Source organism: Pelobates fuscus, chromosome 2 (genome assembly GCF_036172605.1).
Source record: "Pelobates fuscus isolate aPelFus1 chromosome 2, aPelFus1.pri, whole genome shotgun sequence".
Taxonomy (NCBI): Eukaryota; Metazoa; Chordata; class Amphibia; order Anura; family Pelobatidae; genus Pelobates; species Pelobates fuscus.
Genome location: NC_086318.1, coordinates 431,769,257 through 431,841,345, shown reverse-complemented (window position 1 = coordinate 431,841,345; position 72,089 = coordinate 431,769,257). Strand labels below are relative to the sequence as shown.

The 72,089-nt window shown below is 42.7% G+C and overlaps 1 protein-coding gene across 1 annotated transcript; it reads left to right on the top strand.

Moving 5' to 3' along the window:
- Positions 1 to 17,730: 17,730 nt before the first annotated feature.
- On the top strand, positions 17,731 to 62,552 carry LOC134586440 (calpain-14-like). Its single transcript, XM_063441951.1, has 8 exons — positions 17,731 to 17,826; positions 20,033 to 20,092; positions 42,597 to 42,742; positions 60,058 to 60,376; positions 61,155 to 61,343; positions 61,468 to 61,604; positions 61,821 to 61,995; positions 62,469 to 62,552. The coding sequence occupies exons 4-8, from the start codon at positions 60,140 to 60,142 to the stop codon at positions 62,550 to 62,552; spliced, it is 822 nt and encodes a 273-aa protein (XP_063298021.1). The 5' UTR covers positions 17,731 to 17,826; positions 20,033 to 20,092; positions 42,597 to 42,742; positions 60,058 to 60,139.
- Positions 62,553 to 72,089: the final 9,537 nt, after the last annotated feature.

Here is a 72,089-nt window from a genome sequence, read left to right as displayed (position 1 = left end):
AGATTATATCATATAACTAAAGACGTGGGCCACTATTTCACTCTTGTTCATTAATAGTGCAATAGTTTTGTAGGTTGAATACTCCCGACCTAATCCGTAATTATTGGTCCATCTAAGTTTGCATTATCCACGTCTTTACATTCTAATGTCAGGTATGAATAACAAAACAAAAAACGTAGTGTATGATTCCCTAATATAATCGTGCAATATAAGTCAATAAGATCAAAGGGTATTTAAAGGAAAAAGAGTTTGTGTCCTGTAACTCAATAGCATGAGGAAATAAAGGAACGATAGAAAATACTTATTCTACTGATGTTCTATCCAACAAGATCCACTTCGGTATGCTATGGTTGGAATAGTATTGATAATTATTGGCTGAGAATACTGCTATATTGTATCAGCGCTAGTTTATAGTTTCCTGTCTGTTGCAGACTGAGGAATGTCCGACCTTTGCACAGACACAAAAATGGAGCAACAGGGGGCGTGGCCTGACCACTGATGGAGTAAGACGCACCAAACTCGAGCTCCTAGGCCCCAACCTGCAAAGCCCGATAAACTAGCCACAATATCCCGATAAACACGCGCAAATGGGGAAAAACAGGAGACAAACCACCGCTGGATCATCCGGTGTGACCCCGGCGAGGCAGCCACCTGGCCCGATGGATGAATACCTCTTGGGGCCGCCCGGCCTCCGAGGCACCGGAGACGCAGACATGCTCACACCCTCCTCCCCGAGCTCCAGCGCGATGGGTTCAGAGCGGGAATCACCCGCGGCGGGCACCCTTGTCACAAATATCGAAGGACATAGCGGCGATCTCTGCAAGCATGCTAGCCCGCAGGGACAGAACCGAGATGGTGGCTGAGCTGCGCTCCGTCATCAGAGAAGAAATAGCAGCAGTCCGCAGTGACCTTACCGCTCTGGAGCAGAGAGTGGATGCCATGGAAGAAACGCACCTACAGGCCGCACAGCACCAGCAGGCCTCGGATCTGGCCACCACAAGGCAGAGCAACATCCTCCTGGGCCAAGTCAAATTGCCTATTCATGTCACAGGGTCCTGACTTGAGTTCCCTATTCAGATTATCCTTTTGTGTTGTAATAATTATAAATATTTCAGCCTTGTCTAGGGGAGGCATATTCTCTATTACCTGTAATCTGAATTTAGATCAACTGTGTCTTCTCTACACCCTGCTGTCTTTTTTACGTACTTCTGCCATGATGCGTCATAATTTATCAGCCCATGTTAACACTGTTCCTTTCTCCTTAGATGTTTGTTCCTTCCCAACCAAGGAGCATTCTTTGTAAATTACATAATCAACTCCGCGTTTGTAGGAAATGGAACGAATTTGATTCGTTTTCCAGATGTCTTGTATTTTGTATGGAATATGGTGACTGCAAAGTCTGCAGGAGAAAGGAACACCATACGGAAGGTAAACTACTGATTCTATAATTTGGAGTAGAATGACTATGACATTAACTGCAATTGATTTATGGTAATTACTATTATTTCATTATTTTACAGAACCAGGTCTATCAGATTGAGCTTGGAGTCATGTATGCAGATATGATCTTCACCTTTACAGTCATCATGGCTTACAGTTTAACCAATCCCCTAATTGCTCTATTTGGTATGTAAATGTTTAGGATGCATTATGTTTATCAAGGTATCTGTAATCGTATAACTGTTAATAGATTATCAGAATCGGAACATGGAGACCTCACTGCTGTGATGTCCCCTGGTATGGGCTAGTTACCAAAAGAAAGTAGAAAGAGTTAAGATTTATTTTAGTCAAGCCTCCAAATTTTCACTGCACAGAATAAGGGAGTGCAGGCTGCAAACGTAACTGGAAGTGCTGCCTCTGTCATAAACAGTTATGTTTTAGTTGAGTCCAGAAAAAAATAAAATAATTAAGATTACATTGAAACTGTAAATTATTTGGGAAACAAAAAAAGAAATCACTTTTCCATTTGTAAGGTTTTTTTTTTTAACTTTGTAGCTTACCAAGGGGATAACATTCTCATATTTGAAAAAGCATGAAGGTCTTCTATAGAGACAGATAAATAGGTTGAAGTTCTGAAAATAGTTTTTATTTTCATTCTGGGTTTTGAAATCATTGACCTAAGACTGATTGCAAAGCAGGAGTTACACTGGATTCAGCACACATTCTCCATGCGTTAACACATATATTTCATATATTCACTTTCAGGACTGGTGTATATTGTTCATAGGCACATTGTTGATCAGTACAACGTGTCCTTTGCCTTCGTTCCAGTACAACTGGACAAGAAAATTCATTTCGAAGCCATCTTTCTAGCTTTGACAGGCCCTATATTTGGTCTCTTGTGGCTGTTTTGCTGGTCGTTTTTGAATCTTGGTAAGCGTCTGTGTGTCTGAATGTAACCTTGTGGATTATTCACTAGAAGTAATTGTTAAACTGCTTTTTGATGAAATTTTGAATGCAGAAAACATTGCATTTGTCCTCCAAATCTTTTTCCTATGTATAAATAACAGGTGACAATTGAAGCCAACACTCCAATAGATGAGATGTTTAGTCCATGTCCCCTGGAATGTCTTGTGACACAAACTTGACATATGATTTGAATCGTTACATTGTAAATATTTGTCATAGCGATTAAACATCAATATATACTGCATTAAATTATTTACATTAGTGTATCAAGATACATAGAAAAAGGTTCCTTAATTTCTTTCTAATCATTTATCATACTGATAATCTAATTCTCAATTTTAGGGAGCACTTTTATATCAAGACCCAGTCATCATTACAGAGGAAGTACTTCCAATGGCTATAAGATAAACAGCCTCAAAAAACATTTAAACACCTTATTATTATTATTATTATTGCCATTTATATAGCGCCAACAGGTTCCGTAGCGCTTTACAATATTATGAGAGGGGGATTTAACTATAAATAGGACAATTTCAAAAAACTTACAGGAACAATAGGTTGAAGAGGACCCTGCTCATTCGAGCTTACATTCTATAGAAGGTGGGGTGTAAAACACATTAGGACAGGAATTTGCAGTCAAATAAGGTGGGCTGCCCTTTAGGAGAGAGCAAGAGACAGGTATGTGAGGTAGGGGTTAGTCTTGGAGGCCATAAGCTTTCCTAAAGAGATGGGTTTTAAGGCACTTCTTAAAAGATGCAAGACTAGGGGAGAGTCTGATAGCGGTAGGCAGGCTATTCCCTAGGAAGGCAGCCACCCGCGAGAAGTCCTGCAAGCGTGAATTGGCTGTACGGGTGCGAACAACGGACAGGAGGTGGTCATGGGCAGAGCAGAGAGACCGAGAAGGGACATACCTATGGATCTGTGAGGAGATATAAGAGGGGCTAGAGTGGTTCAGTGCTTTATAGGTGTGAGTTAGTACCTTGAATTGGCTCCTATAGCATACAGAAAAATTTTAGAAAATTGGGCAGACTAGATGGGCCGAATGGTTCTCATCTGCCGTCACATTCTATGTTTCTATGTAAGAGACGATAAGGTCAAGGGGATTGCCAGCTACATGGGTGGGAGAATTAGCCCACTGTGATAGCCCGAGGGAGGAAGTAATTGAAAGTAGTTTAGAGGCTGCAGAGGTCAAAGGTGGGTTCATAGGAATATTGAAGTCCCAGAGAATTAGGGATGGAATATTAGAAGAGAGGAACTAGGGTAGCCAGGCAGCAAAGTGGTTAAGGAAGAGAAGAGGGGAACCAGGGTACGATAAATAACAGCAATACAACGGCAGTGTTTTACATGATGAACTGACAGGGAGATAAAGTCGTCTGGGTGCCTATATAGTAGTACCCGGTAGTAGGGTATACACGGGGAATGTTACTAAGTACAGTGTGGGTACAATGTAGGTAGCTCTTGCAATTAATACCACCTTCTTCTGTGGTGCCACTGATTTTTAAATTTGTTGCAAAGCCAGGATAGCAGCTCTTTTTTTTTTTTTTTCTGTACCATGTAGTTAATTAGCCATCTTCCCCATCCCCAGTTTGCCCCCTGGGGCTAATATGTTACTCCCATCAGGTCTTTACCTCAATCATGTGTTTCGCAGGGCTAAAGTATTTATTTAATCTTGTTTCATATTCTATGTTTAAAGAGACCTGCTGCACCATGTCTTCTCGTGTGTGTAATGTAGAGTATTATAAAAATCTTTACATACATTTTATGTTTAATTGCAAAAGATGTACTCATGATATAAAATGTCCACGGCAACTTGATATGTAGATTGCACAGGTATATGCTATGTATGTACAGCTCTGAATTTATTAATTGAAATTCCAAAATGCATGCACCCCTGAGTCTTATTACTTATTCATTTATATCTATAGGAATTGAGGCTCCTAAAACAATATTTATACTGTGCTCCATCATCACCACGATTGTTATGTGCTTGATTTATAAAGGTCTGGGACCTCTCAAGCTCCTCAGATGCCTGAATTATAAGGTAAAACTTTGCCAGTGGCCTCTATTTTTAATCTATGTTTCACACAACAAAAGAAAAAAAAGAAAATATTTGTAAAAGTTAACATAAGACATTATCCAGCAATCATACAGTGTTTGTCAATAAGTAAACAATCCGTCAATGTGGGCACAAATGTACAGCAATTTTGCGGAATAGATTATATCATATAACTAAAGACGTGGGCCACTATTTCACTCTTGTTCATTAATAGTGCAATAGTTTTGTAGGTTGAATACTCCCGACCTAATCCGTAATTATTGGTCCATCTAAGTTTGCATTATCCACGTCTTTACATTCTAATGTCAGGTATGAATAACAAAACAAAAAACGTAGTGTATGATTCCCTAATATAATCGTGCAATATAAGTCAATAAGATCAAAGGGTATTTAAAGGAAAAAGAGTTTGTGTCCTGTAACTCAATAGCATGAGGAAATAAAGGAACGATAGAAAATACTTATTCTACTGATGTTCTATCCAACAAGATCCACTTCGGTATGCTATGGTTGGAATAGTATTGATAATTATTGGCTGAGAATACTGCTATATTGTATCAGCGCTAGTTTATAGTTTCCTGTCTGTTGCAGACTGAGGAATGTCCGACCTTTGCACAGACACAAAAATGGAGCAACAGGGGGCGTGGCCTGACCACTGATGGAGTAAGACGCACCAAACTCGAGCTCCTAGGCCCCAACCTGCAAAGCCCGATAAACTAGCCACAATATCCCGATAAACACGCGCAAATGGGGAAAAACAGGAGACAAACCACCGCTGGATCATCCGGTGTGACCCCGGCGAGGCAGCCACCTGGCCCGATGGATGAATACCTCTTGGGGCCGCCCGGCCTCCGAGGCACCGGAGACGCAGACATGCTCACACCCTCCTCCCCGAGCTCCAGCGCGATGGGTTCAGAGCGGGAATCACCCGCGGCGGGCACCCTTGTCACAAATATCGAAGGACATAGCGGCGATCTCTGCAAGCATGCTAGCCCGCAGGGACAGAACCGAGATGGTGGCTGAGCTGCGCTCCGTCATCAGAGAAGAAATAGCAGCAGTCCGCAGTGACCTTACCGCTCTGGAGCAGAGAGTGGATGCCATGGAAGAAACGCACCTACAGGCCGCACAGCACCAGCAGGCCTCGGATCTGGCCACCACAAGGCAGAGCAACATCCTCCTGGGCCAAGTCAAATTGCCTATTCATGTCACAGGGTCCTGACTTGAGTTCCCTATTCAGATTATCCTTTTGTGTTGTAATAATTATAAATATTTCAGCCTTGTCTAGGGGAGGCATATTCTCTATTACCTGTAATCTGAATTTAGATCAACTGTGTCTTCTCTACACCCTGCTGTCTTTTTTACGTACTTCTGCCATGATGCGTCATAATTTATCAGCCCATGTTAACACTGTTCCTTTCTCCTTAGATGTTTGTTCCTTCCCAACCAAGGAGCATTCTTTGTAAATTACATAATCAACTCCGCGTTTGTAGGAAATGGAACGAATTTGATTCGTTTTCCAGATGTCTTGTATTTTGTATGGAATATGGTGACTGCAAAGTCTGCAGGAGAAAGGAACACCATACGGAAGGTAAACTACTGATTCTATAATTTGGAGTAGAATGACTATGACATTAACTGCAATTGATTTATGGTAATTACTATTATTTCATTATTTTACAGAACCAGGTCTATCAGATTGAGCTTGGAGTCATGTATGCAGATATGATCTTCACCTTTACAGTCATCATGGCTTACAGTTTAACCAATCCCCTAATTGCTCTATTTGGTATGTAAATGTTTAGGATGCATTATGTTTATCAAGGTATCTGTAATCGTATAACTGTTAATAGATTATCAGAATCGGAACATGGAGACCTCACTGCTGTGATGTCCCCTGGTATGGGCTAGTTACCAAAAGAAAGTAGCAAGAGTTAAGATTTATTTTAGTCAAGCCTCCAAATTTTCACTGCACAGAGTAAGGGAGTGCAGGCTGCAAACGTAACTGGAAGTGCTGCCTCTGTCATAAACAGTTATGTTTTGGTTGAGTCCAGAAAAAAATAAAATAATTAAGATTACATTGAAACTGTAAATTATTTGGGAAACAAAAAAAGAAATCACTTTTCCATTTGTAAGGTTTTTTTTTAACCTTGTAGCTTACCAAGGGGATAACATTCTCATATTTGAAAAAGCATGAAGGTCTTCTATAGAGACAGGTAAATAGGTTGAAGTTCTGAAAATAGTTTTTATTTTCATTCTAGGTTTTGAAATCATTGACCTAAGACTGATTGCAAAGCAGGAGTTACACTGGATTCAGCACACATTCTCCATGCGTTAACACATATATTTCATATATTCTCTTTCAGGACTGGTGTATATTGTTCATAGGCACATTGTTGATCAGTACAACGTGTCCTTTGCCTTCGTTCCAGTACAACTGGACAAGAAAATTCATTTCGAAGCCATCTTTCTAGCTTTGACAGGCCCTAAATTTGGTCTTTTGTGGCTGTTTTGCTGGTCGTTTTTGAATCTTGGTAAGCGTCTGTGTGTCTGAATGTAACCTTGTGGATTATTCACTAGAAGTAATTGTTAAACTGCTTTTTGATGTAATTTTGAATGCAGAAAACATTGCATTTGTCCTCCAAATCTTTTTCCTATGTATAAATAACAGGTGACAATTGAAGCCAACACTCCAATAGATGAGATGTTTAGTCCATGTCCCCTGGAATGTCTTGTGACACAAACTTGACATATGATTTGAATCGTTACATTGTAAATATTTGTCATAGCGATTAAACATCAATATATACTGCATTAAATTATTTACATTAGTGTATCAAGATACATAGAAAAAGGTTCCTTAATTTCTTTCTAATAATTTATCTTACTGATAATCTAATTCTCAATTTTAGGGAGCACTTTTATATCAAGACCCAGTCATCATTACAGAGGAAGTACTTCCAATGGCTATAAGATAAACAGCCTCAAAAAACATTTAAACACCTTATTATTATTATTATTATTGCCATTTATATAGCGCCAACAGGTTCCGTAGCGCTTTACAATATTATGAGAGGGGGATTTAACTATAAATAGGACAATTTCAAAAAACTTACAGGAACAATAGGTTGAAGAGGACCCTGCTCATTCGAGCTTACATTCTATAGAAGGTGGGGTGTAAAACACATTAAGACAGGAATTTGCAGTCAAATAAGGTGGGCTGCCCTTTAGGAGAGAGCAAGAGACAGGTATGTGAGGTAGGGGTTAGTCTTGGAGGCCATAAGCTTTCCTAAAGAGATGGGTTTTAAGGCACTTCTTAAAAGATGCAAGACTAGGGGAGAGTCTGATAGCGGTAGGCAGGCTATTCCCTAGGAAGGCAGCCACCAGCAAGAAGTCCTGCAAGCGTGAATTGGCTGTACGGGTGCAAACAACGGACAGGAGGTGGTCACGGGCAGAGCGATATAAGAGGGGCTAGAGTGGTTCAGTGCTTTATAGGTGTGAGTTAGTACCTTGAATTGGCTCCTATAGCATACAGAAACATTTTAGAAAATTGGGCAGACTAGATGGGCCGAATGGTTCTCATCTGCCGTCACATTCTATGTTTCTATGTAAGAGACGATAAGGTCAAGGGGATTGCCAGCTACATGGGTGGGAGAATTAGCCCACTGTGATAGCCCGAGGGAGGAAGTAATTGAAAGTAGTTTAGAGGCTGCAGAGGTCAAAGGTGGGTTCATAGGAATATTGAAGTCCCAGAGAATTAGGGATGGAATATTAGAAGAGAGGAAATAGGGAAGCCAGGCAGCAAAGTGGTTAAGGAAGAGAAGAGGGGAACCAGGGTACGATAAATAATAGCAATAAAGTAGAGATAAAGTAGTCTGGGTGCCTATATAGTAGTACCCGGCAGTAGGGTATACACGGGGAATGTTACTAAGTACAGTGTGGGTAGCTCTTGCAATTAATACCACCTTCTTCTGTGGTGCCACTGATTTTTAAATTTGTCGCAAAGCCAGGATAGCAGCTCTTTTTTTTTTTTTTTCTGTACCATGTAGTTAATTAGCCATCTTCCCCATCCCCAGTTTGCCCCCTGGGGCTAATATGTTACTCCCATCAGGTCTTTACCTCAATCATGTGTTTCGCAGGGCTAAAGTATTTATTTAATCTTGTTTCATATTCTATGTTTAAAGAGACCTGCTGCACCATGTCTTCTCGTGTGTGTAATGTAGAGTATTATAACAATCTTTACATACATGTTATGTTTAATTGCAAAAGATGTACTCATGATATAAAATGTCCACGGCAACTTGATATGTAGATTGCACAGGTATATGCTATGTATGTACAGCTCTGAATTTATTAATTGAAATTCCAAAATGCATGCACCCCTGAGTCTTATTACTTATTCATTTCATTTATATCTATAGGAATTGAGGCTCCTAAAACAATATTTATACTGTGCTCCATCATCACCACGATTGTTATGTGCTTGATTTATAAAGGTCTGGGACCTCTCAAGCTCCTCAGATGCCTGAATTAAAAGGTAAAACTTTGCCAGTGGCCTCTATTTTTAATCTATGTTTCACAAAAAAAAAAAGAAAAAAAAGAAAATATTTGTAAAAGTTAACATAAGACATTATCCAGCAATCATACAGTGTTTGTCAATAAGTAAACAATCCGTCAATGTGGGCACAAATGTACAGCAATTTTGCGGAATAGATTATATCATATAACTAAAGGCGTGGGCCACTATTTCACTCTTGTCCATTAATAGTGCAGTGGTTTTGTAGGTTGAATACTCCCGACCTAATACGTAATTATTGGTCCATCTAAGTTTGCATTATCCACGTCTTTACATTCTAATGTCGGGTATTAATAACAAAACAAAAAACATAATGTATGATTCCCTAATATAATCGCGCAATATAAGTCAATAAGATCAAAGGGTATTTAAAGGAAAAAGAGTTTGTGTCCTGTAACCCAATAGCATGAAGAAATAAAGGAACTATAGAAAATACTTATTCTACTGATGTTCTATCCAACAAGATCCACTTCGTTATGCTATGGTTGGAATAGTATTGATAATTATTGGCTGAGAATACTGCTATATTGTATCAGCGCTAGTTTATAGTTTCCTGTCTGTTGCAGACTGAGGAATGTCCGACCTTTGCACAGACACACAAAAATGGAGCAACCGGGGGCGTGGCCTGACCACCGATGGAGTAAGACGCACCAAACTCGAGCTCCTAGGCCCCAACCTGCAAAGCCCGATAAACTAGCCACAATATCCCGATAAACACGCGCGAATGGGGAAAAACAGGAGACAAACCACCGCTGGATCATCCGGTGTGACCCCGGCGATGCAGCCACCGGGCCCGATGGATGAATACCTCTTGGGGCCGCCCGGCCTCCGAGGCACCGGAGACGCAGACATGCTCACACCCTCCTCCCCGAGCTCCAGCGTGATGGGATCAGAGCGGGAATCACCCGCGGCGGGCACCCTGTCACAAATATCGAAGGACATAGCGGCGATCTCTGCAAGCATGCTAACCCGCAGCGACAGAACTGAGATGGTGGCTGAGCTGCGCTCCGTCATCAGAGAAGAAATAGCAGCAGTCCGCAGTGACCTTACCGCTCTGGAGCAGAGAGTGGATGCCATGGAAGAAACGCACCTACAGGCCGCACAGCACCAGCAGGCCTCGGATCTGGCCACCACAAGGCAGGGCAACATCCTCCTGGGCCAAGTCAAATGACCGATTCATGTCACAGGGTCCTGACTTGAGTTCCCTATTCAGATTATCCTTTTGTGTTGTAATAATTATAAATATTTCAGCCTTGTCTAGGGGAGGCATATTCTCTATTACCTGTAATCTGAATTTAGATCAACTGTGTCTTCTCTACACCCTGCTGTCTTTTTTACGTACTTCTGCCATGATGCGTCATAATTTATCAGCCCAGGTTAACACTGTTCCTTTCTCCTTAGATGTTTGTTCCTTCCCAACCAAGGAGCATTCTTTGTAAATTACATAATCAACTCCGCGTTTGTAGGAAATGGAACGAATTTGATTCGTTTTCCAGATGTCTTGTATTTTGTATGGAATATGGTGACTGCAAAGTCTGCAGGAGAAAGGAACACCATACGGAAGGTAAACTACTGATTCTATAATTTGGAGTAGAATGACTATGACATTAACTGCAATTGATTTATGGTAATTACTATTATTTCATTATTTTACAGAACCAGGTCTATCAGATTGAGCTTGGAGTCATGTATGCAGATATGATCTTCACCTTTACAGTCATCATGGCTTACAGTTTAACCAATCCCCTAATTGCTCTATTTGGTATGTAAATGTTTAGGATGCATTATGTTTATCAAGGTATCTGTAATCGTATAACTGTTAATAGATTATCAGAATCGGAACATGGAGACCTCACTGCTGTGATGTCCCCTGGTATGGGCTAGTTACCAAAAGAAAGTAGCAAGAGTTAAGATTTATTTTAGTCAAGCCTCCAAATTTTCACTGCACAGAGTAAGGGAGTGCAGGCTGCAAACGTAACTGGAAGTGCTGCCTCTGTCATAAACAGTTATGTTTTAGTTGAGTCCAGAAAAAAATAAAATAATTAAGATTACATTGAAACTGTAAATTATTTGGGAAACAAAAAAAGAAATCACTTTTCCATCTGTAAGGATTTTTTTTAACCTTGTAGCTTACCAAGGGGATAACATTCTCATATTTGAAAAAGCATGAAGGTCTTCTATAGAGACAGGTAAATAGGTTGAAGTTCTGAAAATAGTTTTTATTTTCATTCTGGGTTTTGAAATCATTGACCTAAGACTGATTGCAAAGCAGGAGTTACACTGGATTCAGCACACATTCTCCATGCGTTAACACATATATTTCATATATTCTCTTTCAGGACTGGTGTATATTGTTCATAGGCACATTGTTGATCAGTACAACGTGTCCTTTGCCTTCGTTCCAGTACAACTGGACAAGAAAATTCATTTCAAAGCCATCTTTCTAGCTTTGACAGGCCCTATATTTGGTCTCTTGTGGCTGTTTTGCTGGTCGTTTTTGAATCTTGGTAAGCGTCTGTGTGTCTGAATGTAACCTTGTGGATTATTCACTAGAAGTAATTGTTAAACTGCTTTTTGATGAAATTTTGAATGCAGAAAACATTGCATTTGTCCTCCAAATCTTTTTCCTATGTATAAATAACAGGTGACAATTGAAGCCAACACTCCAATAGATGAGATGTTTAGTCCATGTCCCCTGGAATGTCTTGTGACACAAACTTGACATATGATTTGAATCGTTACATTGTAAATATTTGTCATAGCGATTAAACATCAATATATACTGCATTAAATTATTTACATTAGTGTATCAAGATACATAGAAAAAGGTTCCTTAATTTCCTTCTAATAATTTATCTTACTGATAATCTAATTCTCAATTTTAGGGAGCACTTTTATATCAAAACCCAGTCATCATTACAGAGGAAGTACTTCCAATGGCTGTAAGATAAACAGCCTCAAAAAACATTTAAACACCTTATTATTATTATTATTATTGCCATATAGCGCCAACAGGTTCCGTAGCGCTTTACAATATTATGAGAGGGGGATTTAACTATAAATAGGACAATTTCAAAAAACTTACAGGAACAATAGGTTGAAGAGGACCCTGCTCATTCGAGCTTACATTCTATAGAAGGTGGGGTGTAAAACACATTAGGACAGGAATTTGCAGTCAAATAAGGTGGGCTGCCCTTTAGGAGAGAGCAAGAGACAGGTATGTGAGGTAGGGGTTAGTCTTGGAGGCCATAAGCTTTCCTAAAGAGATGGGTTTTAAGGCACTTCTTAAAAGATGCAAGACTAGGGGAGAGTCTGATAGCGGTAGGCAGGCTATTCCATAGGAAGGCAGCCACCCGCGAGAAGTCCTGCAAGCGTGAGTTGGCTGTACGGGTGCGAACAACGGACAGGAGGTGGTCACGGGCAGAGCGGAGAGACCGAGAAGGGACATACCTATGGATCTGTGAGGAGATATAAGAGGGGCTAGAGTGGTTCAGTGCTTTATAGGTGTGAGTTAGTACCTTGAATTGGCTCCTATAGCATACAGAATAATTTTAGAAAATTGGGCAGACTAGATGGGCCGAATGGTTCTCATCTGCCGTCACATTCTATGTTTCTATGTAAGAGACGATTAGGTCAAGGGGATTGCCAGCTACATGGGTGGGAGAATTAGCCCACTGTGATAGCCCGAGGGAGGAAGTAATTGAAAGTAGTTTAGAGGCTGCAGAGGTCAAAGGTGGGTTCATAGGAATATTGAAGTCCCAGAGAATTAGGGATGGAATATTAGAAGAGAGGAAATAGGGTAGCCAGGCAGCAAAGTGGTTAAGGAAGAGAAGAGGGGGACCAGGGTACGATAAATAACAGCAATACAACGGCAGTGTTTTACATGATGAACTGACAGGGAGATAAAGTCGTCTGGGTGCCTATATAGTAGTACCCGGTAGTAGGGTATACACGGGGAATGTTACTAAGTACAGTGTGGGTACAATGTAGGTAGCTCTTGCAATTAATACCACCTTCTTCTGTGGTGCCACTGATTTTTAAATTTGTCGCAAAGCCAGGATAGCAGCTTTTTTTTTTTTTTTTTTCTGTACCATGTAGTTAATTAGCCATCTTCCCCATCCCCAGTTTGCCCCCTGGGGCTAATATGTTACTCCCATCAGGTCTTTACCTCAATCATGTGTTTCGCAGGGCTAAAGTATTTATTTAATCTTGTTTCATATTCTATGTTTAAAGAGACCTGCTGCACCATGTCTTCTCGTGTGTGTAATGTAGAGTATTATAAAAATCTTTACATACATTTTATGTTTAATTGCAAAAGATGTACTCATGATATAAAATGTCCACGGCAACTTGATATGTAGATTGCACAGGTATATGCTATGTATGTACAGCTCTGAATTTATTAATTGAAATTCCAAAATGCATGCACCCCTGAGTCTTATTACTTATTCATTTCATTTATATCTATAGGAATTGAGGCTCCTAAAACAATATTTATACTGTGCTCCATCATCACCACGATTGTTATGTGCTTGATTTATAAAGGTCTGGGACCTCTCAAGCTCCTCAGATGCCTGAATTATAAGGTAAAACTTTGGCAGTGGCCTCTATTTTTAATCTATGTGTCACAAAAGAAAAAAGAAAAAAAAGAAAATATTTGTAAAAGTTAACATAAGACATTATCCAGCAATCATACAGTGTTTGTCAATAAGTAAACAATCCGTCAATGTGGGCACAAATGTAATTTTTGCAGAATAGATTATATCATATAGCTAAAGACGTGGGCCACTATTTCACTCTTGTTCATTAATAGTGCAGTAGTTTTGTAGGTTGAATACTCCCGACCTAATCCGTATTTATTGGTCCATCTAAGTTTGCATTAGCCACGTCTTTACATTCTAATATCGGGTATTAATAACAAAACAAAAAACGTAGTGTATGATTCCCTAATATAATCGCGCAATATAAGTCAATAAGATCAAAGGGTATTTAAAGGAAAAAGAGTTTGTGTCCTGTAACCCAATAGCATGAAGAAATAAAGGAACTATAGAAAATACTTATTCTACTGATGTTCTATCCAACAAGATCCACTTCGGTATGCTATGGTTGGAATAGTATTGATAATTATTGGCTGAGAATACTGCTATATTGTATCAGCGCTAGTTTATAGTTTCCTGTCTGTTGCAGACTGAGGAATGTCCGACCTTTGCACAGACACACAAAAATGGAGCAACAGGGGGAGTGGAAAGGCTTTAGCCCGGGGTTAAAACAGGTGATTGTTTATTAATTGCCGACTCTCTTTTCCCTTCTACATTTCTTTTCATTTTTTTTTTTTATCCTAATTCCAAATTATCCTTAAAAGTGGATGTTAGTTCCTCCACTCTGACTCCGTCTGTGGTGTGGCAACGGATGCTTTCTCTGCCGGCACAACCAGTTATTCACTATGGCACTGTGTTAGCACTCTGTAAATCCACTCCAAGGACTAAAGGTCTGCAAATGCTTTGCTCATGGGCTTAAACAAGTGACTAGGTCATGAATTGGCCACTCATGTTCCCCTTCCACTATAGTTTCCATTTAAAATTTATTTCTATAGATTTTTCTTTTAAAAAATGCTCCTGCAAACAAAGTGGTGTACAATTGGATGTCCGTTCCACACACCAAGGACTGGAGGCCTGCAAAAGAGTAGTTACCATTCTAATCCCTTCCATAACACACCTATTATTACCATTACAGCTAGTATGACCACGACACCCAAAGATCCATTCCATCCTAATCATATCACAAAACACATCTCTAGATGGTCACTGAGGGTGTAATGCTTCAGACTGTATGCACTCACTGTATACAGAGAGACACAAAGCCCACAACATCACACACTCACTGACCCTTTCAAACACCGGACATAGGAAGACTGACAGAGACTGACGAGGAATTCAACCACAACCAGAGGAAGATGACTATGAAAAAACAGTGAACTGAAAATACACCACTAGACTACAACAGACCATTGCTGCTGCTGTAAATAAAGTTTGTGTCTTCTAACCAAATAAGGGAGATTTCTAATAAAAAGCTCTCTCCTTAACTTGGTACCACTTATGTCATATATATATAAATATGACCAATAAATTAATATTATCTTACAGGGAATATCCGTCCGATTGTAAGTCCTGAAACAAAAGTAATGTACAAATTACATGGAGAACTAAAGACCTAATGGACGAAATAGTTTTTATTCAAAATACGTTTTTTTTCTTGTCCAAGTGTATTCAGACAAAATATAAATTGTCACAGTGCCCAGGTCTATTAAATCACCGTTACCCAAAACACAGCAAGGGATAGATGGTTACTCTGAGCAGGTGGGATGTGGATTAAACTATTTCATGACGAGATGGGAGGATAATTTAATTTAGCAAATGTATTATCAGCTCATTGTTTAAAAATAGACTCCAGAAAGTGTAATAGTGGAAGTAACTCTTTTATCTTTATTTGATTTTGTGAGATGAAGATATTTATGCAACACTGTCTAAAGGATTAATCCATGAATTCACTATGAATATATTCATTTTATTGCAATATCTGTAGGAAGTGCGGATGTAACACTGACAGCAAGTGGTTGCACTGCATTCTGTAAATTTCCATGCACAAATAATACATCACAGGTCTGGGAAGACATTCTATTATTATTATTTATAAAGTGCCAACTGTGATGAAAGCAACTTTGTCACTGGGTTTTGGAGGGACCTGCTTGCCTGCCTCCTACCCTGTGACTACGGCCCCTTTGATAAATCCTGGTTTAAATCACTGTTCGTGCATTTTTCGGTTTTTATGGCCACAGTTCGAACTTTCGAAGTGGCACTTCAAACTCCTGAACAGTCGAAGTGGCCGCCATCTTGTTCACATGGACCAAAACTGCAAATAGACTTCAGGGAGACTTAGACACAAATGCCCTGGAAGTATTTTTGGCCTGAAAACCTCGCAGTTCCTGGTTGGTCCTCCAGCAGCACTTAGCCGTGATTTTATGGAACTGTTTTGGGCATGTGACCATGCCTGCGCCTGGGCAAAACTATGACTTCCATACAATTTCTGAACCCCTGATCTGATCTGGGTGATTTTTGGATATGTTGTTTACCCAGATCAGGGGTTTCAGGGGATGTAACATTTATGGGAATATGTGTTTTAGGGTATTTATGGGAGTTTATAAAAATAAATATATTTTTCTGCCTAAAGATAATTAAGTTAATGCACTATCTGCCTCAATCACCTCCCAGGCAGAGGGGAGGGATCGTGTATACCGTATGGGTGTCACCCTTGTTGGGAAACTTGCATAAAAGGCCAGTGTGCCTCCATTAAAACTGAGTTCCTCTTCACCCTCAACTTGAGTTGTCTCTTGTGTGGAGGGAACAGCTATATCACTACAAGGAATTGCTATAATCATTATACTCCCCTGGGTTCTAATCACTAGCTCTTCTAAGAGCTGTTCCTGCTACGGTTTCTGGAGTAGGAGAGGTCTTTCCCACACGGTCCTGGATATCAGTATTTGGTCCAGGGTGGAAGGAAGACGGCGAGATCCTAGCCAAGCTACGGCGGTTGTGGAGTCTGCAGTGCTTGTGGTGTTTGGTGCGGCGCTTATGGTCCTCAGCGTCAGCTAGGAAGCATCTGTTGGCGGAGGTACCCAGTCGTGGTGCCAGGTGATCCATTACATCCCTGCCATTACTTTTAGTATTTCCTTCATTCACCCTGTAATTAATTTTAGTATTTCCCTCATTTACCATCATTACTTTTAGTATTTCCCTCATTCTCCCTGTCATTACTTTTAGTATTTCCCTCATTCTCCCTGTCATTACTTTTAATATTTCCCTCATTCTCCCTGTCATTACTTTTAGTATTCCCCTCATTCCCCATGTCATTACTTTCTCCGTTATTACTTTTAGTATTTCCTTTATTCCCCGTCATTACTTTTAGTATTTACCTCATTCTCCCTGTCATTACTTTTAGTATTTACCTCATTCTCCCTGTCATTACTTTTAGTATTTCCCTCATTCCCCCTGTCATTACTTTTAGTATTTCCCTCATTCTCCCTGTCATTACTTTTAGTATTTCCCTCATTCTCTCTGTCATTACTTTTAGTATTTCCCGCATTCTCTCTGTCATTACTTTTAGTATTTCCCTCATTCTCCCTGTCATTACTTTAAGTATTTCCCTTATTCTCCCTGTAATTACTTTTAGTATTTCCCTCATTCTCCCTGTCATTACTTTTAGTATTTCCCTCATTCTCCCTGTCATTACTTTTAGTATTTCCCTCATTCTCCCTGTCATTACTTTTAGTATTTACCTCATTCTCCCTGTCATTACTTTTAGTATTTACCTCATTCTCCCTGTCATTACTTTTAGTATTTACCTCATTCTCTCTGTCATTACTTTCAGTATTTCCCTCATTCTCTCTGTCATTACTTTTAGTATTTCCTTTTTTCACCCTGTCATTACTTTATTCACAGTGATTTTACTCTCAGCCTGTACCCCAGTAACCCTCCATTCTGACCCCCAGGTTTGTTCTGCTAAATGTTTGATAAACTGTTCTGGATATTTCCAGATCTTTCTGTGGGAAATCTCAGCCCCGCCCACAACTCAGTGAGCTGCACGGTGATTGGTTCCTTGTGGGGAGCCATGTCATTGGCTGTGGGACCAAGGAGTTCCTCACCGGAAGTGATACCTTGGCAACAACAGCAAGAAGACCACCAGGGATCCCTGTTATCCCTCTCTTACCCCAGGAGCCCAAAGAGGGAGGATTACAGTAATTACAATAATTATTGCTCTATTTCAATATGTTAAGCAACCCAACACTTTGCAGCCCCTTACCCCCCCCCCCCTGTGCAGCCCCTTACCCCCCCCCCCCTGTGCAGCCCTTTACCCCCCCTGTGCAGCCCCTTACCCCCCTGTACAGCCCCTTACCCCCCCCCTGTGCAGCCCCTTACCCCCCCTGTACAGCCCCTTACCCCCCCTGTACAGCCCCTTACCCCCCTGTGCAGCCCCTTACCCCCCGTGCAGCCCCTTACCCCCCCTGTGCAGCCCCTTACCCCCCTGTACAGCTCCTTACCCCCCCCTGTGCAGCCCCTTACCCCCCCTGTACAGCCCCTTACCCCCCCTGTACAGCCCCTTACCCCCCCTGTGCAGCCCCTTACCCCCCCGTGCAGCCCTTTACCCCCCCTGTACAGCCCCTTACCCCCCCTGTACAGCCCCTTACCCCCCCTGTGCAGCCCCTTACCCCCCCTGTGCAGCCCCTTACCCCCCCTGTACAGCCCCTTACCCCCTGTACAGCCCCTTACCCCCCTGTACAGCCCCTTACCCCCCTGTACAGCCCCTTACCCCCCGTGCAGCCCATTACCCCCCTGTACAGTACCTTGCCCCCCCTGTGCAGCCCCTTACCCCCCCGTGAAGCCCCTTACCCCCCTGTGAAGCCCCTTACCCCCCTGTGCAGCCCCTTACCCCCCTGTACAGCCCCTTACCCCCCGTGCAGCCCCTTACCCCCCTGTAGAGCCCCTTACCCCCCTGTGCAGCCCCTTACCCCCCGTACAGCCCCTTACCACCCCTTTACAGCCCCTTACCCCCCTGCGCAGCCCCTTACCCCAACCCTGCGCAGCCCCTTACCTCCACCGTGCAGCCACTTACCTCCCTGTGCAGCTTCTAACACCACTGCACAGCCCCTTACCACCCCTGCTCAGCCCCTTACCTCCCCTGTGCAGCTTCCTACACCCCTGCTCCGCCCCTTACCCCCCCGTGCAGCCCCTTACCACCCCTGCTCAGCCCCTTACTCCCTTTCCCCCGCAGCCCCTTACCCCCCCTGTGCAGCCCACTCCCCCCCCCCCCCCCCCCATACCCTTCCATAATAAGTGATATAGACCTTATTTTTGTAAGGTTTGCATCTTTTAACCTGTACAGCCCCTTACCACCTTTGTAGCTTCTAACACCACTGTGCAGCCTCTTACCACCCCTGCACAGCCCCTTACCCCCCCCTCCCCCCCGTGCAGCCTCCCCCCCCCCCGTGCAGCCTCCCCCCCCCCCATACCCTTCCATAATAAGTGATATAGACACTGCTTGAGATGTCGAGAATACTGCACTTATTTTTGTAAGGTTTGCATCTTTTAAATACATAAAGTTAGACTGACTTATATTAAAGGCAATACAGTATTTTTTTTTTTTTTTCAAAATATACTCTCAGGGTTTAGCTGATGAGCTTTGAATTTGTATTACCAAAAGTCATTCCATTGGTAAACTAGGAGGAATTAGAATGGATAGAATAAACTAAATCTACTTTTATCAGAATTAATTATATCTCGAATTGAGCCAAATCAGTGCAGATTTAAAGTGTTCAAATACTCGTCAATATGAGGCGAATTAACATGTACATTAATAGTAAGCATTAAGCAGTGTGTATATCTGTTAGTGTGTGTCCGTGAATGAGTGAGCATGTGTGTATATGTCAGTGAATGAGTGTATGTATGTAAAGGAGTTTAAGCATGCGTGGGATAGGCATAAGGCTATCCTAACTATAAGATAAGGCCAGAGACTAATGAAAGTAGTTAGAAAATTGGGCAGATTAGATGGGCCGAATGGTTCTTATCTGCCGTCACATTCTATGTTTCTATGTATGTGAGTGAGCATGTGTGTATATGTCAGTGAATGTGTGTATGTATATGAGTGAGCATGTGTGTATATGTCAGTGAATGTGTGTATGTCTGTGAGTGAGCATGTGTGTATATGTCAGGGTCTTACCTCATGTGGAGTGCAGAGACATACGCTCACCCTTGCAAATAGACAGACCAAGGTGACCAGGAAAGACGCCACCAGGCTTACATTATCACTAATGTATATTTGGCTTTCTGGGATCTATGCAGATTTTTTCAGAAATTACACGACAGGGTTCAGAGCTAAAGTTTTTTTTTTTTTTTTTTTGCTTTTAAACTCACATGTCATTTAATAATGATAACCTCTCTTTAAAGACATCAAGGAGAAAATTAAAAGAAAAGGGGGAAAAAAGGAAATCAACACACAAGCAAATAGTAAGTACACCATGCTCATACATAAGAGAACAAAAAAATGAGGTGTGGTAGGAGGGAAGGGAAATAATGAGGTAGAAGGAAGAGAAAATAAAAATGGCATAGGAAACTAAAACAAAAAAAAGGGAAAGAGGACATGTCACTTACCAATCTCAAGTGGAAGTAATTCGAACGAGAGTGGGTGGAACAAACGTTTAAAGAGAACTTGGCCCTTTAAAACTGAAAATTCTCAGAGGCTGTGTACAATATCCAATGCCCAGATGCTTATATAGCATTCCATCTGATTATTAATGGGACACTATAGTCACCATAACAACTATAACTTAATAGAAACATAGAATGTGACTGCAGATAAGAACCATTCGGCCCATCTAGTCTGCCCAATTTTCTAAATACTTTCATTAGTCCCTGGCCTTATCTTATAGTTAGGATAGCCTTATGCCTATCCAACGCACGCTTAAACTCCTTTACTGTGTTAACCTCTACCACTTCAGATGGAAGGCTATTCCATGCATCCACTACCCTCTCACTAAAGTAATACTTAATTTAGTTGTTCTAATGCCTATAGCCTGTCCCTGTAGTTTTAATGTAAACACTGCCTTTTTAGAGAATAGACAATGTTTACATGACTGTCTAGTAGCTTGCTTCTCTCCCTGCTGCCTGTGCCTCTTTCCCTCTATATCTGGGAGGAATTGACAGACTGTCATTTCCTCCCAACGCTCTCCGATATTACAGGGTTGTCTTCCTAAAAGGCCTTGGCACTTGACTGGGCCCCTGTTTAGCAATACATGTCCCATGGCTCTAAAGGCAAAGGCCACCTCATGGGTTCGCCAGTCGTAGTTCTTCTGCTAATGGATAGTATAAACAGTAATACTGTAGTAGAATTTTTTTTTTAAACTCCCTCTGTCTATTTGAAACTGCATTTTAAAATTTTACCACAAGGTGGCCCCCTACTACTATTAGTCCGAGTAGTGATAGAGAGAGAATTTGGTAGCACTGCAGCCATTCCTTATTATACCCTGAACTCAGTTGTAATAAATTAAAACTGTCACCTACTTATTTGCTGGTAATTATCTGTGATCTGCCACATTGAAGTGGCTTCAAACATGCCAATATATGTGGTGGCCCTAGTGGCTAGGAGAGCGCTGACCAGACAGTGGAAACAATTGACATTGTCTTCTCAGGTAGAACTGCGCAATCTTTTGACCGATATCAGAGACATGGAACAACTCACAGCACAGACTTGTGATTTGATTGTTTACAATGCTATTACACACAACACCTGGTTGTCCTGGATACAGCATCCTCTGGTACCCTAGAGCAGTGGCGGATCCAATCTGCCCCCCCCACCCTCAGAGCCGATGCTCTCCCCTACCGGGTCGGTGTTATCCAAGCGCTGGCCCTTCTTTGTGCCTTCACGGACCGGAGGGGAGATCAAAGATTTCACTCACCACCCCACAGACACTTTGCTGACAGCTGGAGGGTGAGGGAGAGAGGATCCCTCACACACACACACACACACACCCTGCATCCCTCTATGCACCTCACACAAAGATTGCACCCCTCACATATACACATTGCACGCCTCACACACACACACACACTTTACTCACACACACACTACTGCCCCTAAATCCTACTAGAGCCCTTATCCCGGCAGATTCCAGGTAAGTTGTCAAACTGGTCTAAAGTGGTTTGACTTATTTTGGGAGGGAACCATGGCACTCCATGCACCATAACCACTACATAGAGCTATATTGGTTATTGTGCCTGGACTGTTCCTTTAAATAATCTACTAGTGCCCCTCACGAGATTAGGTTCTGGATCCGCCCCTGCCCTAGAGTGTGGGGCAGTGTCCCCTCTTTTCTTTTTTTCTCCCTCTTTCCTTTTTATCTCCCTATTTTTACTCTTCCACAATAAACAATGTAGAGATTCTGTTAGTCCAATAAAAAAAAAGGTATTACAAGATGCACATATATATACACTGTATATTATTATAATTTTTTTTTAAGTGGTATCAGAATCTAGTGCAAAACGCATGAAATGTGTAAAACCTGAGTTCATGCTTTTTAATGATCTGTGGTCATTCTGTTTATGTGCCAAGGAATATGCACTTCCCACAGATTTTTGATGAAATTGAGATAGATAAACTCTGTAGAATGTTCTCACTACCATCCTTCTGGTAGGTGTACTACGAATGCGTAACAGAGCTATTGGCAAAAGAACATTCCATTTAAGTTGAGTTTCTTGACACATCTTTGCCAATTGGTTCTTAATAGTTCTGTTCATCCTTTCCACTTTCCCAGAGCTCTGAGGTCTATATGCCGTATGAAGCTTCCACTTAATACCAAGCATATGAGTCAGTTGTTGTAGGCACTGGTGAACAAAGGCTGGACCATTATCCGATCCTATAGAACATGGTGGTCCATATCTGGGTATTATTTCTCGCAACAGAAATCGCACAACTTCTGCTTTCTCTGTACGAGTAGGACATGTTTCTACCCATCCTGAGTAGGTACACACAACTACTAGTAGGTAGCGATGTCCGCCGGATTTAGGCATTACCGTATAGTCTATTTGGAGATCGGACATAGGGAGTCCTCCCATATACTGGACTCCCGGTGGTTTCACTGGACCTTGCCTTGCGTTGTTCTTGGCACATATCACACATCTTCGTACAATGGCTTGAGTCAAGTTGGACAATCTTGGTATGTAGAAATGCTTCCTAAGAGATTCTTCCATACTATCTCTCCCGGAATGTGTCCCATTGTGATAATTCTGGACAATTTCTACGGCTAGCGATGCTGGAATGACTATCCTTCCATCTTCTAACTGATACCACTTATTCTCCAGGTACTTCCCAGTTTCAGTCTTTAACCACTCTTCTTCTTGAGCTGTATAAATTGGAGTCCATTGAGACAGAGGGGTTGGTATGAGAGCAGCTATACGTTCCACATACTCCTGTTTTCCTGATTCAGCGGCACGCTTGGCTGCATTATCTGCCATCCGATTTCCTTTTGTTACATCACCATCACCTTTCAGATGCGCTCGACAATGTATGATACCAACTTCTTTCGGTTCCCACACGGCTTCCAGTAGTTGTAATATCTCAGCTGCGTACTTGATTTCTTTACCCTCTGAGTTCAGTAGTCCTCTTTCTTTATACAAGGCTCAGTGGGCATGAGTGGTTAAAAACGCATACTTGGAGTCCGTGTAGATGTTCACCCTTAAACCTTCAGCCAATTGTAACGCTCGTGTGAGTGCGATCAGTTCTGCCTTCTGTGCCGATGTTCCTTTTGACAATGGCCGAGCTTCTATCACCTTGTCTATGGTTGTCACTGCATATCCTGCATAGCGAATCCCTTCTTTCACATAACTACTGCCGTCCGTATAGTACTGGACATCAGGGTTCTGGATGGGAAAATCACGAAGGTCCGGTCTACTTGAAAACACTTCATCCATCACCTCCAGGCAATCATGTTGACTCTCAGTAGGTTGTGGCAAAAGGGTAGCTGGATTCAAGGTGTTAACAGTCTCTAGATGCACTCTCGGGTTTTCACATAACATAGCTTGATACTTAGTCATGCGGCTATTGCTAAACCAATGATTGCCTTTATAGTCTAGCAACGTCTGTACTGCGTGTGGGACTCGCACATAGAGTTCCTGACCCAGAGTGAGCTTATCAGCTTCGGCTACCAGCAGGGCGGCGGCAGCTACGGCTCTTAGACAAGGTGGAAGACCACTGGCCACTGCATCCAATTGTTTGGACATATATGCAACAGGTCGTTGCCATGATCCCAAGTACTGTGTCAATACTCCCACAGCCATTCTTCTTTGCTCGTGTACATATAAGTAGAATGGGCGTGTATGATCAGGTAGACCTAATGCTGGGGCGCTCATCAATGCCTTCTTCACATCTTCAAATGCCTTTTGCTGTTCGGGGGTCCACAGGAAGGGATCGTGTTCTGTACCTTTTATAGCCACATAAAGAGGTTTCGCCAATATCGCATAACTGGGAATCCATATCCTACAGAAGCCTGCTGCCCCCAAGAACTCTCGCACTTGTCTTCTATTCTTGGGTATTGGTATTTGGCATACAGCTTCTTTTCTCTCTGGCCCCATTATCCTTTGACCTTCAGAGATATGGAATCCCAGATACTTGACAGTTAGCTGACACAACTGGGCTTTCTTCCTTGTATCCTGCCTTCCAAAGAATGTGCAGTAGATCATGTGTTGCTTGCTGACATATCTCTCTTGTAACTGGCGCTATTAACAAATCATCTACGTATTGTAATAGTACACATTCTCCTGGGATGGACTTGAAATCCAGTAAGTCTTGACTTAAAGCTGATCCAAATAGGGTAGGTGAATTCTTAAACCCTTGGGACAATCTTGTCCAAGTCATCTGGCGTTTCGAGCCCGTTACAGCATTTTCCCATTGGAATGCAAAGATACACTGGCTTTCCGCAGCAATTCGTAGGCAAAAGAAGGCATCTTTGAGATCCAAAACTGTGAAGTAGGTAGCCCCGCCCGGAATTAAAGCAAGCAGGTTATATGGATTGGGCACAACTGGATGTATACTCACTACCGCATCATTGACTGCTCTCAAGTCCAGCACAGGGCGATACTCATCTGTACCGGGCTTTTGAACAGGCAACAATGGGGTGTTCCAGGGGGAAGTACAGAATTTTAGGATACCATACCTTATGAACGTTTCCAAATAAGATTGTATGTTCTTCTTGGCCTTTTGTGGAATGTGTTATTGTCTCAGGCTTACTGGATAAACCCCAAGCTTTAGTTCGATATGAATTGGTGGGATATTACGAGCAAGTCCTGGTGGGTTATTCTCTGCCCACACTCCTGGTATATTGAACAAGGATTCATCACTCTTAGGGTTTTGGCTGGTCAACACTGTATAAAGTTGCCACTCTTCTTCCTTTGGTACAGATATTGTCATTATACCTGAGGGTCCATTGAACTTCAAAGATGTTGTTCCGTTAGGTAGAAATGTTATCTGTGCTTGTAATTTCGACAACAAATCACGTCCTAGCAGTTGGACTGGACATTCAGGCATATAAAGGAACTGGTGTTTCACTATGTGGCCTCCCAATGTACAGAGTCAATTTTAAGAAACGGTTTAGCGGCACTCCTTCCAGTTGCTCCTTTTACGGTGTAGGGATCGACCGATTATCGGTTTTACCGATATAATCGGACGATATTCGGTATTTTCGGCAATATCGGTATCGGCCAATATTGCTACCGATATTGCCGATAATATCTCCTAGGACCGCCAGGTTCATTAAGCCCGGCGGTCCTGGGGGGGCCGGCAGCAAGCGCTGACTTACCTTGCCTGCAGCTCCCCTGTCTAAATCTCGCGAGACCCGCGGCCGCAGAGCATTGCCACGGGTTACCATGGCAACGCTCCGCGCGGCACTAAGGGCTGCGAGATTTACACAGGGGAGCTGCAGGAGCTGCTGGCAAGGTAAGTCAGCGCTTGCTGCCGGCCCCCCCAGGACTTAACAAGCCACCGGACCACCAGGGAATACTATATCCCCCCTCCCTGGTAAGAAGCAGGGAGGGGGGACTAAAAGAAAAAAAAAACACAATTTAAATATTAAAAAAACAATAATCATTAACATTAAAAAATCCCCCCCCCAATTTTACACAAATTACATCACTACACAAACACACACACACACTGCATTACATACACACACACTACACACTGCATTACGTACACACACACACTACACAAACACACACACTGCATTATATACACATACTACACAAACACACACACACTGCCTTCACTTTACCCACACTACACACACTGCCTTCACTTTACCCACACTACACACACTGCATTCACTTTACCCACACTACACACACTGCATTCACTATACACACTACACAAACACACACTCTGCATTCACTATACACACACTACACAAACACACACTCTGCATTCACTATACACACTACATTCACTATACACACTACACAAACACACACTCTGCATTCACTATACACACTACACAAACACACACTCTGCATTCACTATACACACACTACACAAACACACACTCTGCATTCACTATAAATGCACACTACACACACTCCCTGCATTCACTATACACTCTGCATACACTATATGTACACAATACACAAACACTCACTGCATTCACTATACACACTACACAAATACACACTGCATCCACTACACACACAGCTCCCCTGTCTAAATACACTTCATCCACTACATAAGGCATTTACCGTTAGAAATAGTTTATTTTTCAAAATGGTAAATGTACAGAATATCGGCAAGTTATCGGCTATCGGCCTGAAAGTTCACAGAGTATCGGTATCGGCTCTAAAAAATCAATATCGGTCGATCCCTATTACGGTGATAGTTCTTCCTGAAGGAGGAGGGACTAGGTCAGTCACCACCGAATGTTCAGCACCAGTGTCAATCATGAAAGAACTCCTTTTTCCCCCTATTGCTACATCGACCATAGGCTCCGCTCGGCCAAGGGGGATGGAGCCCGGTCGGTATCAATAGTCCTCCATGACTGTGTCAGCCAAACCCACAAAGTCCCTATCCTCTCTCTCGCGGGGTCTCTGCGCTGCTGGGTAATATCTATCTCCACTATCACTTCCTCTATTATTCCCACTATTTCCTCCAGGACCTCCTCTACCTCCCGCTCTACCTCTATAATTACTGCTATATCCTGCCCTAGGTCTGTCTCTCTCATACTGTTCCCTTCGTGGACACTCACTTCTCCAATGCCCTTCTTCTCTACAGTACGCGCATTGGTTCCTACTCAAAGGTTCCCCATTCCACTTTTTCTCACCTTTATCCGTTCCCCTATATACTTCCCTTCTATCTACGCCTGCGTTAGCTACTGCTAACATCTGCTTTCCTACGCATCTTTCGCTCTTCCTCCTTCTTCGTCTCTGTCTCCCTATTCATATAGACCTTATTTGCTATTTCCATTAGTTGGGTTATGGACATCCCTACAAACCCTTCTAACTTCTGTAGCTTGCGCTTTATATCTCCGTAGGCTTGGCTGACAAAGGCAGAGTTAACCATTCGGGAATTCTCAGGAGCCTCTGGATTAAAGGGGGTATACAAACGGTATGCCTCCAATAATCGGTCATAAAAGGCACTGGGCGATTCATCACATTTCTGCAATATCTCAGCCGTCTTAGACATATTAATCGCCTTTTTTCCTCTGGCTTTCATGCCAACAATAATAGCGTCCCTGTATGCTTTTAAATGGGCCACATTGTTCCTCGTGGCATATCCGGATCCATTTTGGCAAGTCATTTACGGCCTGCTTCCAACAATGAATATACAGAAACTGGCCGTAAAGTTCAGGCCTACCTGATACAGCCACGTGTACACGCTGTACCAGATTAGGATCCAAACTGCCACGTGGTGGCCATGCAGCCACCAAAGTAGGCCATTCCCTACTACATAAAGTAGCCAGGCGTGTTGGAGACATCTTTACCCCAAAATCATACACAGTGTATCCCTTTTTAAAGTTTTTCAGCATACATCCGAAGGGATCCATAACCGTTGAATCTGACGCACCCATACTAACAATGAAGCGTCGTCTCCAATAGAAACTAAACAAACACACTTCCAACGGTCACACCCGTTCCCTTGGCAACAGCACCACGTGGTACAGTTACTAGGTGAAACGCACACAACAAAACACTCAGGGAATTCCCGTACACACACAGCTGTTACACCAGTCACTAAATAACTATTACTGTGCCTTTTGGCGAAACTATACAGTCACCCACGCTATAATTCCCTATATCTGAATTACCCATCTATAACATACCCCAGTAACATCGTCTTTACAAACAGTAGTTATAGTACGGTTAGCATTGGTTAGAGTACAATTTAAAGTCACAGTTCAATTAGTAGTGGTTATGGTGTTAAACATACAACATAGACGACAGTTATTAGTAGTTATTTACAATATCAGTAGTTATTATACATGGTTATGGTACCGTGCGCTATAATACAGTTACACACTATTCACACTCTCGCTAGACGGCAGAGCTCACGCTAGCTAAGAAGAAATACACGCTACTACAACAATCTTTAACACATTTATAATTCCCAACTAATCTATTGGCCAGTACCTCGATGGACTACCTAAAACTATTTACATCCGTTTTGGTTAGCCACGCTGCCCAAGCACCACATATAGCGAACTAGAGGGCGGAATTTACAACAGCACCCTCTTAGTCTAAAAACTCTATCAAAAATCTAGTGGGTTCCAAATTTACACGCCTTCCCACTTAGCCAAGATAGGTTGAGATCTAGCGGACCGAATTTACACAGACGCCGCTTAGTCTCCCGGTCCCTCCGAACGTAATATACACCCTAGAACGCTAGTCTAGACAAGACACCGGTGTCCGGCTTGGGCTATTTACACAGAACCCAGCCTGACTCCAAACCAAAATTAAACGGGCTGACTACAGGGCGTTTAATTGAGCGGTGCGCCTTCGCTCCTTCCCTCCACTGGAGGGGGCAGATTCCATACACAAATAACCCCTTATGGGCCTACCGCACAATCGGTATCCAATACCCCTAGTGGGTCCACCGTCTAAAACAGTGGTCTTCTTACCTCCTCGTTCCTGAACCTGAGTTCACACTCATCGATGGGGACACCCCAGCACTTACTACGTAGAGGCCGATGATCTCCTGGACAACAGACCAGTGGCGCCGAGACGAAGGGAGGTCCACGCAGAAGTTCAGGGGTGCAGCCGTAGAGAGCGTGGGCAAAGATAGACCGTCTCACGCTTCTGCTTCTCAGCTACCGTTGAACGATGAGCTTCCCGGCCAATGCACCAAATGATACCGGAGAAACTGACGGAAGCCGAGCACAGAGAGATGGACACAGGTTTCTTCAGGAAGGAAGAGATTCTTTATTCGATTCACCGACCGGGACTCAGAGGGACTAATGTCACCAAAAAACAGCAAAGACTGAGCCCTGATCATACAGTGTAGGTCCCTTATATAGGCATGTAGCTCCTCCCATAATCAGTTCAACCTACACATACTCTTATCTATCAACCGAATAGAGACTAAATTCCTGTTTGACCACATGGCTTGCCCAGCACAATGGAGGAGGGGAAATACTCGTATATCCTGTATTCCTACACTTGCTCAGTACACTGTTGATTGTATCTTAGCTACGTTTAACTGACTAACTGATACACCAACATACGCATATGCCACGTGGAAATCTCGGCCCACTAAATTTATTTTTACCGAGATTCCACCACAATGCAGCATAGCTTAACCCACTGTGCCCAGCAAATTTGCCCACATGTGCATGTCATTGTCAGGATTACTGTTTGATCCAGCACCTAGAACTGTATAGCACGGATGACAAATAAGTAACGTATTACCGGTCCTTAGAATGGCCGGATTTAACGTACATAGAATAGTCAAAAATACTAGCTGAGGTCAGGGAACACAGAAAGGGACGCAGCAATGAGGAAAGCCAGGAGTCAGGATACCAGAATATAGAGAAGTCAATAAACAAAGCCAAAGTCAAAACCAGGTAGAAAACTATAAACAGTAACGCGCTCTCGGACAACCACAAGGGAAACCACCACAGGGCACTGAGCAGGGTGAGAACTGGGCCTAAATACCCCTCCTCTAGATCTGATAGGCTGTAACCGGCTTTGACCCCAAAGTCAGTTACCAGGTTTCATTTGCATAATTGCTGCTCAGCATTAACCCTTCTGTGGATTAGGTTGCTGCTCGGTACAACTTTTCCTGTGTGGACAGTAAATGTCATTAACCAAATTTTTATAAGCGGATGAATATATGACATTCATGAAATGAATAACCACAATCAAATTGTCACTGGCTTGCACTACACAGCCTTGGTATTGACCGCTTAATTTGCCAGATAATCCACTGTCTCAACAACTTTGCCATTAGCCTAGTGAGCCCATCATGTGTGCCCTAGCAACCACCTCTCACAGTACTAAGCAACAGTGCTACATTGCCACATGAGCAAAACTCACTCAGTTTTCATGCACAAGTCATGGACAAACACATTAAAAACGCCAGGCTAGCCATTATGAACTCTAAATCGTAAGTTAAGTCTAAAGACTTTACAATCAACTGTAAATCATATATAAAGTCTGTGTAAAACAAAACAGCAGAACATACATGGAGGGTTCTTCTATTTTGCTATAAACTCCAACTAAGGGTGTATGAGGACTGACACTGTGCTAGGAGATAAAGCAGCCTCTCCATAAAATCTGTTAATTTTAATGCTGTTGATCTTTAAGTGGTAATCAGCTTCTATAATTCATCAAAAGCTTGTTGCTCTATGTAAATGCAATGTTGTTGAATAGGCAGGAGTAATGTATTTATTGGCAGGAAGAGGCTATGGCAAACATAAGTGGTGTTTATACAATGAAAAGGTTTGCTGTAAACTGACAAAAATGCTCTGGCTATTTGGGCATTTTATTCTTTTAGTGAATTTTCCAAAGAATTATTATTATTTGATTGCTGAAACGACTGACACTAAAACCATTAATTAAGAGAACATTGAGTGCAACCTCACAAGTAAGTAAGGAGTATTGATAATTGGGTTGTATAACTCAAGTTCAGCTCAAAAGTGATCGACAAGTTTCCAGTGCAAGAGTTTCTGTATTGTGTGATTTCATAAACTTCCTGGAACACGAACCAGTAAAGTTTGTCTCAATGTAAAGAATTCTCTCCAACTGTACATGTGCGATGATATCCGTTTGGGAATACTGCCGTCTACTGGCATTCTGTAGATACACTGTGTGCAGAATGTATGGCATTATAACGAATACGAAGTGGAAAACGCACAGTAACCAAGTCCACACCAAATGTATTTTACTGTACTTTATTATGGTATCTTGACAAAACAGCCATTTACCAGTTGGACCCCCCTACAAGTTGATTTTTTCATCCATCAGCCCAGTACGGAAAATGGGGAATAAAGGCTCAGTTCAGAGGATTTATAGCAAAGTTCTCTATCCTAGCGGAATGGGAGAGTTGGCAAGGGGGGCAGGGGATTACACCCTGAAACTGGTGTTAGGATGTCTTTTAGCAGATTACTGCAGGAGTGAGGCAGCAGGCAGGTATCGCTGCATGCTTACATGTGTGTTCTGTTCCTGTAGATATTGTCAGTGTCCGCAGGGATAGGTAAAACAGTGATCACAACATTCACAAAACATGCCAATTGTCACTGGTTGCAATGCAGGCCTCCTAACAGTCCTTATTTCGGGGTCCTGTCCCACTGTCCCAATTTTGTTCCCTGGTGTACACATCTGGGAACAGTGGAGTCAGTGGGAAACAGCCAGAGCTATTTAATAAAGTGAGAATTTGGATTTGGATGATGGGAGTGGATGGATGATGGGGATGGATATGGATGATGGGGATGGATGGATATGGATGATGGGGATGGATAGATGATGGGGATGGATATGGATGATGGGGTGGATATGGATGATGGGAATGGATGGATGGTGGGGATGGATATGGATGATATGATGGGGATGGATATGGATGATGGGGTGGATATGGATGATGGGAATGGATGGATGATGGGGATGGATGGATATGGATGATGGGGGTGGATGATGGGGATGGATATGGATGATGGGAATGGATGGATGATAGGAATGGATGGATGATGGGGATGGATGGATATGGATGTGGATGATGGGGATGGATGGATATGGATGGAGAAAGAGTGTGTGTATGTCTAATTTTTTACTACTTGTGTGTTTGCATAGAAACACTATATATATAGAGAGATCTCTATATATAGTGTTTATATGTAAACACAGTTTGGCTGAGGAGGGGGGCGGGTATAGAAAGTGAGCTGAGCTGAGCAGTCAGACAGCTCAGCTCGCGAACGCGCATTCCGCGCACATGCGCGGTTGAGCGCTGAGTTTCTTCATAGGGCGGCATTCAATGCCGCTCTATGAAGAATGCGATTGGTGCAGCGTGAAACCGCGCATGCGCACCACATCGCGATGACGCTTCTCAAGGAGAAGCGTCCTATTGGGCCCTGCGATTTCGTTATTTTGACGAAAAAGTGGGCGTGGCCTAGCGGGGAGCTCGGCGCTGGAACGGAGGTAAGTTTTCTTATTAAAACTTACTCAGATTTTTTTTTTTTTTTTTTAATGACAAATTTATATAAAAGCAAGAAAGAAGGCTGGGGGACCTGTCTTTCTTGCTTTTATATGTTGACTATAGAGTCCCTTTAACAAATTCTGTTAGCCCAATAAAAAAGGTATTACAAGATACGAATGGTATCTGTTTTTTACATCCACTACAACAACCACATTTATTTCACCTGATTAACAGTAGCAACAGATCACTGAAGCTTAGAACCCAATATACTGGAATATTGTGTTCTAATAATATACAGCTCAAACTTTAAATCTACTATACTGTACATTTGTTATTTTTTAACAGGATTTCTTACTACTTCACAAAGTTCACATACCTTGTCCCATATAATCCTCTGAAAACTGCAGTAAACATTTGCAAATATTAAAAAGAAAATAACAATTTATTGAAGTTATAAACTTTCTGCAAGTGTAACTTTTTAAGTTTAATATTAAATTATTACAGACACTCTTTAAATATACATCATAGCCCCAAGATTAAATAATGGCTAAGGTTATTTCAAGAAAAAATGACATAAAAGATTTGGTATCCTTCGGTATACTTCCTGCCATTTGTGGACCTCTGTTTCCAGTTTCTTGGATTAAATGGAGCCTCTTGTTAGTTTTGTCCTCCCGGCATGCCTTTTCAGTTTCTTGGGATTTACTGCTGGTTCTTCATGCTCTCACTGAGGCCCCTGGAGAGAGTCTCTCTCCCACCTCTTTCTCAGAAAACTATGCTCCTGCTTTCTCTAGTACCATATATTTGAGCTATAGGGTGATAGGGTAGTTCTCAGGCCAATACCACAATTTCTTCATAAGGTTGCCTGTCTCTTCCATTTGAACCAGGAGATTATTCTGCCAGCATAGTCTCCAAATCCATCCTTACAGGAAGAGGAGAGATGCCAGTATTCGAGAGAGGGTCCAGGCATCACAATGACACTGGAACACTGCAACATTTGCTTGACAAAGACCCTATCTGGGGTCGAAGTGTTGTTTCAAATGTTCTAATAAACGTGCTTGAAGTCATTGGTGTTCCTGGACCCTCTTGCTAATACTTGTATCTACTATTGTTGGGCTAGTGCTGGCCCATGGTTCAGCTAAGCACCCTGTGTTTTACATGAATCTATTTTGCAAAGAAGAGGAGAGATGTCCACTAAGTTCTATGTTGAATCGCATTTCCTACAGTATAACAGCTACAGTATAGCCTTATGATTTTATTTCTATATTGTGTTTTTATTTCCATATATCTGTCTGATACTTTTGCATACCTCCGGTGAATACTGTAGGTTTCAGTAGGTTTCAGTTTTAGCAAGGACGCCAGATTTAGGCTTCTAGGCGATAATGATGCCAGATTTAGGCTCCTAGTTAGCTTTTTTAATTCACAATGGGTTTTTTCACGGGTTGTGGGTCTTGATGGATAGCCTAGCCTGCTTTACTTTCGGGACTTTTGTGTTCAGTAGGGTCACCGATATTTATGCCTGGTTAGTGATCTTTTACTACGGGACAGGAGATTCAGTGAGCTCTTTACAAACCTATTGCCTTATGACTATCTAATAAGCTATGAGACAGGTGATTTAGGGATTTTTTTCAATAAATCTACTCTCTTTATGACTATTTAAATAAGCTCTTCCAAAGCTGCCTCTACATATTTTTACATGTACAATTCAGTATTTGGACACTGTCTAGCCACTACTTATAAGGGTGACTTTCTCAGGTGTTCCTTACTGGTTGCCACTGTGGCTACAGATATATTTGTCTCAGGTATAAGATATTTGGCACTCTAAATTGAGAGTTAATTGATCAATTAACACATCTATCGATTTGAGGTTGCTTTCTTTACCTGATTCTACTATATGGACTAATGTTCACAAGAAAACAGCTTATATTATGGGCTTAAGTCTGCCTCTAGACTTAGAGGAATGTTCATTTTGACCCATTTACTATTTCAGGGTTGCTCTTACTACCAGTAGCGCCTGATATTATTACATGTACTAAGTCTACAGGTAGACATTTTATACACCGTCTCAATTGTCTTTAGACCTTATCTCCTCCACAATCTAGGTAAAATAGTTGGCATTTTTGGGGGGTTTTGATAACCCACACTCTCTGTCCCTTTAACCCATTGGATACCAGGCATAAAAACGGCTCAATTGCCCTACTTTCCCCTATATCTGTACTATACCAGCTAGATCCCATTTACAACCTAGACCCTATGAGGGTAGCACTGTTTTTCCCTGTTTTTATTGTTCACTGTTGTTTCTATGAATTTCTATATTAAAGATTTTTTATTTTCATTGATGTTGTATAAACCATGGTAATTGAGTTATATACTCTTCTGTATGGGCACACCTCCTGTTAATACCTGTTGGAAGCTGAACTTTTGTTCTCCTTTCCAGCAACGTTTGACAGTTGGAGACTTTTTTCTTATTCATTGCTCTGGGTTATGCCCAAATCTGTTGCCCATTTAGTCCCAATTTTTTGACTCTAGGGTTGGACTCGTCTCACCCTTTAGCCATCTCTTCTATAAGGTTTCAGTAGGCCCCTGAGTTTACCCTTTGAGTGAACACAAGATATGGCTTAATAACATTTGACCAATTTCTAGCTAGCTCACAGTAATCCGCAACAGGGCCAGCCTGTCCATAGCTCCCAGTGAGGCCATGGCTCCAGGTGGCACTTTGACATGAGCAGCATTTTGCCGCTCCTGTCAAAGCATGTTCCTATGCTGCTTATCACACTTTCCTACTGAAGGGAGGCAGGTTCCAACTAAATTATTCCCAACCTCCCCTCCCCACGTGTCTCCACGCCCAATTGGTAATTAGCCCTACGGCCTGTGCTCCACTTAGATCGAGGGGGAGCTCTCAGCAGCTTTGCTGGCTGTCTGGAGCGCCCCCACGTGAACACATGCTGGCAGGGATTAAGTATAAGTTGCGCAGCAAGATGTGGACAGCTGGCTTCTAAAGAGCAGGGTACCGCGAGGGCTCAGCATCCAGATGTTGCCTCCCCATGCCATGTGCCTGGGAGAGGTACTTCTAATGGGCTGCTTGGAGTTACTCCAACCCCTACCTGTGAATGTTAGAAAGTGCTGCTTTCTGTGCATGTGTTTGTATGTGTGTTCTAAGCGTGTGTGTGTCTATCAGTCAGTGTGTGTATGTATGTATTTATTAGGCAGTGTGTGTGTATCAGGCAGTATGTATTAGGCAGTGTGTGTGTCTTTGAATAAGACCGTGTGTATGTCTGCATTAGGCAGTCTGTGTGTGGATTAAGAAGTTTGTGTATAAAGCAGTCTGTATGTGTGATGGATCTATTAGGCTGTGTATGTGTGTGTGTGCGTGCATATGTATTAGAAGGTTTTGTGTGTGCATGTATGAGCCAGTGTGTTTGACCATGTATTAGGCAATGTGTTTGTATGTAGGTAGGCATTAGACACAGGGCCGGATTAACATAGGGGCTGATGGAGCTGCAGCTCCAGGCCCTGGCCCATGGAATAGGCCCATTTAAAAAAAAAAAAAAATTTTTTTTTTTTACACACTACTCTTAGGTTTGCCACCTGGCTGGTATTTTAATGGCACAGCTGGTATTTGAGGCTGCCTGGCACAACCGGTATTGCAGTAATACCGGCAATACAAATGCAGGTCATTTTCTTAGTATAAACGGACATTACTCTGCAATACCAGTACTGGCCAGTAGGGGTCACTGTGTGTGGAGAGAGGCAGGGATAGGAAGTTACAGCATATCCCTGCCTCTCTCTACTACTCACTGATCCGTGGGGGAGCAGCTACACAGCACAGAGAGTCCAAACAGCAGCTCTACAGCTCAGGTAAGTGAGGGATAGGGTGAAAGCCTGCAGGGAGACATGCGGACACTGAGGCACTAGAGGACACATGGGGACACATACACTAGGGGACACTGGGAGACCTTGGGACACTGAGATACTTGGGGACACTGGAAAACATGGTGACACTGAGACACTAGGGGGCACTGTGAGACATGGGGACGCTGAGACATAGGGACATTGGGAGAAGCTGAGACATTGGGACACAGAGATTCTAGGGACACAGTGTCCCCATGTCCCCCAGCCAGTGTCCCCATGGCTCTCAGTTTCCCCTAGTCTCCCAGTGTCTGTGTCCTCATATCTCTGTGTCCCTATTGACTCAGAGTCCCTATGTCTCCCAGTGTCCCCATGTCTCCCAGACAGTGTCCTCAGTGTCCCCATGTCTCCCAGTGTCCCCATGTCTCTCAGTGTCCACATGTCTTCCAGTGTCCCCATGTCTCCCATGTCTATGCCCACAAGTGTCCCCATGTCTCCTAGTGTCCCCAAGTGTCTGTCTCCCAGCCAGTGTCCATAGTGTCTCAGTATCCCCTAGTCTCCCAGTGTCCCCTAGTCTCCCACTGTCTGTGTTCCCATGTCTCTCAGTGTCCCTAGTGTCTTAATTTCCCCAAATGTTTCAGTGTCCCCATGTCTCTGTCCCCATGTCTGTATTCACATGTGCCCCCATGTGTCCCCAGGTGACAGTGTCCCCATGTCTCACTGTGTCTCCTAGTATCCTAGTGACACACTGAGACATGGGGACATTGGTAGAAATGGGGACACAGACACTGGGAGACTAGGGGACTGGGCTACATGGGGACACTGACACTGTGATACATAGGGACAATGAGACACTGGGTGACTTGCGAGACTGGGAGACAGGGAGTCACTGGGAACAATTCCTCTATACAGCAGAATCAAACTGTGAGTAGTTTGTTGGTGATTTTACAGAATTTTCTCTTATGTCACTCCTTGTGATTTACATCATGTGATGTCACGCATAACTAATTATTTTTACAAATGATTAAGGCTGGTATTTTTTTTCCAAGAAAGGTGGAAACCCTAACTACTCTTCACATACTCTTGCTTAAAGGAACACTATAGGGTCAGGAACACAATCATGTATTTCTGACCCTATAATGTAAAAAACACCATCTAGCCCCCCTGGCCCCTTCTTGCCTCCCTAAATATAGTCAAATCTTATTTGTATTCTGTAGTCTGCAGCTTCTGGCTCTGCCTCTAAACTGACTCTGTCTGCTGACATCATCAGAAGTGGTGGTCTGAGCAAATTGCAATGCTTCCCTGTAGGATTGGCTGAGACTGTCAACTAGGCAGATCAGGGGCAGAGCCAGCACAAGTCAAACATAGCCCTGGCCAATCAGCATCTCCTCATAAAGATAATCTGAATAAATGCATCTCTATGAAGAAAGTTCAGTGTCTGCATGCAGAGGGTGGAGACACTGAATGGCAGTGCTGCACACTAGGCAGTACTGCCCCAGGAAGCGCCTCAAGCCGCCATCTAAGGAGTGGCCAGTGGAGTTATTTTCTCTGAAAAGACATTGTTTACTGCAAAAAGCCTAAAGGGAATGATTCTACTTACCAGAACAAATACAATAATCTGTAGTTGTTCTGGTGACTATAGTGTCCCTTTAAGTTTGTTTAAGAGGGATGTATGGCAACAAAACGTGTGTGGACTGGCTGACAATAAAATTAGGTAATTAGGTAATGCAGACTTTGGTTTCTCTAACACTGTGACATGTCCTCTTTCTTCTACACTCACTATATACACCTTTACTCTGTCCCAGACTATATACCAGGAACGTCTGCCTGTTAGTAAGATGATAAGGAGACAAGTGGACATGTGAGTGCTAGGGGACAGTCCTTAGAAAGCGTGGGGTAGGCGCATCATTTGATGCATTTATGTCAAGCTCTGGGTGCTGCCTGCATAGTATGCCCTTAGTTGGACAGCATTCATGCCATGCTGGCCTTCCAATTCTTTGGACAGACATGCCCCCTTTTTGGGCATGTTCACCCCTTTTGGCAGGTCTGGTCACGTGATTTGCGTCAGTGGCACACCCTTTTACCCTTCCCTTTGACTTCCTGCTTCACTGGACACTGCTGTTCTTGATTTACTTGAAAGATGAAAGCATAAATTAGAGAGAGATTAGCATAGAGTATGTGTTTTCATATAGCTGCATCCTTTGAGTTTCCCTCCAACACCATCTCCATCAGATACATGACACTTGGGAGGTATGTTTTAGTGTTTTTGGTCGATAAGATTCTGTAATTAGGCCCATCATAATTGTCAGCTCCAGGCCCTCTGGGCTCTTAATCTGGCCCTGATTAGACAGTGTGTGTTTTATGTATTAGACAGTGTATGAATGAATGCATTAGGCAGTTTATGTTGATGTGTAAGTGTATATATTATTTACTGAAATCTGGGGCCATTGTATTTCAGACAGCAGCAGACCTGATATCATGGTAACACAGGTGCTCCCCCACAGCCCACCCTGACCGCAGCTGGAACCCACCGAATGGCCCCAAAACAGCCCGAGGCTCAGGTAACAGCGGGGTTATTGGGGACAGTCATGGCGGTACACGCGGCAGCCTGAGGGTTCCCCGGCCCAAGGAGCGCAATATCTGGGCCTCGGGTGACCGGCAGAAGGAGAGCGCACAGAGCCTCTACCTGGCCTGACAGGTCATGCTCAGTGAGAGCGCTGAACAGCTTCCTGCCAGTCTGGTAGAGGAAACAGAAGCTCCTCTTCCGTGATCCGCACAGCCACACTACATGAAGGGAGGTAAGTAGTGGCACAATGAGGGAAGAGAGAAGGGCACACAAAAGGGCCTAACATAATGGGCGTGGGCGTGGTTTTGGTAAGGGGGCAGCATTTCATCCTTCAGCCCAGGCAGCACAATGTCTTGGGCCAGCCCTGATCAGCAAGCACATTACTGTTGAGCTTGAGCAAAAGGCAGTCACGCAGTCAAAATCTGTATCCTCAATTCATTCTGCTCCTACGTCACATATAACTGAAATTGTAACAAAGCTGAGCTTTTATTTATTGAAACCTTTCATTGACTAGATTTCACTACAAAATCTAACTAGGTATTGAAGACTTTGGGGTAAAACCATCCGTAAACCTGGAACCTCCTTGCACTGTAACAACTTAAAGGGACACTATAGTCACCTAAACGACTTTAGCTTAATGAAGCAGTTTTGGTGTATAGAACATGCTCCTGCAGTCTCACTGCTCAATCCTCTGCCATTTAGGAGTTAAATCCCTTTGTTTATGAACCCTAGTCACACCTCCCTGCATGTGACTGGCACAGCCTTCCATTAACACTTCCTGTAAAGAGAGCCCTAATTAGGCTTTCTTTATTGCAAGTTCTGTTTAATTAAGATTTTCTTATCCCCTGCTATGTTAATAGCTTGCTAGACCCTGCAAGAGCCTCCTGTATGTGATTAAAGTTCAATTTAGGGATTGAGATACAATTATTTAAGGTAAATTACATCTGTTTGAAAGTGAAACCAGTTTGTTTGTTTTCATGCAGGCTCTGTCAATCATTGCCAGGGGAGGTGTGGCTAGGGCTGCATAAACAGAAACAAAGTGATTTAACTCCTAAATGACAGTGAATTGAGCAGTAAAATTGCAGGGGAATGATCTATGCACTAAAACTGCTTTATTTAGCTAAAGTAATTTAGGTGACTATAGTGTTCCTTTAATTCTAATTAAGTTGTTATAGTGGCTGGAGTTTCTCTTATGGACAAAGCCTCAGCTGGCTTGTTTTGTACTTAGGACAAAAGCAATGTGTGTATTCAACTGCAATTTCCATCTTTCTGATTTATTGCACCAACATATACTGTGCACCAAAGACAAAGGACACACAAGGACTTGGCACTTAGTACTAAGGACAAAAATGCAATTAATTTGGTGTAACATATACATATATGAATTCTTATTTATTATAATAAAATGCATAGAAATTAATGTAAAAAATAGTTGTTTTTTCACGTTTATGGCAATAATAATTTGTGAATAATTAGTGCAGCTTAAAGGGACACTATAGTCACCAGAACAACAGCTTAATGTAGTGGTTCTGGTGTCTATATTCTGTCTCTGCAAGCTTTTCAATATAAACACTGCCTTTTCAGGGAAAAGCTTTGGATTGGCCGAACTTATCAAGATGGCTGGTCTCCACCATGCAGGCAGGGCAAGACCAGTGCAGCGAGTGAGAAAAGATGAGTAAATTCCCCTTTTCAGGGCAATCAGAGCAAGGCCAGTCACCTAAACAGCCACGCCAGCCTACAACAGGACATAGTGTCAGGAGTACGTGTTCCCTTATGATGAGGCAAGCCATCCTCTCTGAGATCGCTGTGGGAGAAGAGTTTAGAAGCGGTGATGGAGCAAGGTAAGTAAATCTTAATTTTTTAACAACTTTTATTTGCTCCTGGGGAGGGGCCCAATTTAGAGAAAGGGAGAGGGACACTATAGTAATGCAGATTTGTATTCCTAACGCTATAGTGTTCCTTTATCTTTTTCACCGGTTTATGTGGTAATTTTTTATTACAACCACATTACAATTTTGCTGGGCATTTTGCTAATCAGATATGTGTCACTGTGGTCAAACCTCCTAACCTATGCTCAGCAAACTCTTCTGAATAAAACAATACCCCCAATGTATGCCTTTGGCACTATCTTGTGATGTTTCATTGCCATATAAGAGACCAGACAGCTGGTGGAGAAAGAGACATGATGCTGGGGGGCAGAGATACACAAATGGGGCTATGGAGATAAAGAGACGCACAGATGGGTTGGGAGGGGGAGGGCAAAGAGCCATAGAGGGGATGTGGAAGGGGCAAAAAAGACAGACCGAGGCTTGGGAGAGAGACATCCAGAGGGGCTGGGGAGGACACAAAGAGACACAGGAGCTGAGGATTGGGAAAAAGAGACAGATAGAGGCTTTAACTAAACCCATTAGATTTTAGTTGTGTTGAATTTACTTGAGATTTAGTCGACTAAAATTAAAACAATTCAGATGACTAAAATACAACAAAAAATCAAATGGCTTTTTAGTAAAAAAAAAAAAACTATGACTAAAACTAAATTAAAATATACCACCAAAATAAACATGGATTCCAGGTGCTGGCCAGGATGAAACCCAGCAGCTGTGACAATAACTGGAAAACATACACAGAAAACACACAAAAAGAAAGAAAAGTGACAGGATGGGGGAACAAAAAAGAAAAAAGCTGATAGCAAGAAAAAAAGGAGGTGGATGGGTGAGATCCTGTTCTTGTGCTGCCCAGGACCAAAAATGAGGACGTGTGGTAAGTTGCAACATTTTGTTAACTTTCAAAACTTTAGTGCAGCCAATTCACAACTGCCTTGTAGACAGGTGCTACACAGTCATACAAAGCAATCACAGCCCAAACACCTAAACGGTGCATTGGGCTTCCCTGACTATTTCCGTTTTTTATAGATTCATTTTATGGGCCTGTTCTGAAATCTTGGGCATTGTAGCAGTTTGACAATCCAAATTACAACATAAATGCATACCAGTGGTGAGAGTAGCCCTGTTGTACAGCCATTTTAGGACCAATTATTTTTGTGGGTTTTTTTAGATGCACATTACAATTTAGAATTTGTCATTATTTAGTCAATTTGGAAAGTGATAAAAATCACTAAATTGTGCTCAGCTTTATCTCCGGAGTACATAATCACCCCCTTTGCATATCTTGTCAAGTTCTTGTGAAAATGCAAAGCTGAATATATAACCTACCCAGTGGGGTATAAAAAAACATCAGACTGAATGAAGATGGGTCCATTAGGGAATTTCTGGGCATTTTAGTAGCACTCATATTTATTTATTTATTTATTTATAAGATATTCCATAAATGCATTGTCAGCTAAGAATGTTCACATTTATTCTTATCAATGTTACATCAGACAACTCCTGTGATTTATTTAAATGATATTATTCCAAAGAACTCCAATTTGCACATTGTGTTTTGCTTATATTATTAGAACTATTGTGAAATTCCCCTTGCATAATTCTAAACCTGTTTGGTTACTGCACAATAATACTATTATACAATCTAACAATTTGTAAACAAGTTATGGGTTTACCTCTTAGAAATGCATGAACAAAGTGTGGCATTTGATATCACGCCTTTCACATGTAGGGCAAATATGTCATGTTCACAGGTGTTCATTTTTTGGCAGCTAAGTGATTATTTCTGTCTAACTAAGTGATGCCATCAACAGAGTCTCACGAGTTTCAAACTCTATCCCTACATACCCGGCTTTGTTGCAAACAAATAAAAGCAGGTTAAGCTTTCCAGGATTAAAAGTGGCATGATAGATTGCTTCTTGGTTTCCTTAAACCATTCTAGAAAACATGATTTTAACCCCTTCACTACTAGAATCATTTAAACACAGTTGTGCTTTAATTTGCTTCGTACAATGAAATTTAGTCCATAAGCCTTATTTGCCTATATTTATACTCTAGGAATGATTATCAACCTCTAGAGCAACATATTATCTGCCAAGACTTCAGTCCACCCATTTGATGTCCTCAAATGTCTGGAAAATGACAGCTCTACTCCTTCCAAACAGTAAAGCAAAGTATGAGGATTCTACTTCCCATTCATTCAGGTAGGGGAGTGGGGTGAATGGTATCTCTTATTGCCACTTAGCATTACATAAGTATTACAAATATTGCAATAAAACCTGTTCAAATACCTATATTTCAGAAGTAAATGATTTAAAGGGACACTATAGGCACCTAGGCCACTTTAGCTCTTAGTACTGCAAGGTAAGGCGCCATTAACAGTTTAATTGATATGCTTTGGTGAAGAAATTTTTTTTTTTTTTTTTTTTTAATTTGTATTTTATTCGATTTAGAATAACATATACATCTGTTCCATTATATTCGTTTAAGTATACAACGTGTACATATTTATGTCATAATGGGTATATTGTAGGCAACAGGTAAAACAAATAGGGAACTCTGGCCATACGTTGGTCAGTCTTAGATGTCTTTAAAGTGAAACTAGATGGCTAAGTCCCGTATACCATAGAGTAATAGTGTCCTTTAGAGGGTCTTTGTGCTCAGTCCGACTCTGCGTGGTCTCCGCTACTTGTTGGGTCTTGATTTAGCAGCCTTGGGAAGTGGAGTCAATCTCTTTACGGTGCTGCTGGACGGTGCGCTGTGCCATTTTTCGACGGTTCTCTCTTGTTGCACTTGATTCATGGTGGGAGGTGATGTCCTTTGCTGCGGCATGCGTGTCAAACCGGCTTTTTGTAGGAAGTTTTCCAGGTCGTCCTCTGAGGTGAGCTCGTATCTCTCTCCCTCAACTTCTGTGAGGAGGGACCCCTCTATGCCCCAGCGGTACCTGATATTGGCGTCCCTTAGTGACCTGGCTACAGGTGCTAGTTTTCTTTTCTCCACAAGTACGGAGAATGGTGTGTCTGGGTATATGGCTACCCTGTGGCCTTCGATCAATGTTGTTCCTAGTTCTCTGGACTTAGACATTACGGCAGTTCTAACGGAGATATCCCGAGTCAGCACAATAACATCTCTGGGTGCCGCGGTGGGCGCTGCAGCGGACTTCCTTACCCTAAACGCCGAGGTGATCAAAGGTAGGTTATGTGCGTCTGTTATTCCCATGGCTGTCAGGAGGGTGTGAGTATAGGGTAGGAGCTGTGCAGTGCCGATCTCTTCTGGGATGCCTCTAAGGCGTAAGTTTCGTCGCCTGTGTCTGACCTCCAGTGTGGTGATTGTGCGTCTAATTTGTTTTACCTGTGAGGCAAGGTCTTGTATGTCTCGATTTGAGGTCTGGATCTTTTCCTCCCTGGAGGCTTCCCTTGTTTCCAGGCTACTGATTTTTTGCCGTACCTCCTCCACCTCTGTCTGCACTGTCTGCAGGTCGCTCCTCCAGATTTGTCTCATCTCCGTCAGGAGCCTTTTAATGTCACCTTTTGTGGCAGGTGCTTCGTCCTCCTCAGACTCCGTGGTGTAGGATCGAGGAGAGGGCATTGAGTCTTCCTCCTCCTGAGAGGCTTCAGATACCTCGGGTGTTTCGCGGGCCTCAGGCGCCATCTTGGGTCTCTGTGAGGTCGCAGGCCTCTCGAAGGCCAGTCTGATATCTGGTTGCTGGGGCTTGGTCGGACCTTGGTGTCTCTTATTTTTCTTCCCCATTCTCTCTGCTTGGGGGGTGTCTGTCTCTCGGGTTGGTTTGCCGCGATTTTGCGGTATTTTTTGTTTTTAAAGATTACTTACATTTATCAAACACCAAGACTCCCTCTACACTGCTTGCCTCCTTACCTCACTTGTCATAGTTAAACATGGCATTGTATTCGAGGTATCTCTAATGACTGTCAGTGTGAAAACAAGCAGTCTGCTGACATCATTAGAAGTGGTCCAATCACAATGCTTCCCCATAGGATTGTCCGAGGCTAACAAAAAGGCAGATCAGGGGCAGAGCCAGCATGATTCAAACACAGCCCTGGCCAATCAGCATCTCCTCATAGAGATGAATTGAATCAATGAATCTCTATAAGGAAAGTTCAGTGTCTGCATGTAGAGGGAGGAGACACTGAATGTTTGGATACATTTTAGGCAGATATGACCCAGAAAGGATCTCTGACAGCTATCTGAGGAGTGGCTAGGGAAGTTATCACTAGGCTGCAATGTAAACACTGCATTTTCTCTGAAAAGACAGTGTTTACAGCAAAAAGCCTGAAGGGAATGATTCTACTCACCAGAACAAATTCAATAAGCTGTAGTTGTTCTGGTGACTATAGTGTCCCTTTAACTGTACTTAGAGTACATGAGTTTATGGTTGTATTTTATGCCTAAATGCAGACATTCTTCTTACATTCTGTTGCCATTTTTAGTAAGTTGTGCTTCCAGTCATCCCCAACAGGGCTCCTTATAAATACCAATTTTAAGTTATCTATGTTTGTCACAATTGTATGTAAGACAAATAGTTTCCCCCCCTTTTTTTCTAATAATTTAGGGCCTGCAAAAAAATATTTCAAGATAAGTGATACTATATACTGTCCACGACTTTTTATTCTATAAAATTTAAATGAATAAATTAAAAATAAACATTGTGTAAACTTGAAGTGATTATGGTGCATAGAATCCATTGGCTCTGGGTCCCACTTAAGTCCTAGATGGTTTACTCACCGTTTAGTAGTGATTCTTGGTACCCAGAAGCCTGGCATCCAATGGTGACATAGTGTGTTTATGGTGCCTGCAGTGTTCCTCTAAATAGCTGTACTAGCTCGGGCTGCACCATTCCTGTGGAACTCCTCCCTCACAACCCCGCTACCCTAGCATGTAAAGGGTTTAAACCCTTTGTTTACTCAACCGTTTCCAGTGATGTTCTCCCTCAGTGCTGGGTCGTCGCTACGCCTCCTCCCATGCGACAGGGGTTAATGCACATGCGTGGCAAGCGCCATGAGTGCTATAGGCCCTCCCCAGAGGAAAGCATTGTTTCAGTGCTTTCCTTTGGGGAATTTACTGACGCTGGAGGTCCTCATGCAAAGTGTGAAGACGTCCATCGTCTGTTAGGTGACCAAAGTCAGTAATCCACCAGCAAGTAGGCTCTCTGATTGACTGCCACTATAAGTAGTCTTAGTCCTGCACGGCAATCATTGCAGTTTCTTTAAAACTGCAATGATTTACATTGGAGGACTAAGTGGGACTGGGATCGTGCACCCAGACCACTTCAATGAGATGAAATAGTGTCCCCTTAATACTGGAAACATTTCTATCTAGCGTATTGCATTGCAATAAAAGCCCAGAGAAGGATATATATATTTTTAATAATCATATCAAATGAGGATATATTATCTATGCAAACAATAAACCCTTCTGGAGAACTGAACGTAAATTGCACTTTGTTTTAAATGCATGTAGAAACCCAAAGTGCTCACCACTGAGTCTGGGCCCACATTTGGGTCCCAAGCAATTTAAGTGGATTCTCAATGCTTTAAAATATTCACAAGATTTTATGCGAACCTCTATAATATATTATTTATTGTAGCACTGTCTTCCCTGTTGACGTTGAGAGCCATTTAACATATGTAATCATATACACCCTCAATCAGTCAGAAAGCCTTATGCATATTTATAGACTGGAGACTTTTTTTTTTTTATAAATTCTTTATTTTTCGTTTTCAGTAATGTGTGGGTAGGGGGTACAGAAGAAAAAGAAGGGGAAGGGGTGGGTAGGGGTAACATAATGCAATCACAATTTATAATCCCTGCGTCTCAGGTCGGGCTCGTCTACTCGGAGCCGAGGTCGGGTTTGGTCGTGGGTAGGCTGCTACCTGCGCTGACCCTTGCCCTATTACTTATTTGTGTGCCTGGTTCTAGGGTCAATGTGCGGTCAGGTCTTGTTGGTTCCTGTAGGGCCCATCCTCAAGACTTTGGTTATGTGAGGTACCCCTGGTTTTTCGGAGTGCCTGTTAGCATATTGTCGGGTGACTCCTTTGGTTAGGTAGCCTTGTCTAGTGTTCTGTGTTTGGTTCTAGGGACTACGGTTTTCCATTGTTAGTTTTGTTGCATCAGTGGTTTAAAGGTCTCGCGTGTTTTCTGTTTGGAGCTGGGTGGGTTCGTCTAGGGGTAATGGGTCGAGGGTTGTGGGGTAATGTGGATGGTGTTTGGTGTGTTGTGCGGGTCTGGGGGCTGTGCCCCCTGTGGGCCTGGTTCCTGTTCTGTCCCCACTCTTGCACTGATCTGTTGGTGATCTAGGTGTCTTCTTTCTGGTTGGGGTTGACCGTTTTGGCCCAGGGTGGGGGGTTCGTGTTGTCGCGTGGTGTATTGTGTAGGTGTTGTCTCATGGTTGTGCTGGTGCGGGTGTGGTGGTGTTACCTCCTCTCAGTGCCCTCGCTCGTTCCACTTTCTCTCTATTAGTGGCCTGAGAGTGTGGTGCGTGGTTGGTGGGTCCCGCCCTGTGTCTGCGCGTCCACACCGACCGTGCCCCTGGTCCGCTGAGGGCCGTCAGGGCTCTCTGGTCTGGTTATTGTCAGACTGGAGACTTAATGACACCATTTGGGTAAGGGTAATAATACCACATATTATTAATCTTGAATCAGAGACACAGCAAAGCAGAGGTTATTGAGTTATAAGATTACATAAAAGGAAACCAAGGAATATCATAATTATTATTAGCATTTATAAAGTGCCTGTGTTTTTTTTTTTTTTTTTTTAGAGTTTTACAAATTTGGTGGTTTGAGCAGGTTTTCTGGTTATATGGTTCCACTGCTCTAACCAGCCAATATTGGGCATACATTTTCTTCCTCACTGTTAATATTTATTTCTTAAAACAAAACAATATAAGGAATATGGAGGAGGTTATTGTAATAACAGTTCTCAAAAGCATTTTCTATTTTTGAAGAATATATGGAAAAATGGAATATTGAAAAATTGTTGCCAAATATTAGTTGTACAATTGACACATTCTGTGTAATTCCAAAGAACTTTCCCTCGCTGTGTAAAATGGCACAGATCACTCCGATTGGTGGATTTCAAACCAACCAATCAGAGTGCTGTGACAGGTAAATGTAGAGACTTACCTGTCAGTCTCTTCATTTACCTGTCAGAGCACTCTGATTGGATGGCTTAAACCCACCAATCAGAGTGCTCTGAGTCTAATTGCAGGGCGGGGCAAGGCTTTATAAGCCTTCCCCTGCCCTGCGGAGCTCAGTCTGCGTGGAGCCCTCCATGGGTGAAGAAGCATTTTTTTTATTATTATTATTTTTTTATAATTGCGTCGGTTATTATGGTTTTTTATTTGGCCTTTTTTGGGGCTGAAAAAAGAAGATTTTAGAAGAAAGAAAACATTGAATGGTAAGTTTTATTTTTTTTTACAGGTACATAGTTAAAGGTCCCCCCTCATTATTTTTAGGGTGAGAGGGGTAGGTAGGGGGATCATTTTTATTGTCGGGGGGGGGGGGGGGGGAGAGGTGACTAGGGGTTTGGGGACCCCTAGTCACCTGGGGGGGACATTGTTTTTAGGGCCCCCACCCGCCGCTCAGGGGTGGGGGCCAGGGGGGAGGACCTTAGGTCCCCCCCCCTTATTAGTATTTAGGGCCCCCACCCGCCGCCAGGGGGGAGGACCTTTGGTCCCCCCCCCCCTTATTAGTATTTAGGTCCCCCCCCTTATTAATATTTTGGGCCCCCACCCACCGCTCAGGGGTGGGGGCCAGGGGGGAGGACATTAGGTCCCCCCCTTATTAGTATTTAGGGCCCCCACCCACCGCTCAGGGGTAGGGGCCACGGGAGAGGACATTAGGTCCCCCCTTATCATAATTTAGGGCCCCCACCCACCGCTTGGGGGTGAGGGGGGAGGACATTAGGTCCCCCCTTATTCTGATTTAGGGCCCCCACCCACCACTCAGGGGTAGGTGCCCGGGGGGAGGACAATAGGTCCCCCCCCATTATTTTACATTAGGGCCCCCACCCGCCGCTCAGGGGTGGGGGCTGGGGGGGGGGGCAATAGGTCCCCCCTTTAGTTTGACCGTATTTTTTTTTTTTTTTTTTTTACAGTGAGCAGCCACAGGCTGTTCACTGTTTAATAGACATACCCCTACTCACGGTATAGCGAGTAGGGGCATAATTTACTAATACTAAGTAATCTTTACTTAGTATTAGTAAATTTGGCTGAAAGACCAATTAGGTCTTTCAGCCTTTTAGTAGATAGCTCCCTAATACCGTGGGAATTAGGGAGTTATCTACTTATTCATTCCTGTCATTACACTGACTGGCCAAGTAACTTACATTTTATATGAATGTATGTTACTTGATTGTTGTAAGTGTTGCAAATGCTTGCAGCTGAATCCTGGCTATGTTTGTATACTTTTTATGTAAAATTGTTTAAAATGTAACATTCTTCTTCTTTCACTGGGTAAGTATATTAGTACTTAGGCAATACTGTGCTTCGGAACTTCGGCACTTTGACACTTCGACACTTCGGATATTCGGTAATTTCGGAACCTCGGCAATTCGGACGTTCGGAAGTAACCGAATGTCCGAATTGTCCGAAATTCGTCCGAATTCATATTCGGACCGAAACAAATTGCACATGTCTAGTTGAGTCTAATTGAATACCTAGGAATGTGATATTCGTGTCTGGCCCCTCTGTTTTCTTAGGGGAGATTGGGACACCTAGTTGCTCGAATAGCTTGGTGGTAGCTTTGAGACTACTGGGAGGGGAAGTATTCTCCTCAACCAGTAAGAAATCATCCAGGTAATGTAATACCGTAGGGCACGGGTGTCAAACACAAGGCCCGCGGGCCGAATCCGGCCTGCCAGACCTCGTCATGTGGCCCGTGTAGCCAGGGCCGGCGCGTCCATAAGGCGGCACAGGCGGCCGCCTTAGAGCGCACCGGCTCTGGGGGCGCAAAATTCAAGTGACCGGCAGGAGGGAAGTTCTCCCTCCTGCCTGGTCACCTCCTCGATCCCCGGAGCGGCGCGGCATGCGGCTGAGGTGGATTAGGAGGCGGCGAGGGAGCTCTGATCTCTCTGACCGGCTCCCTCGCGCGCCTTTTGCTGATGCCGCGGTAGCCGGAATATGACGTCATATTCCGGCTCCCGCGGCATCAGAAAACAGCCTGCGAGGGAGCCGGTCAGGGAGATCAGAGCTCCCTCGCCGCCTCCTAATCCACTTCAGCCGCACGCCTCCCAGCAGCCTCACTGGACCACCAATGAGAGACCCACGCCAGCACTCCAGGTAGGGAGGCTGGGTGGGAAATTTAAATTTAATTTATTATTAATTACTTTATTAATAACTGTGTGTATGTGTGTGTGCATGTGAGTGTGTATGTCAGTGTGTATGTGTGTCTGTCAGTGTGTGTGTGCATGTGAGTATGTGTGTCTGTCAGTGTGTGTGTCTGTGAGTTTGTGTGTGAGTGTGTCTGTCAGTGTGTGTGTGTGTGTGTGTGTCAGTGTGTGTGTGTGTGCGCATGTGAGTATGTGTGTCTGTTAGTGTGTGTGTAAGTATGTCTATGAGTTTGTGTGTGAGTGAGTGTGTCTGTCAGTGTGTGTGAGTGTGTATGTCAGTGTGTGTGTGCGCATGTGAGTATGCGTGTCTGTCAGTGTGTATGTGTGTTCCAGTATGTGTGTCTGTGGGTTTGTGTGTGTAAGTGTGTCTATGAGTTCGTGTGTGAGTGAGTGTGTCTGTCAGTGTGTGTGAGTGTGTATGTCAGTGTGTGTGTGCGCATGTGAGATACAACCGGCCCTTTGAGGGTGACCAAACTGCTGATGCGGCCCCCGATGAATTTGAGTTTGACACCCCTGCCGTAGGGCATCTGGCCATGTTCAATAGTAACCAGCACAATGCTTCGGCAAATGTGCCGAAAATAGCTGGGCTACTTTTGGACCCCTGCTTGTATGATAGCCGTAATGGCGTGATCTATGGTGGTGTATTGCAGGGAGAATTCTTCGGAGGGTATGAGGAAATTAAGACTGGGGTTGGCCGATGAGTGTGGTGCAGACAAGTCAATGATGAGTCTCTGTTTAAGGGAAGATATCCCTGTGACAATACCAATGGGGTTAGTGCGCCATTCTTTGAACGGAGGAGCCTTGAAAGGCCCCAATAAGAAACCCTCAGAAACTTATTGGGCTATGAGAGTGTCAACAGCTGTGGGGTGTATGTTGTGCGGATTGTAGATTAGGGCATTCCAGAATCCCGGACGGTATGTGTAGAATACCCGTGTGGAAGCCTTCTTTTAAACCAGAGATAAGAAAGTCCACCAAGTGTTTACACGGGTGATGTGACATAAATGCAGTAAATACTGGAATATTAATGGACGTTAGGTAAGGCTTAGAGTACATTTTATTTGGACACATGGTTTTTGCATGTGCCCTAAAACATTTTAAACAGATATGCAATAATCTGCAACATTGAAATTATTACATACCTGGGACTTGCCCAGAAACTTGATCGGGCGTCCCAGTTTGTCTCTGGTCAATTTCTCTGGAACACTAGAGGAACTAGCTCCTTGCGTGGAGGCATGTTCGTCCGCCGTGTTGGGACAGAAATTTGTCGTATGTGCCGTAGAGGAGCAGTATGCACAAGCCGGTGTTCTTAGACCTGCAAAGTGTCTGCAAAATATGACGGTATCAATCCTTCCCCAGTTGGATCTTATATCCACCATATTTGTTGCCCAGGTCTACCAGCTTGTGCATATAAAGATCAAACTCCTCTCGTCTATTGGGATAGACCGCACAGATGACATCCCGGTAAATACCAAAGGCCAGTACGAACTCGGGGATAGTCAGTTTCCTCAAACAACAAAATAAAGTGTCAGCGCTATACTTGAAAACCTAATTTAGGTGATCACTCTCAATCTGAAGTAAAACACTTTGTGATCCTTGTCTGTAGATAGCACGGTCCTCTAGGGCAAAAACATGCACAGTCCTTTTATTTTCTTTTAATCCTAACAACTTTATTCGTACATTTACACATGAGGCAGCAGCAAATGTAACCATAAATGAAATAATGTAACACAAATCTCTATAACAAAAAGCCTAGCTCGTCTGAGCACTAACTCACATCAGAGTCCCTATCTATCAGGGTTTAAACTATAACATAATTTATTGGATTAACCAACCTAGTGTCTTTGTCCACTCTCAGCACTCCAGTGCTCCAAGCCAGCCTTGACTGCTTCCTTTTCTGCACTCCCAGTGCTCCAAGCCAGCACTCCCAGTGCCTCAAGCTAGCACTCCCAGTGCCTGGTCTCCTTGACTCTCTTACTGGAGAGAACACCCTCTCTCCTACCTGCTTCCTGAGAGGAAGCCAGCAATCCCCCTGTACCTGCCTAGCAGGGAGTGGTTTATTCCCACTGCTACAGCTGATTATCTGCAGCTGAGCAGTGGGTTGGAGACAGTCCAAAAAACCCTGGCCTGGATCTATGTCTCCCATGAAAACCACTAAACTGTGGAGTGGAGCATTGGCCCACCCTTCTCTCCAAATGCTCCACCCCAGGGGCCCATAACTGAACATAGCTTGGTGTTGTACAAAACACAAACTACATATACTCCCCATGGGGTTAAATGGCTTCTCTGACTTCACTTTATCACAACTTATAAATGCGGATTTATGGAAATACTTCCAAGTGCAATAAAATAAAATACAATAAAAAGTGTAGTACTCAAATAATCATAAAAAGTCTTGCTATAGGGTCCAATAAATCTTGGGTGATGATCTTTTACAGGGTTAAGATTAGTCTTGCAGCTATGTCACAGCATCTGTAGGTACATTGTTGCACTGTGGGCTTTTAACCTTGAAATTATACAAAAAGACCTATCATAGCGTAATACTGCAATTTAATCAAGTTAACATACAAAACCCTTCCCCCAAATTAAAGACCCTTACATCAGCAAGTTGTGGTACTCATTTCCAAGATACCACGATATAAACTTTAAAATACACAGAGGCTTGGCAGCCGTTGCCATCAGCGCACACATCCGATAAAATGAATATTCAAACGGAGAGGAGGCTGTGGCTGGCAAACAATGCTGACAGACGTGCATCCACCTCTGGCAGCAGGAAGCTGTTCACACTTCGATGCGTTTCGCCCACAATACCAGACTTTCTCAAGATAGTTGCTTGATTAAATTGCAGTATTAGGCTATGATAGGTCTTTTTGTATCATTTCAAGGTTAAAAGCCCACAGTGCAACAGGGTTAAGACTTCGGTTTTGCAGTCGGGAGGACCAACAAGCCATTTTCCCAAGTCAGAGTCAGGAGGATTTGTTATGCTATGTACATCAGAAAAGGGAATGCCATCATTATTATCAGGCATAAAGACAGTCATTCTTTCTTGTACAAGATCAATAATAAATTGCACTTCAGGTAACAAGGCAACAAGATTATTGTGCATTACTCTCACTTGTCTCTGCAAATATGATAAAGATTTTTTATGTGATATCTCTTTAAGAGACACACGGATAAGTGTATACACCCTACTTATCACAGGAGGCTCTCTCAACCATATATCGCAATTAGGTAACTGAAAAAGCAATGAATCACATATGTTTTTGTGAAAAGTTTGAAGTTCATAGATGAATCCACATAATACAGATTTCTGGATTTGACAGGAGACATCTATAATAGATAAGCATAAATTAGAGGCCTTTCCAATCTGCCGCTGAATTTTTCCTAACTGATTACAACAAGTCTCAATGAGAGCACACTCTTGCTGTGAATCAGCGTGACTACCAACAAGGTTCTTCATTGTGATCCTAGACATTATACTCTGCCGGTTCCAAGTGGTCAGATCATTCTGTCATGACATGAAGGGGTGCTGCCCTGCAACAGCACTGTCACTTTAAGTGTGGGAACCAACTTAGCAGATAAATAATGCTAGGACACGATAAATGGAGTAATAAAGAAAATGTATTAAGGAAAACCAAAAGGATATATATATATATACACACATGTACTATATATATATACAAAACAAAATATGACAATGCCACAAATATATACAATAACTCAATATATACAATAGAGCAGGCAGAGTCCACGATAGTCCTAGGCAAAGGTAAAGGCTTAGTCAGGTTAGTGCAGCCACCAAGACTAAATGAACATCAACGGGCAAAGTCCTAAGCAGGTCACACAGAAATAATGCAGCAAGGTCAGAATCACTGGAGAAGGAGTCTAGACAGGAACACTGCAGGCGAACACTGGAACAGGAGGCACAGGACACAGGACCACAAGGACATCGGAACACCGGATCAGGAAACACAAGATACTCAGGATACTCAGGATACTCAGGAAACAAGACACGGGAGCCAGGAAACAGCAGGTACAGGGTCAAGGATAGAGGATAATGATCTGACAGGGAGTGAGGGGAGAAACCAGACTATATAGGTGCTAAACAAGGGCCAGGTGTAGTGCCTAACGAAAGGAAATGAGAAACAGTGCCAAACAGAAAGAGTGGTGAGTGCGAGTACTGCATGAGGGCATATTGACTAAGGAGTGTCGTGACAATAAGGAAGTGGGCAGCCATCCAGTTAGAAATAGCATAGAGGCAGTCAGAGACACTAGTCAAGAGGGATGGGGAGAGATCAGGAGAGGACAGATAGATTTTCATGTCATCCGCTTAGAAATGATATTGGAAGCCAAAGGAGCTCATGAGTTTACCAAGGGAGGCAGTATAAATGGAGAACAGTAGGGGGCCAAGGGTTGAACCTTGTGGGACACCAACAGAGAGGAGTTGGGGAGAAGAAGCAGAACCATAGAAAGAAACACTGAAAGAACGCTGGGAGAGGAATGAGGAGCACCAGGAGAGAGCAATATCTTGTAGACCGATATTGCGGAGGATGAGAAGAAGCTGTTGATGATCAACAGTGTCAAAAGCTGCAGAAAGGTCAAGGAGAGTAGTGACCACGAGATTTTACAGCGAGTAGATCATTGGAAAGTTTGGTCAGTGCCGTTTCCACAGAGTGCTTAGCGCCAAAATCATCCTGAAGCGGGTCTAGCAGAGAGTTGGACTCGAGTCTGTCAATCTTGCATACACAACTCTTTCAAGGATCTTGGATGCAAATGGCAGTATCGAGAGACGACGGTAGTTGGACAGGGAGTTAGGGTCAAGGTTGGGCTTCTTTAGAATTAGGGTTATAGTGCGGTGGAAATTTGCCACAGAAGAGAGAGAAATTGAGAATTTTAGTGAGAGGTAGAGAAAGAGAAGTAGACAGAGTACGGATGAGATGCAAGGGAATTGGATCTAGGGAGCAGGTAGTGTGACGGGAGGACTGGAGCAGAGCAGAATCCTCTTCTGCTGTAGCGGGTGTGAATGAACATAGAACAGCAGAGGGAGTGAGGATAGGGGAAGTATTGAAAGGGGAAGAAGAAAGATGAGAGATCTCTTCCCTGATTGTAGAGATTTTGGCAGTGAAGTGAGTTGCAAAGTCTGAGGCGGTCAAGTTAGTAGGTGGAGGAGGAACAATAAGGCGGAGAAGAGAGTTAAATGTGTGAAATAGTCGTTTGGGTTCATGGGAATGGGAGAGTGTGGTTATGAGTGTATTGAAGTAAATTACTTTTGCAGAGGAAAGAGCCAAGCTGTATGAGCGCAGCATAAATTTATAGTGGAGAAAGTCAGACGCACAGTGAGAGTTTCTCCAACAACGTTCACCAGTTCTGGAGCATTTTTGGAGATATCGATTCAGCTTGGATATCAGGCTTTTTTACAGCAGTATTGGGGCTTGATAATTCTGAAATCAGGCTTTGCTTATTGCAGACAATTATATGTGTGTGTGTGTCTATATATATTTATATGTATGTATAAATATATGTGTGTGTGTGTGTGTACACACGCACATATTATATATATATATAATATACATTTTAAAAAATAAAACATTTATAAAAAACTAATAAAATCGCTAATTTTGGCCAGCGTGTGTGGCTACTACAAAAGACTGGAAATACTCCATTTTAATACCCTGGGTTGTCTACATTTGAAAATGGTATGCTATGATGGGGTTATTTCACATTCCTGGGCTACCTTATGGTCTCAAAAGGCAACACAGACCCAGCAAACCAATCTGGGAAACTGAATTGGGCAAGCCCTATATTGGCCCTGTAACTTTCCAAAACACCATAAAACCTGTACATGGTGGGTATTGTTATACTCGGGAGACTTTGATCAACACAAATATGAGTGTTTAAAACAGTAAAACTTATTACGACAATGAAATCACCAGTAAAAGTGCAGTTTTTGGGTAAAAAAATGCAAAAAACAAATATGAACGCTAACTTTGGCAAGCGTTTGTGGCTAAGTGGCTACTACAAAAGACTGGACATACCCCATTTTGAATACCCTGGGTTGTCTACTTTTTCAAATAGTATGTCATGGTGGGGTTCATTTTCATTTCTGGGCTGCCATACCGTCTCAAAGGCAACATAGCCAATCTGGCAAATAGCAATTTACAAAAACAGAAATTGGCAAATCTTATGTTTGACCCTGTAACTTTCCAAATCACCATAAAACCTGTACTTGAGGGGTACTGTTGTATTCGTGAGACAATACTCTACACAAATATGAGTGTTTTAGAGCAGTAACATTTATTATACTGATATTATCAAATCCAAAAAAACAAATATAAATGCTAACTTTGGCCAGGGTTTGTTACTAAGTGGCTACTAAAAAAGACTGGACATACTCCATTTTGAATATCGTGGGTTGTCTACTTTTACAAATGGTATGCCATGATGGGGTTAATTTTCATTTCTGGGCTGCTATATGGTCTCAAAGGCAGCATAGGCCCCGCAAACCAATCTGGCAAATTTCAATGTGCAAATATGGAAAAGGGGAAAGTCCTACATTTGACCCCTGTAAGTTTGCAAAAACCCATAAAACCTGTACATTGGGGGCACTGTTGTACTTAGGAGATGTTGCTGAACACATATCGGGGTGTTCTTTGTCAGTAACACATAACAGGAATTAAGAATCCATGCCTAAAGTACAATGTGAGAGAAAAATGACTACCCAAAAATTTGACAAAGACTGATGGTAGAACTAGTGCATGAAAAGTGTTAAAATATAACCATTTGAAATACCCTAGGATGTCAATTTTTCAAAAATATATGGTTTGATGATGGTAAATTACATTGGCCGACTTCAAAAATGTCCCAAATAGGACATGGGTGCATGATGACCAGCTGTGAGAATTCCAATTTGGAAAACTGGAATGTGCACCCTTCAAATAAGGTCTTTTAGCCCCCAGAGAACCAACACACCTATACATGAGTGGTATCACTGTACTCAGGAGATGTTGCTGAACACATATCATGGTGTTCTTTGGCAGTAACCCTTAAAGTTCTCAGTACATGTATTCTTAAATTGTGTGTCAATTTTTTTATTTTTTTTATTTGGCATAGATTGGTGGTAAAATGGTTGCATGAAAAGAGTCAAAATACCCCAAGTTTAATACCTTAGGTTGTCTTCCTTTACAAAATATATACATGTGAAGGGTTATTCAGGGATTCCTGACATATATCAGTGTTACAATGTAATTGCGTTAATTTTGAAATAAAAAATGGTTTGGAAATAGCAAAGTGCTACTTGTATTTATTACCCTATACCTTTCCCAAAAAAACTAAGAACACGTTAACATTGGGTATTTCTAAACTCAGGACAAAATTTAGAAACTATTTAGCATGGGTGTTTTTTGGTGGTTGTAGATGTGTAACCGATTTTTTTTTTTTTTTTAAAGTTAGAAAAAGTGTTTTTAAAAAAAAAAAAAAAAGAAGGGGCGGGGCCTGGTGTCCGAGCCGGCTGGACGTGTTTCTCCAAGGCTCCTGCTACCTGGGCAGGCACGGACCGCGGCGAGAGGCGACCGATCTCCCGAGGGGGTGCCTTGCTCGAGGTGCTTCACTTCAGGAGCCCTGTTCCCCCCCCTTTGGGTCGGCGGGGGTTATCCCGGCCCCCACTGGGAACCTACACCTACCATCCATCTGGAACACGAACAAAGCACTGAAAGCCGCGTGGCGAAGACAAGATGGCCACAGCAGCGGACACCCTGGAGATACGGCAGTGGAGAGAAGCGTTTAATGCCAAGTTTGAGGCAATCTGCCAGAAGTTCTGGCATCGCCTCGGCAAGCAACCACAGCCATCTACCACTCACGCCACAAAGCCGACACAGCAGGAACCCAAGCAGGGCGATCCAAGCGCCCAAAAGCCTCCTCATAAAGCTCCCTATCCGCCAGGACCGAGAGCCACTCGCAGCGCTGCCCCGACCCAGCAACAACGGGCATGGAGACACAAGCACAGACAACGTACTGCATCACTCCGAGCCTCTGCCCTCTCTGGGGGAATAAAGAACCCGACCACCAGGTGCACCCGAATCAGCAGACCCACAGAGGAGACCTCACTGTGGGCCAATGGGAGGAAGAAACTCTCAACCAAGCACGACACTTTGCACCCGACGTACCCTACCCACATGATGCCAGCACACTTACTCCGGCACGAGACCGTGATGGGAAAGCAGAACCCAAGTGAACTCTCAACATACACCCTGCACCTGCCGACTAGTGGGGTAGGCTGACCACGCTCCCCTCGCTGCAAATGGGTCCACATGCTGAACCAGAGACTAACAGACGCCATTTGCCATGTAAAACGTGCTTGCATCCATATACCATAAGTCTGCTCCCTATTCGTGATAGACCCAGTGGCAACAAAGCCCTGTACGACTCTATAATAATCTCTTACATTAAGCCTGGTTGTTTACTTTAGCTGCCTCTAGTTTAAGCTGCTACCAGTTTGCATGTTTCTATGACCTTACTAGTAATGTATTCGCCTAATGTGATTAAGCTTGTTTTCTTAAAAAAAAAAAGTGCAGTACATCTTGACTTTACTTGTTTAAACATTGTCTTTACACCTCTTGTTATAAGTTATACAGTCAATACCAAAGCTTGTAATTAACACTGCACAGCTAAAATAAAGAATTAAAAAAAAAAAAAGACATTTCATCATATTTTATTTTAATTTTTATAGTAAATTATATGATATAATGGGAATAATTGTATCTTTAGACCATTTAAGGGTGAGAAACGGTATATAATATGTGTGGGTACAGTAAATGAGTAAGAGGAAAACTACAGCTAAACACCAACACAGCAGAAATGTAAAAAACAGCCCTGGTCCCCCACAAAAAAAAATGTAAAAGCGGTCTGGTCATTAATGGATACTACAGTGTTGGGAATACAAATATGTATTAACCACTGCCCCCCCCCCCCCCCTCCAGTAAATAAAGAATTAAAAAAAACCTTAATTTACTCACTTGATGGACATCAGCGCTGGGTCGACACTCCGCCTCCTCCGACATCATCCGATGGGGGCTAATGTGCATGCATGGCAAATGCATGAGCACATTAGGCCATTCCCATAGGAAAGTATTAAATCAATGCTTTCGTATGGGATTTCACTGGTGTTGAATGTCCCTATGTAGAGCGTGAGGACGTCCAGTGTCATTAAGGGGACCGGTAAACTCCAGGATTTGTCTCTAGTGGTTGTCTGATAGACAGCCACTACATACTGTCTTAGTGCTGCAATGTAAGCATTGCATTTTCTGAAAAATGTTAATGTTTTTCATTGCAGGACTAAGGGGGTTAGGGACACTGCACCCAGACCACTTCAGTGAGCTGATCAGGTCTAGGTGCTTATAGTGTCCCTTAAAGACAATGACATCATTATTGAAACCTGAATAGATAAAAATGATTGCTTTCGTGATTTTTTTCCATTTGAATGCTTTATTCTGTGCTCTGCAATTGTTTGCCCTGAGGTTTTTCTGTACACTGTCATCAAGCAGATTATTTTTATTCTGTAGGAAAGAATGTGTACGTGATATTTCAGGTGTTCAGTGTTTCTCTCAGTGAGACAATGGGTGGAGTTTCTCAGAGCTGAGTTATCAGGAATTCTATCTAAGTCACAGACACATTGAGCTGTCACTGTATATATACTTTGACTTCATTCATTTATCAGCATGGTTTGTGGACTGAGTGTTTATATTCTAACAATGAGAAGATGCAGAAACAGGCCGCTTATAATTAATTGCAACCTGAAAAGACCAGCTATCTTGGTAGGTGCTTATCTTATTGGTATAATCTACTGGGTGCAGTTTTTTTTAACCAGTATTGTTTATACAGGCAATTTATTTTTTAACCTTTTTTTATTTATTTTTGCTATAATTGACTATTGAGCAAATAGTCAAATATAATCTATTTGTATCTACTGTGCATTTTGTGAATAGTTGTAGTTCCACAAAATGTATTTAATAAAAAAATACTTCCTAGAAAATAATCTAATTATCTAACAATCTAATAAATGAATGTATAATTTTTATATATGTTAGCATATGCTTTCTTTTATTTATCTTTTTAAATGTAAAATGATGTAAAAGTGAAATATATACTAATAGTGTATTACAATTTATTTTAATCGGAGAAGACTTGCTACCGAGAGGCAACCTTGACAACGTATACTGGTGGTTGCTGTTACAAGATTTGGGGTGGTTAAACTCGATTTCACAATGCCTCGATTGACTTTCAAAACCAAACAAGCCAAGACGTCCGGACAGATTTTACGCACTGAGACATTTAAGAAGTCTCTAAGGATTCAAAACCAAGACTACCAGACCCTTGTAGAGAAGCATTTGAAGTGTAAGCACTTATTTGAAGATGATGCCTTTCCAGCAGATTTAACATCCATTGGAAGTGAAAATCTTTTACAGAATCTTCCACCATGTGTCACATGGAAAAGGCCACATGTAAGTCGATAGCAGTAGTAATATCTGGACTATTACTACAAAAACTTCAGCATGCTTATGATTAACAGCTATAAGAGAAAGGTTGTCTACCATACCTGCTGCATGCTTCCAATAGTTGTGGAGGCATTGCCAGATAACAGTAGCTTGACCTGGATCATTGGAGGTATCGTCAAACCTGGGAACATGGATGAATAGTGACTTTTAAATCTAATCCTTCCTCTTCCTATAGAGACAGGAAGTTGGCTCTTTTGGTAAAAATGGGGGGCAGCTGACCGCAAAAGGGCCAGTCCTGTTATGAATGTAGACAGTAATACCCAAAAAGTTGCAGACCTTCTTCCCACCAGCGGAAGAGAGGTCTGGTCTAAATCCCTACAGGGACCTGAAACTTCTGTTGCTAGCCAGGCAAGTTCCATAGTGTGGTTACACTTCACAAAATAGCTAGAAGTATAAAGGGGGTAAAACCATGATTTTCCCTAATCTATTGAATATTGATTAGCATGAGTGGATAAAGCAGAGGGAATATTCACTGGTAATGCATTCGGTGACCATAGAGGTTCCATTAATCATAGTGGTTCTACATGGGCCAGGGTCTTCTCAATACAGGATATTATAACCAGCCACGTAAAAATAAATAGTTCCATGAATCATCCATTTGTCCACAGGCCTAGTAGAAGATGATAATAGACAGCTTATTATACTGGTGTATCATTGCATGAATTAAATGCATATCATTAGAAAAGAAAAAAAGAAAAAAACTTACATTTTTCAAATTTTCCAGGAACTGGTAAAGAATCCTCAGTTCTTTGCTGATAATGTGAGCAGGTTCAATTTACATCAAGGACTCACACAAAACTGCTGGATGTTGGCTGCCCTATCATCACTTACCTTGAACAAGGATATATTAACCAAAGTTGTGCCTCAAAAGCAGAGTTTTCAGAAAAACTACACTGGGATCTTCCATTTCAAGGTGAGTACGCTCAATCTGCACTACTTAACGTGGAAAGCAGCACAACTGTCATGAAGATAACTCTTGGGTTGCCCTTGTGTACGGAATTTCTTGTGTGTACTCATAAAATATGTTGTCTTCACAGTTCTGGCGTTTTGGTGAATGGATTGACGTGGTAGTGGATGACCGCCTTCCTGTAGATCAAAACGGCAAGCTCATCTTTGTATCGTGTGCCAAAAAGAATTTGTTTTGGGGAGCACTCCTGGAGAAAGCCTATGCTAAGTAATTATGCCTCAGATACTGAGTCTGGTATTAATGCATTATACATTTTACATCATGCAGGTTTGAACAACAATGTTTGCACTTGGCTTCCAATTTATAATAAAACAAAACTAATCAGCAGTCTATACAGAGGTAACTAACATGGTGAATCAGACGGTATCCTAAAGAATTCCATCTATATGCTATTAATGCAGGCGTTATCTTCCTGTGTCTCAGGCTATGTGGCTCCTATGAAGACACGCAAATTGGTGAAGTATCTGAAGCATTAGTGGATTTTACCGGTGGAGTGAACATCACCATAACATTGTCCGAAGCCTCCGCAGATCTCTGGAATATCATGTTAAGGGCAGCAAACAGTGGGTCCTTAATGGGATGCCAGACTCACTCCGGAGTAAGAGCAATATTTATTATTTGTATTATAAATATTATGATCTATCACACATACTGTATAGGTAGTAAAACATCTAGACCCCAGGAGGGACTTATAAACTAATTATTATTATTAATCTTATGATTATATCAACATCATTACCAAATTACGTTATCATTAATATTATTATTAACCTTATGGTTGCATCAACATAATTACCAAATAATTGTATTTTATTATATTTATATATGTAATATACAAAGTGTTGTACTTTACTGTAGACTGTACTGAACCAGGAATTGACAGCAAATGTTCTTTAAATTTATATATTATTGTAGTTATGATATGCAGACAGTAGACATCCTTACCCTTGTAGACTTTACAGACACAATTAGATGAAACTATAAAATAGTAAATTAATTTGAATAAACACAAATGTATTGTGTTCCATGTTTCATACTACATTTATTAAATTCCTTGTCTCTTTCATTTAGCCTGAAATGATAATGGAGAATGGATTAGTGGCAGGCCACGCGTATGCTGTGACTGGAATCAGAAAGGTACGGGTCTGGCTGTGAACCTCAACTATCTGGAACACTAGAGAAACAAAATAAAGAAGGACAAAACATGGATCATCCATCATGGACACATAGAGTTACAATCTATATTGGAAGGGATGTGTTTTTTGTGGTTAGTTGAGAAATTGTCTAAATCTTTCTACCATTGATAACTCTTCTTTTTTCTCTAATCAAGGAATTACATTAAATCATCAATTCTTCAACCTAATGCTTCTACGATATGGCAACTCATCCCTAGAAGTCGATTTTGAAAATTTTGTCTGTTTAATGTTGAGGATGGAGATCAATAGAGGTAAATTAGATCATTATATGTTGCAGTCATTACAATGTAATTATTTTCCAGAAGACATTTTCCCACTAGAAGTGCAAATCAGCCTTGGTAAATGGCGTGCAACAAAACTAGACTTAGAAATAAAATTGCATCTTCCATGTTCTTCAAGTAGAAGTCTACAAATCACAAAGTCCAGAGTAGCATTGGTTAAATCCAAGCTTTATGCTCGACTATAGAGTAATTTGCTTTTTAAATAATGTACTGGCCAGGACTGAGTTTCCCATGGGTTGACCTCATTTATTTGCCAACTATAGAAAGACATTTTTTTTTTAAAATATTCATTGCTTGTATTTTTATTTTACTAATCTGCTCCAACCATATTGAATATTTTATACCAATCTCTTTTTTATTTTTATTTTCCAGAGCTCTTTCAAAATTTGAGCCATGATGGAAAAGGAATCTATCTGAGGGAGGCAGAGGTAAGTTTCATACACCTTCAGTGTTGGTTGGTATCCAAGCATCTAGAACAGGGACAGGCAACATTTGGCAATACAGATGCTGTGACCACATCTCCCATAATGCTCTCACATCAATAATACTATCAAAGCATTATGGGAGATGTAGTTCACAATATCTGAAGTGCCGAAGGTTGCCTGCCCCTGATCTAGAACGTTCACTGGCCTATGTCTTAGCCTGATCATGATAGTTGCACTCAGGGCTGCCATCAGAAATTTTGGGGCCCCTGACACAGCTCAAGGTCTGGGCCCCCCGGCGCCTGCACCCGAGTAACCCCCCCCCCCTGAGTCCGCCCACAGGGATGCAGTGTCTGCAGGGCCGGTGCAAGGATTTTTGCCGCCCTAGGCAAAAGTAAGGTTTGCCACCCCCCCATGTGACATCACAGTGCCCCACCCATATGATCTGCCATGTTAACTAACACAGTGCTGCAGTGCCGCCGTGTTTACAATAAAAGGCCTGCAGGGACAGGCTATAGACACCAGAACCACTACATTAAGCTGCAGTGGTTCTGGGGACTATAGTGTCCCTTTAATGTGAGGTAAATTAAAGATTAGTGCCACGAATAATATACTAGATTGCCTACTTACAACCAGATGAGGATGATGATGGGCTTCAGCTGCCGTCTGGCTCCACTGGTCTGGTGTAGAACAGGCTCTCTGGAGGCGGTTTGTAACTGTGGTCACAAAAATCAATGTTCTGGGAGAACGAGAAGCAGCTCCATTTTTTGAGGGCCCTTTACACAGCTCAAGGTCTGGGTCCCAGGGTCCACCTTCATGTTCCACCAATGAGTTTGTTCACAGGGGTGTGTGGGGGGGGGGGTGTCCTGATGTGTGTAAGGAATGCATTGTGTGAATCTGTGTTTGTATGTGTAAGGGCTGCAAGGTGAGTTTGTGTATGTATGGGATGCAGTGTGTGTGTCTGTAAGGGATGCACTGAGTGTGTGGAAGGGGTGCATTGTGTGTTGCTGTGTGTAAGGGATGCATTGCTTGTGTATGTGTGTCTGTGTGTAATGCATTGTGTTTTTCTGTGTGCAAGGGGTGCAGTGTGTGTGTGTGTGTGTGTGTGTGTGTGTGTGTGTGTGATGGATGTCAATCTCTCCCCCTACCCCCGTCAATTTCCTTCTTCTCCCCCCCTCCAATTTCCTTCTTCTCCCCCTCCCTCTCATTTCCTTCTTCTCCCCCTCCCTCTCATTTCCTTCTTCTCCCCCTCCCTCTCATTTCCTTCTTCTCCCCCTCCCTCTCATTTCCTTCTTCTCCCCCTCCCTCTCATTTCCTTCTTCTCCCCCTCCCTCTCATTTCCTTCTTCTCCCCCTCCCTCTCATTTCCTTCTTCTCCCCCTCCCTCTCATTTCCTTCTTCTCCCCCTCCCTCTCATTTCCTTCTTCTCCCCCTCCCTCTCATTTCCTTCTTCTCCCCCTCCCTCTCATTGCCTTCTCCCCCCCTCCCTCTCATTGCCTTCTCCCCCCCCTCCCTCTCATTGCCTTCTCCCCCCTCCAATTTCCTTCCTTCTCCCCCTCCAATTTCCTTCCTCCCTCCCCCCTCAAATTTCCTTCCTCCCTCCCCCCTCAAATTTCCTTCCTCTCCCCCTCCCTCAAATTTCCTTCCTCTCCCCCCTCCCTCAAATTTCCTTCCTCTCCCCCCCCCTCAAATTTCCTTCCTCTCCCCCCCCCCTCAAATTTCCTTCCTCTCCCCCCTCCCTCAAATTTCCTTCCTCTCCCCCCTCCCTCAAATTTCCTTCCTCCCCCCCCTCAAATGTCCTCCCTTCCTCTCCCCCCCTCAAATGTCCTCCCTTCCTCTCCCCCTCCCTCAAATTTCCTCCCTTCCTCTCCGCCTCCCTCAAATTTCCTCCCTTCCTCTCCCCCTCCCTCAAATTTCCTCCCTTCCTCTCCCCCCTCAAATTCCTACCTCTCCCTCCCCTCCCTCAAATTTCCTTCCTCTCCCCCCCAAATTTCCTTCCTCTCCCCCCCCAAATTTCCTTCCTCTCCCCCCCCAAATTTCCTTCCTCTCCCCCCCCAAATTTCCTTCCTCTCCCCCCCAAATTTCCTTCCTCTCCCCCCATCAAATGTCCTCCCTTCCTCTCCCCCCAAATTTCCTCCCTCTCCCCCCCACTCCTCAAATGTCCTCCCTTCCCTCCCTCTCCCCCCACTCATTCAAATTTCCTCCCCCCCCCACTCATTCATATTTCCTCCCTCCCCCCCTCCCTCAAATTTCCTGCCTTCCCTCCCCCCCACTCATTCAAATTCCCCCACCCCCACCCCCTCAAATGTCCTCCCTTCCCTCCCTCTCCCCCCCACTCATTCATATTTCCTCCCTCCCCCCCTCCCTCAAATTTCCTGCCTTCCCTCCCCCCCACTCATTCAAATTCCCCCACCCCCACCCCCTCAAATTTCCTCCCTCTCACCCCACCCCCTCAAATTTCCTCCCTCCCTCAAATTTCCTGCCTTCCCTCTCCCCCCCACTCATCCAAATTCCCCCCCGCCACCCCCACCCACTCAAATTTCCTGACGCCCGGTGACCCGGCGGGCGCGCGAGGGAGCACTCTCCTCTGAGTACTTCCTCTTCAGCTCCCTTGCGCGCCGCGTACTGATGCCGGAGCCGGAAGATGACGTCATCTTCCGGCTCCGGCATCAGTACGGTGTGCGAGGGAGCTGAAGAGGAAGTACTCAGAGGAGAGTGCTCCCTCGCGCGCCCGCCGGGTGTCAGCAGGGCCAGCCTCTGGGGGGCCCTGAGGTGACCGGCTGCTGGGCCCCCCAGGAGAAGAGGCTGGCCCAGTGGGAACATACCGGGGCCGCAGGGCCCCCTGCGACCCGGTATGTTCCCACTGAATGTGGGGCCCGGACGACCTGAGCAGTCCGGGCCCCCCAGGACCGCCGGGCCCATGACAACCGTTTCGGTTGTCATGCCCTGATGGCGGCCCTGGTTGCACTTGATATATTTTAGCTTGTTTGTAGCTAAGGTTTTCAGAAGATAATTTGAGTTGTAAAATAAAAACAATCACAGTTGATTGTTTTGTTTTTTTGGAACATTCAGTTATTCTAGTATTTGCTAAAAGTGACAGCATACTGAAATGAAGGCCACACTTGGGTGAAATTGTCAACTGAAATCAAGTGAGATCCTCCGGCACATAACCTCTCAGAATGACTACTGACCCATGTAATCTGTCTTAGACACACTGGCAGCTTTAACGTTTTAAGAAATATTAACATAGTTTTTTGTTTGTTTTTTACAATAGAACAGACTTCCTTTTATGAAAGGTGCACCGCAATGTTTGAGATTAGGGCAAACTCTCTGAAGTCTGAATTAGTCTTTGTTTAATGTAACTTGCTGTGGAGTCTTTTTGGTTCTGTTAAAAAATAAAAACTGGTTAACACATTGTCTCCTCTACTTACCCACAGTGGATGTTGTTGACTTTGTACTCCTAAGAAATTCAGTCATCCAACGATACAACATTTGCACGATTCCTCAGAATATCCTTTTTTTTTTTTCCACATTTGGTTTGTTGAAACCTGGACTTACTTGAAATGTCAACTCCCATGGACATTGCATGGACATTTCTGACATACTATGGACGTGTTTATACTGTTTGTTTACATTTTGCTGTTTTTACCTTTTATTATGGTTTGATATATTTATTTTGGAAATAAAATGTCCTTTTAGCTGCTCAAAATAACCCAAGTAATGGAATTATTCTGTGTTTACAGACACATGTTTACTGTGTTAAATGGTTCAGAGGTCCAGTTAGTCTCAGTAATCATAATGCAGTGATTAAAACCTCTGTAACTGGTTAATATATTGTGCTTCATTCTATAATAATTGAAGATAGATTAGGCTTAATATGACTTAATCATTTATTTTTCAAGGCCACAATAGTTCGCATTAATTTTACCACGTCAATGTTCGCTGTTTTTCTCTTCTCCACAAAATGATACACAGCGCATGCAGCATTTTTAATATTTTTTGTTTCAGATACAACAGTATAAATAATTAAATTAAAAATGTTAACATGTTGAGAGATGCAGCTGGATTCTGTTTTCCTCTCTGTTGTGAAATTTTAATGAGTTTTTATATTAAACTTCAAGGTGTTTCTAATTTATATTTTGCAGTTAAAGTATCATCATGTATAATCTGTTTTTTAATTGTTATTTTATATATTTTTTCAATAATTGTTTTTATATGTTTTTGCTATTTTTTATGGTTAAACTATTTCTACCTCTATTTGACAAATGTTTTTTGAATGTGATGCTAATTATGATTTTACGTCTGAATTTTTTTTAAATGTAATTGTACAGCACTGAGGTCAATGTTGGCACTATGGCAGTGTTAATAACATTGTACGTAACTACAATGTGCTAAAGTATTCTGTATAGTTGATACATTATCATGCGCACAAATTTTTAAATATCATTTTAATAATGTATAATTACATTTTGTTACCGCTATACCTTTTATAAGAGCTGGTATCACTATTAAAAGGTTTTGAAACAAACAAACTACTTTTGTATTTTTTGGAAACTATGGCGAAATATCAAACTAAATGCACTAGATTCTGCTATAAGTAGTCAAAGCATACAGAGAGCAAAGAGCTACCAAGGAGATGGTTAACCTTTGGTGCAAATTATATTTCCCATGATACACAGTAACAGTTTTTGTTATTAGTGATAATAAATTAATAATAATAAACACAATCTCTAATATTAGAAAATAATACAACCTTCATAAGTTGATTTAACACCTACATGACAGAGAATTGAGCAGTGAGACTGCAGGGGCATGACCTATACACCAAAACTGCTTCATTAAGCTAAATGTGTTTTGATGACTATAGTGCCCCTTTAAGCCAATCATGCTATTCACTAACTTAGACGCAATATCAATTGGTAAACGATTCTGCCTGGAGCGAGAGACTTGTAACTAAATGGAGTTGCAGTTTCAGAGACTCAAAAAACATTTGTTGGCAGAAATGCCGTTCATAGTGGATCATGTATAAGGTCTCACTAGGTTAGTGCTGCCAGTAAAATTAACCCTTTCACTGCTGCAGCTGGAATCAGCACAATGTGCAGCTCTCCTTGTAGTATAGTTGTACGTGCTTGGCATATGATGAGAGAGAACAATCTGCTGACTGATACTAGAGTTGCCACCTTTCCAGGAAAATAAAGCCACAACTCTGCTAATTTGCACAAATAATAAATACATAACATCATAGGGTGTGACATAAAAGGAAAAACTTCAAGATACTACAATGAATGCACTATGTCTGACTGTGCATTTAACAGTTGTTTGTGTATATTGTATCTGTGTGTGTAGCAGTGTGTGTCAATGTATATACTAAATGTGTGGCAGTGTGTGCATTCCGTGCCTGAGTGTGAGTGTATAGCAATGTGCCATTGTCTATACTGTGTCTGAGACTCTGAGTGTGTGTATAGCAATGTGACATTGTGTGTATACTGTGTCTGAGTGTGTGTGTGTATAGCAATGTGGCATTGTGTGTATACTGTGTCTGTGTGTGTGTGTGTGTATAGCAATGTGTCATTGTCTATACTGTGTCTGAGACTCTGAGTGTGTGTGTATAGCAATGTGTGTATACTGAGCAGGACTCAGGAGAGAGTGTGAGAGAGCAGGACTCAGGATACAAAAAGAGAGCGCAAGACTCAGGATACGGAGAGAGCGGGCCTTAGGATACAGTGAGGGCAGGCCTCAGGATAAGAGACAGAGAGAACAGCACTCTGTATAAGCAAGAGCAGCGCTCAGGATACAGTGAGGGCAGGCATCAGGATAATAGGGAGCAGGACTCAGGATACAGAGAGAGAGAGCAGGCCTCATGATAAGAGAGAGCAGGCCTCAGGATAAGAGAGAGCAGGACTCAGGATACAGTGAGGGCAGGCCTCAAGATACAGTGAGGGCAGGCCTCAAGATACAGTGAGGGCAGGCCTCAAGATACAGTGTATGGATATCTATGATTATGTGTTTGTATGTATGTGGTTGTGTGTGTATAGGTCTGTCATTTTATGTGTGTGTGTAGGTCAGTGATTGTGTGTGGGTATATGTATATTATTGTGTGCATAGGTCTGATAGATCCCTAATTTGATATCCTTAAATATGGCAATCCAACAAAAGGATAAAAAACAAGGGAGTTATCTACTGTGACGGAACCAATCTCGCCACATTGTTTTGGAGGAGCCTGATTGCCCGCCTGCTGCCTTTGGACTATGGCCCTGGGAGATTGGGCCCCTTAAAAACAGTATTCGGCCATACCAGAGTGTATGTCACTCATTCTGGCCCTTTACATACAGTGGGGTCATTTGGTACTTGCCCTGTGTGAGCTGTGGTAACCCAGATAGCTATGCCATGGAGCCTATTCGTGTGATTAAAGACTTTGGCTCTATGGCGATTAAACTGTATTCGGTTGGTCTGAGTGCCGTTCACCTAATAATGTGCACTCAGACCTGAGCTATCTGGGGATATGTGAAATGTCTGTGTGTTATGTGTAAAATGTGACTTTATGTATTTTAAAGTGTTTTATGTCGTTTTGCAACCATGTGGTTAATGGAGTCTGCCTCTAGTCCTGGATAATTGGATTACTTCTCCAATTATCTCCAGGGCAGAAGGGAGGAAACCGGGATGCATTGTGGGGATGTTTTTCTTCTGTTTGAGCCAGATTTTGCCATGCTGCAAGCCAGGGCCCAAAAGATACTTTTATTAACTTTTGAACCCCTGGACTGATTCATGCAATTTTTGAGTATGTTGTTCCCCCGAATGGATTGATTGTGAATATGTATTTTTATGTGAATTTGATGTATGGTTTTAAAGTTATGAAAGTTGTGTAAAAGTATATTTTGAACTGTATGCATAATGGGATTATGTGTCACACTAAGGGGAGGGGATGTGTGGGATGTAACATCAATGTCATTGGTTATTTTATGCCTCCCCCTGGGTGTGGCCTGTATGTGTACTCATGTAATAAAAACCAGGCTGGGTGCCCCAGCACCTCAGACCACTGCTTGACCTTCAACACGGAGCCTTGTCTCGTTCTTGGGGGGATTCACTGTATGCTGTTGGAGATTGACTGCTAGGAGTGTAAGCTGATGTCTGCTTTTCCTATTCATCTGCTAGCAGCTATTCGTGAGGTTCCAGCTTGGAGTGCTATCTTATTCCCTGGTATGCAGTTCGGGAGTTTGATGCATTCGCCTGTATCTAGTTCGTGAGTTTTTATGTTCTGCAGTAGCTGTGCCTTTCTGAGAAAAGGGGATTATCGCCTAAACGGATTTTAACCCCTCATATGCTGAAACGGTCCGTTACATCTACTAAACAACTGAAATATCAAAATTAGTGAAAGGGTTTTAAAGTTTTATTACCATTATCCACTACCTATATTATATACTTAATTTATGGGGCACGACAATTCCACTTTGCTCAATGCGGCCCAGGGAGGCCAAACGGTTGGACACCCATTGCCATAAAGCCTCACTTACCTTAAGTTGTAGTCCAGGAATGAGTACCAGCTGCAGAGGAACATTTTCAGACAAACATTGGTTGGTGGTAAAGGGGTTAAAGAAAGCTTTATATAACACCATATTATCAGTTACAAGAACTGTAAATAGCACAGTACTTACCTGATCTATTTTATATCTATGGAAAGTAGTTATTTTCTCACACATTACAATCATATACATTCCAATGTTACTGAATACCAAATGCTGTCCCTAGGGCAGAGGAGCAGGGTACGGAGAACCAGATACAGAGAACAGAGGATTTCCTCAGCTGACCCAGAGTGCCCTGTGCATGGCAGAGCATTGCCGCAGGTTACCATGGCATGTTCTGACTCACTTGTAAAACAATGTAACGGAGTGAAGGAAGCGTCTGCACCCATGGAAAATGTAGACTGTGAGTTGCAGCACGGGACCACCAGGGATTAATGAGGATTCATGCTCCCCTCCCTGGCCAAAGGAAAGCAAGAGAGGGGGGCAAAAATAAGTTAATATGTTTATAACAAGTTTGTTTTTAGTAAAGAGTCCCCACCCCAACTCTCATGCAAAAAACACCACACACAACATACATATAACAGTACAGACAGCCCCTCTTACAACATCACAGACAGCCCCTCTTACAACACCACAGACATCCTACATACACACAACACCACAGACATCCCACATACGCACAACACCACAGACATCCCACATACAAACAACACCACAGACAGCCCCTCTTACAACACCACAGACATCCCACATACACACAACACCACAGGCAGCCCCCGACAAATATGCACACATAATGCAAACAGAACACATTTACACACAAAACCTTACAAGCCAAACACTCCACACACACAGATGTGCACACGCACACACACATAACTACAAACCGCAATGTAATATTCAACATACATGCAATCCAATATACACTTACATAACACCGCACACATCCCACGTACATACATAACATACACAATACGTACAGCCCACATGAATGCATATGCAACCCCACAAAGCATCCACTGCACCCAAACATTGCATAAGCCTCAAGGGATGCCTCCCGAAGGTGCTTCACAGATTTACTGCCCTAGATTGTGGTATTTCTTATAGCCTGCCTCCCAGACCAAAAGTGAACTCAGGTCAAAAATATTGGCACTCACCACTAGTTCATTATCATAAAGGAAGCAAGTATATCATTTTAAACCTGTTTAACCACTCAATATGTGACTCAGTGTGTTCTTAATTCTCACTCAATTTCCTCATTGTTTCGATGGAAA

Coding starts and splice junctions, on each gene's coding strand:
- LOC134586440 (XM_063441951.1), top strand. CDS start 60,140: ATGCCTCGATTGACTTTCAAAACCAAACAAGCCAAGACGTCCGGACAG. Junction 60,377..61,154: donor TCACATGGAAAAGGCCACAT/GTAAGTCGATAG, acceptor CAAATTTTCCAG/GAACTGGTAAAGAATCCTCA. Junction 61,344..61,467: donor CTGGGATCTTCCATTTCAAG/GTGAGTACGCTC, acceptor TTGTCTTCACAG/TTCTGGCGTTTTGGTGAATG.